This window comes from Salmo salar, chromosome 01 (genome assembly GCF_965601325.2).
Source record: "Salmo salar chromosome 01, fSalSal1, whole genome shotgun sequence".
Taxonomy (NCBI): Eukaryota; Metazoa; Chordata; class Actinopteri; order Salmoniformes; family Salmonidae; genus Salmo; species Salmo salar.
The window spans coordinates 57800920-57873008 of NC_138291.1; the positions used below are offsets into that span (position 1 = coordinate 57800920).

Genomic DNA, 72089 nt, shown 5'->3' on the forward strand with positions numbered 1-72089 from the left:
ACCATCAAGCCTAATACAGTTTCTCTATGCTCATATCTATGTCCTTGTTACACTCCACAACGTGTGTTGCGTGGACATGTAACCCAACAGCCACACAAATATATATGTAGTTCTGTGAAGTAATGAGAATTTAGTCTGCTCAGTTCAACCGACTCCAAAACTCAACATTACCAGTGTTTAATGCAACCCGGTCAAATGTCCCCTTATGGCAGCTTAAATTGGGTAGCTGCGGAACTGGGGTCCTGGCTGTCCCAGCCCTCTGTCACAGTGTCCCCATACAGGTCCTGGCAGTGCAGGGCCATATGCATTCACACCTATACAACACACACTGTTACATTCATTAGTTATGTATCAGTGTTGCTATCGGGTTATATGTCTGCTTCATGTACGAGGCAGTTTTAACTCTGGTTTTGTACTCCTTTGAGGGGATACAGTGGGCTGAGTGGCCAGATGAAGTGCTGGGGGAACTTATAAGAATGTTCTGTACTTTTTGGAGAGCAAAAGATGATCCGATTGGCAGTTTAAATCAGCATACCTTCTGTGAGTACATAGAGATACGGGTCAGTTTTCAGTGGATACAAAAAGTCTTATCAGTTGTAATATTTTTACTTTCTGTGTGACCATTTTTCTTCCTTTGTAATATTAAGAGTTAATATTTTCTGTCAATTTGGATTTTGATCAGCGAAACTGTCAGTCTTGTGGGTTGGCTGGAGAATTTAGCAGCTCCACTGTGTAAGATAAAGATATATAATGAGAACAAGAGTGTGATTGTCCGTTTTGTCCATAGGGTTTTGTCTGCCATGGGTCATTTCTAAATTGGTATTCCACACTTACAATCTTCCTGTCCATAGGCATTTTCTGTATGTACATTCATATAGTATTTTACATAATACACAAGGTATTACCCTACACAACCTCGCTTGTTGAGGTCCTCAGCCTTATTTCAACTAATCATGAAGCTAGCAGAGAATGAGTGAAAGAATGAGGGGAGAAATGCAAATTGTAGGCTGCATGGACATGGTGAATAAGGAGAGCCGGAGGTTCACAGCAGATGAGGGAGATGAGGGTACAGTACATGTAAAGAACCCAGGAAGAGGCCAGCTTTACCTGATGAGATCAGCAGGAATGTGTGGATTCCACTCAGCAGGGATCCAGTCCTCAGTCCTGTTCCAGGACAAACAGGTGACTAGAGTCACTTTAACTGGGCCACCCTCAGAAGATAGGAAATCTATGGAATCCATGCTAGAAAACAAACATGTGTTATCTGATAATTAATATGTAGTTATCAGGTCTCAATTATGAAAGAGGTCTTCTGACTTCAATGGCACTTCCTGGTTAAATAAAGCTTAAATAAGTTTAAGTGTTGGATAATTCATGTTGAAAGGTTGAGGTAGATATTTTGCCAAGACAATTGAAAGGCTACATAGGCTTACCTATACCTCAATGTGTCCAACTAAGCAATAATCGGAGGTATCCTTATCTGAGAGGTGGGTTCAGTTAGGCAGGTACAGTAAAGACACTTGTATACGTGAGTGGTAGTGGGGGGTAAGAGGGACATCTGTCATCTGGAATAATAACCCTAAAGCACATAGACAGCAGATGAGATAAGAGCAGTAAGAGGCTTTGATGTGCAGCTTAGCCCCATCAGGTGATGGCAAGGACAGGTGCCTCTAACGCAGGGAGATGCCCGAAGCATCTTGGGCCGGATGGGACAGGGCAACCCCACCTCCCTCCCTCCTGCAGGATACAGCCCAAATCCTCAGGAGGCCTGGATATGTGTCCAGTGCCAGAACATTAGATCTAATGATGGTGCTAAAAAAAACAACTAGGAAACTTAGTGATGCACATTTAATCACAGTTTTATTAGTACAGGATACATGGTATACACTGTCCAATGAAATGCATTTCTCGACAATGCAGCAACAATAAATATTTACATGTTTTAGGTAAGGATGGATTGGGGGGGTAAGTGTTTTAAAGAAAAAGCTCCTTCTCCTTTTGAAAATGTCCCATGTGGCATCGATGTCAGTCAGAAACACTTGTGTCAAAATGGACTACAAAGTGTAAATAGGATAATTTTGGTCAAAGTCAGTATGAAAAAAAATGGTACGTCACGGAATGAAGGGTATCGTAACAGTTCTCTGTGCGTTGGGTTTATTTTAATCCTGCCCTCATCTGGCAGCATCCAAGTAATCATCAATTCGGAGCATTTAAAATGAGTCAACTAAAAAGATGTGCAACATGAAAACATTGATAGACTACCCAAAGTCAAACCAACATTCACAGCTGGCTGAAGCTAATTGGCAAATAACCCTTTCCCACCTGCAAACAAGAGAAACCCACATCAAACCACACCCAAAACCAACTCACATCTGAATACAGTCATGGTCACTAACATTTCTTAATGAACCAAATCAGGAAGTGCAGTCACCCTTTAAATCTCATCCCCAGACTAGTGGCTATGAACGAGATTAGGTTTGTTTCATTGATCTTATAGATACACTACGGTAATTAACCAAGGAAACCAAATGAATTGACTTTTCATAAGAATAGGAATGTATACAGAACAAAAAAACATGTAAAGTGTTGGTCCCAGGCTTCATGAGCTGAAATAAAAGACCACAGAAATGTTTCATACGTACAAAAAGCTCCTCTCCAATTTTGTGCACAAATTTATTTACTTCCCTGTTAGTGGGCATTTCTCCTTTGCCAAGATGATTCCTCTACCTGACAGGTGTTGCATATCAAGAAGCTGTCTGCCATCTGCCCGGTACAGTTGAAACCGGGATTCATCCGTGAAGAGCACACTTCATTAACCTCAGCTTTGTTGTATACCTGGTTAACCGGTTAAGTGTTCTCGTTACACCATCAGCTCTTTTCTCCAGCTGGGCCTTGGGAGCCTAATGCCGCGTTCAGATGCTAGTCGGAACTAGGAAACTCACTTCGACTTTCTGATTCGTTGAACGTGGCACGTGTAGAACTACAACCAGTAAGCAAATCGGAAATATCCAAGTTTCCTAGTGCCGCCTAGCACTTGAACACGGCACAATCCACCTGGCCTGTCTCCATGGTGGTCATGCCCAGGCCCTGACCAATCTGGGACAAGCGTTTCTCACAGCAATAGGGATATTGATATTACATAGGTGTCTCTCTCACACACACACACACTAATCCCAGTAGGGTCTTCGTAATAAGGCTGGGTATTGGACTCATGACACAAATCATATCCCGATACATTTCACATGTATTGCGAATGGATTTTGTTAGTCACTCTCACTCAGATATAGTAACATGGCATAAGTTATGGCAGGAAATTTGCTGTAAAACTGCAAAATGTTCTCTATGCACCATGGCAAAAACTATAGAACTGCAGCTGTCAAGAGGGGGGCCTTTAAAATGTTTCCTCGTAGGTGGGCCCCCCCCCCCAACAGAATTTCACTTAGAGCCCCCAAAAGACTAGGGCCAGGAAGAACACTTTTTGCCTGATTAATGCATTTACAGCAGTCAGAATGTATTTGTCGTTGTATGTAATTTAACAGTTAAACGAACACAACCAAATATCACTATTCCAAGATTTGTAAGCCATTGAATCGATTCACTATCGCAAAAACAAGTATCATAATATCTAGTACCTAATCCAAAGCCCACCAGCTCACAAAGACAACACTCAGGCCTTCCTTTTCCTTTTGATTTATTTTGGTATTCTTTTACAATATAGTACAATGTACTCATTTATACAGTAATTCACATATTAACAAGTCTGACACGATAATAATAATAATAATAATAATAATACAGCCTCGATATTGGGAGCGTGCCAAAGAATGGGGTGGGGGTGGTTACCAGGAAAACATGCCAACGGAGTGATGGGATGAAGAATATAGAGCTTCAGGTCCCAGCATCAGAGAGAACCTGCATCAAAGAGCAGTGTGTGTGTGTGCTTGCGTGTGTTCCTTCCTCTAAAGTGCCTTGCGAGTCTGACTAATCTATTCTGTTTCCGAGCCTTAAGGACGATATTTGACCCAATGCGTCAGTCCACCCAGCCGTAGCTGTGGAAAAAAATGGTACAGTCCAGAGGCAACCTTATCATGAGGGCCAAGACTTTTACCTGTTTTATTCCAGGTCGGGCAAACCCACTGGTCTATGTGGGTTTATATATATATATATATATATATCAGGTAGAGGGATATGTTTCTGCATTCTCTTCTCATACAGAAAAAAATGTTTCTGCTGAACATTAAAAAAAAAAAAAAATTAAAATGTACAATACAAAAACAATTACCAAAACAAACAAACCCCATCAATGCACATCAGATAAAATTGACTGCAACCAATCACACATTAGCAAAAAAGGAAGGGACAGCCTTGCCTTAAAAGGCTCATATCTGTGGGTTAAGGGGTTCACTTAAATAGTGTTAAAAAACAAAGCACTAACAGTCTGGATACATTCAAAACGCACACATACTCAACCTGTAAAAAGACTTAACACTCCAACATACACCCTGACAAATGTAAAAACCAGAACACAGGCACTCAGGAGTAAAGCACAGAAACAAACACTCACACCAGTGTGTTACCGCACTTCCTTACATTGGCTTGTATTCTCTGAGCACTGTATTTGGGTGTCCATCAGACTGGAGAAAGTAACTAATGGGGGGGTCAATACATTTCAGGACCAATTGAAATTCCAAATCGAAAGCTGAAAAGCACCATTTATTTTCAATAAGGATTTTTCAGCTCTTAGGTTGAAATATAAACAGAATGGATCCCAATACTGGTAAGAGGCACAATCTGACCTCCCCTATCTGATGAGATTATGTCCCAAACTCTGAAATGAGCAGTCACTGGCTGACAAGAGCAAGAAGGAAAACCTGGTGCTTACTCACAAATGTTTAGCATCAAAGCAAATCCAACTGTAAATAAACCAATACATCAGCCATCTACCTTAGAAATAATTTAATGGTATTTGAATAGGCAGAAATTAAATAGCATAGTCTGAGTATTCATGTTACACCCGAGCCAGTCCATGGGTGCCCGATGCGTCGGCTATATGCTTGAGAGGGATGTATATAATATATATATATATATATATATATATATATATATATATATATATATATATATATATATATATATATATATATATATATATATATATATATACACTCTTTTATATTAAATTACAAAGAAAATAGAGGAACATTCTTTCCAGGGAGAAACAGCAAAAAGAAAAGGAGAAAAACCTACATGCATTCATCCACTCTCAGACAGAGGGGGGGAGGGATACACCCCTTCTCCAATCGGGGGGAGGAGCGAAAGAGGCGGGGCAGTGTTGCCTTGACAACCATTCCACGCCCCCATGTGCCGTGCCCCCCCCCCCCTTCGGTTTGGAGAAGAGGTGTGTCCGACTCCGGTAGATGTGACCAAAGACATCACAGGTGCTGCCAGTCGATGCCAACCAGGGTTTGGTTGGCTTCCTGGGCATGGCCTATCTCTTCGGTGATGCTGTGCTGGCGCCACAGCTTCTGGATCTTGCGGTAGCGCTCGTGGCACAGGTGCAATGGGTTCCCCCGCCTGGATAAACAGAGACAAACTGCGTTAAAAAAACAAACAAAAAACAATGACATCTTTCAGCACAGACCAATAACATGTACAGCAATGGGTCTCAAAGTTGGTTCTGGGAGACTAGTGCGCGCAGGTGTTTGTTCTGACCTTTCGAGAACCACTACTCTACTGTAACAAGTGAATGTGCAGGGTCGTTCACCTTAGGCCCTGGTCCGTCTCGCCATAGTCGTCCAGGTATGGAGGAGCGTAGAAACAGCCCTTAGTTTTACCAGCCAGGAACAGAACCTGGCTCTCTCTCACTCTGCAACAGAAGGGACAGCATTAGACTTGCACACTCATGAACGAAGGCACACACACGCCCAAGGTCGGGTCTGTACCTGAGGAAGATGCCTACTCCGGCTCCGCAGGCGAAGGTGTGAGCAGTGCAGGCTCCCACGTCCTCTCCCTCCAGCTCTGTCTGGCAGCAGTAGCTCTGAGAACACAGCATGGAGCCACACACCAGGCACAGGGTGGGCGCACGGGACTTATCCCCACCCGACTTAGGGCACCTGGGGGGAGAGAGAGGAGGGCATAAACACATTCTCACTCAAATTTCCCAAACTGACCCCCCCCCAGCACTACACAGCTGATTAGAATAATCAAAGCTTGAAGAGTTATTTGAATCAGCTGTGTAGTGCTAAGGCAAAACCAACACGTGCACGGGGGGGGGGGGGGGGGGGGGGGGGTCCAGTTTGGGAAACCTTTTGAATTACCAATGGACAGTTGTTCTTTGGGTACTCACGTGAAGCTGGAGGCTTGGTTTATGAGGGCACTGTAGTCATCTGGGAGGTCAATCAGGCTGTTGGACTCCCGAGGAAATCTGGACAAAGGGAGGATTGGTCAGCCCTAGAGCTCTTAACAGTATCAACAACTACTTGAACTGTATAGTTCTAACACCACTCTGGACCACACAATCATTTATACCAATATCAAACCTAAGTAATCAGAGTCCCCCCCCCCTCATACCAGGAATGGAAAGTGGCAAGTCGAGGCGCAACCCAACAAAAAATATAATTGAAAAGGCTGAACGCTTGCTCACCATTAAACTCAATGTTTTATATTTTAGTACTGTTATCCAGACCGACTTACAGGCCCAATTAGGGTTAAGTGCTAAAGTGCACAATGACAGATGTCTCACCTAGTCAGTTTGGGGATTCAAACTAGCAACCTTTCGGTTGCAGGTTCAACGCTCTTAACCGCTAAGCTACCTGCCACCTTCTTAAGCAAAGGTAAAAAGCTTGATGTTTCAGCCTTCATTAGAATACACCCCCCCCCCATCATTTCAGACAGTAAAATAGCAAGACTGACCTCACAAGAACACCACCTCCCTGAAGGGTCTGCTGTACACCTGGGTGAGTGCACCACCTACAGGACAGGAGGACAAAATGCAAGACAAACTTCACTCCAAAAGGTGTTACTTCCCCCCCATCTCCATCGCATGGTGTGACAATGACACTATCCACTAAAGACACTTGATATACATATTTGATTTAGCGGTGTGACGATTTGTTGTTTATGACTTATTGATGATGCACTGTCCATATAATTGGGTCTCATCTTTTTACCTTTATAATTGTACGACGTTATTGGTTGAGAGCAATAGGATCAAATAAACCTGAGCGCTGCATCAATCAGTCATGTAGCTGGCACTTCTGAACCAATCAGAAGATATAAGAGGAGAAAAGACCGGTTACTGGGAGTGTGAGTGTGAGAGAGAGAGACTCTTACCCATGCAGTAAGGGCTCCAGTAGCTCCTGTTGACTGTGGAAGAGCTGCAGCAGGTTGGAGGGCAGACTGAGGTATCCGCACAGCACCTCCCACTGACCAGGACACAGAGCTAGGAGACACACACACACACACACACCGAGAGAACATCAACACCCGCATGGCTCTGCTTGGTACCGCGTAGGTGTTGAAAGAGGAGTAAAAGAGAGCGAGTGTGTTTGTGCGTTGTATTGACCATGCAGCTCTGGGGGTGCAGGAACTCCGTTGAGGTGGTGGAAGAACAGCGCTGCTCCTCTCAGGTAGGGCAGGATGCCAGTCTTCACACAACGCCACAGATGCCAACCAGAGCCCACCTCAGGTAGGGAACTGTCATCCCACACACACACACACACACACACACCACACATTATAAAATAATACCAAATAAAAATGGTTTAAGCACAACGTGTGAATGCCGGGGAAAAGCCGGCTGCTTGGTGGATTATGAGAGGCGAGTGCGTATTTCAGGGGAGTTCCCCCTGAACACTTCATGGCTACAGAGTCAGTGTTACATCACCTGCCCACATGTGTTCTGAGGGTGTTGTAGAGACGGCAGGCGCCTTCCTCCTCCCCCCGCTCCGCCTCGCCGCTCTCCTGCTCCATGGTCACCTCCTCTGTTGACACACGGAATGTCATGTTTGTTCCCTTCTCTACGCCATACGACAGTGGTTGAACTGCAAAGACCCTATCTTCCAACTATCCAGAAGGTAAGAGCTTAACCGGTGTTTTGACAACTTTCCAATGGTCTGGTAAGCACGCACACACATACTCTTGCAGACCCCAGGCGCACAGACACACACACGTATTGGGTTCGCTCTCTCCTTACCTGGGCCAGAGGTGAGCAGTATTTGGACCATGTGAGCCACAGTGATGAGGTGGAAGAGGTGCAGCTGGACAGCGTCCACACTCAGCCCTGACGAGTCCTGGGAGTGGACCGACCCGTAGGACAAAACCACACTCACCTGAGAGTGGGTGAGAGAGAGAGTGAGAGTGTGAGAGAGTGAGAGAGAGAGAGAGAGATTAGTGTTGACCTATAACACTTATGCACAACGTAAAAAGGTTTTACGGTAGTGTCAACAATGGGTTTGCGTCTGATCTGGCAACCCAGAGAGACGACATGCCACTGGTCACGAATGCCTGTGTGGCTGATGGTATTATTGGTGGTGGTGAGAATGAGGTCGGGGGTTCAGGGGGGACGGACTCACCAGCAGGTGCAACATGTCTACGTCCAGGATACACGGAGAGGCCTCCACCTGGGGGTCTGGAATCAAAGCTACACAAACATACACACTCCATCACTATAACGATGAAACTGTAAACCCTCGACCCCCCCCCCCCCAAAAAAAAAATTATAAAAAAAAATAAAACCTCAACACATAAAAAGTGAACGTGACTTCAGGCACTGAATAGGCCATCCTAAATGAGTGGGTCCTGCAGATCCCTGTTAATAGTGTCTGTCCTACCTGCTAACAGTCTGATGAAGTGGCCTTGCACGGTGGGCTGACAGGCCGCAGTCCAACACGCTGAGCCGAATCTGGCCAGGGAGCTCAGGCAGTCGTCCTGTACACAGAAACACACTCAACACTGGCGTCGGATCTATCGCTACACGTGGAACTGTTTCAAAGACGGGTTGGAATTGAAGGAAGAACGTGTTACCTGTCTGCAAGGTAAACTTCCAAATAAAGGCTTCTTCTCGTCCACCAACAGTCGCTCTGCAAAAGGAAGGAGAAGAGAAAAAAAAGGCAGCTGAACGTGGCATTGAGAAACATCCATTCTAAAATGGGCGTCTATGCTCTAGCGGTGATTGAACATTGTGGACCATTGGCAGCAGTTGAAACATTCATTTACCCGTTAAATAATGAAGACATAACTCAATCCCACATGAATGCCTTTGATATGAGTTTTATCGTCACTGTAAACTGTTTGCTGCTCTGATTCTATTATTATCTTGTTCTCTCTGTGTGCACGCTTTTGGGTTTCCATCCTTGCGGGGACCAGAATTCCTCAAGGATAGTAAAACAAAGAAAAGTCGTACAAGTGGGGCCATTTCTCTGGTCCCGACTAGGAAATCGTCTAATTAAGGCTTAGGGGTTAGGTTTAGGGAAAATAGGATTTTGAATGGGAATCAATTGTTTGGTCCCCACAAGGAGGGTAAAACAAGTCTGTGTGTGTGTGTGTGTGTGTGTGTGTGTGTGTGTGTGTGTGTGGTTCACACCTATGGACTGGATGGTGTAGGCACAGCTGCCCCAGCACATGATGGGGACGCGAGGGTCCTGCTCGTTGGGGTGCACCTTAAGGCCAACTTTGTAGGTCGCTGTCCCAAAACTGGTCAGCATCTCCTTTATGGTGCTGGAGTAGGGATTCCTGAAGAGGGTAAAAAGAGGCACGGGCAAGTCAACGTGGTAACTCATCTCAAGACTTCAAATATCCTGTCTTTCTCTCATGTTCCCTCAGGGGTCACAGTCACGTACGTGGGAATGTAGTCCACAGTGAAAACCTCACGGGCAGGGCACTCTTCTTCCACTGTCTCTTCAACGGTACCTGCACACACACACACACACACACACCCTTAGTGAAGTAACTTGAACGCATAGACACAGTAGTGTTTTCGATCACAATTTCCTCTCTACACCGGTGTAAATGGGACCTCTGCGTAACAATGACATTGGACATTTGTCCGATGACAGGAACGTGTGGGTGCCTGTCACACAACGATCTGCGTTCCAATACTCACTGACGGGCTGGAGTTTCCTGTGGGCAGAGTGCATGGCCTTTATCTGCTGACCGCTGGTCTTCAGCCACTGACCCAGGCCAGGCTGCTCACAACTGGAGAGAAGGAGCCTGTCAATGGACTAGACAACGCATTGACCTACTCATTAATACACTTATGGACAGCATAGGAATACGGGCTGGCCCTTGCTTCTTCAATTGACATGCTAAATAAACAAGGATGTCGGTATAGATGAATCAAAGCCGTTCCGATTGATTGATATCCATCCATTTTAGCAGGTAAACACATTTTCTTTCACAATATTGACCGGGATTGTATAAAAAGAACAAACACCTACGTTTGCTAGCTTCTCCCTTTGTCTTTCAATCTTTGAGACCTTTTCTCAGCCCTCGCTTTGTGAAAGTGTGAACGGTCTGAAGGACCTCTGCGGTTGTGGAAGGACAACTTTCAAAATATATTTATAAAACTCAGCAAAAAAATAAATGTCCTCTCATTGTCAAATGCGTTTATTTTCAGCAAACTTAAAATGTGTAAATATTTGTATAAACATAAGATTCAACTAACAGAAATTGAATAATGTGTCCCGAACAAAGGGGGGTCAAAATCAAAAGTAAGTCAGTATCTGGTGTGGCCACCAGCTGCATTAAGTACTGCAGTGCATCTCCTCCTCATGGACTCCCAGATTTGCCAGTTCTTGCTGTGAGATGTTACCCCACTCGTCCACCAAGGCACCTGAAAATTCCCAGACATTTCTGGGGGGGGGGGGGAGCCCTAGCCCTCACCCTCCAGTCCATCAGGTCCCAGACGTGCTCAATGGGATTGAGATCCGGGCTCGTCGCTGGCCATGGCAGAACACTGACATTCCTGTCTTGCAGGAAATCACACACAGAACAAGCAGTATGGCTGGTGGCATGGTCATGCTGGAGGGTCATGTCAGGATGAGCCTGCAGGAAGGGTAGGAGGATGTCTTCCCTGTAACGCACAGCGTTGAGATTGCCTGCAATGACAACAAGCTCAGTCCGATGATGCTGTGACACACCGCCCCAGACCATGACGGACCCTCCACCTCCAAATCGATCCCGCTCCAGAGTACAGGCCTCGGTGTAACGCTCATTCCTTCGACGATAAACGCGAATCCGACCATCACCCCTGGTGAGACAAAACCGCGACTCGTCAGTGAAGAGCACTTTTTGCCAGCCCTGTCTGGTCCAGCGACGGTGGGTTTGTGCCCATAGACGTTGTTGCCGGTGATGCCTGGTGAGGACCTGCCTTACAACAGGCCTACAATCACTCAGTCCAGCCTCTCTCAGCCTATTGCGGACAGTCTTAGCACTGGAGGGAGGGATTGTGCATTCAAGGTGTAACTCGGGCATTTGTTGCCATCCTGTACCTGTTCCGCAGGTGTGATGTTCGGATGTACCGATCCTGTGCAGGTGTTGTTACACGTGGTCTGCCACGATCAGCTGTCCATCCTGTCTCCCTGTAGCGCTGTCTTAGGCGTCTCACAGTACGGACACTGCAATTTATTTCCCTGGCAACATCTGCAGTCCTCATGCCTCCTTGCAGCATGCCTAAGGCACGTTCACGCAGATGAGCAGGGACCCTGTGCATCTTACTTTTGGTGTTTTTCAGTCAGTAGAAAGGCCTCTTTAGTGTCCTAAGTCTTCATAACTGTGACCTTAATTGCCTACCAGCTGTAAGCTGTTAGTGTCTTAATGACCGTTCCACAGGTGCATGTTCATTAATTGTTTATGGTTCATTGAACAAGCATGGGAAACGTGGTTTTTAACCCTTTACAATGAAGATCTGTGAAGTTATTTGGATTTTTATGAATTATCTTTGAAAGACAGGGTCCTGAAAAAGGGACGTTTCTTTTTTTGCTGAGTTCATTTCTTTTTTTTTACTAGGCAAATCAGTTAAGAACAAATTCTTATTTACAATGACGGCCTACACCGGCCCGGACGATGCTGCGCCAATTGTGGGCCTGCACTATGGGACTCCCAATCACTGCCGGTTGTGATACAGCCTGGAATCGAACCAGGGTCTGTAGTGACGCCACTCGGGAGCCCAACGACTGAGCGAGCCTTGACCTCGGGTGAGGGTGTTACCAGTGACATCAGAACTCTCAAGGGGATTACGCTGGTTTAACGGGGGGGAGGGGATGGAATGAGAAGCAAGTGACCAGAAGGGGTTCATCTCGTGACAACCACTAAACAGTCTGGGGTTGCTGTGGCCATGTACCCACTACCAGTCAAAAGTTTGGTTTCCTGACCGAGGGTGTATCTCAATAGTCTTAAGTGGCTTCCTCTTGCCGTCTCCTTCATCTGTGCTAATCTAAAAAGGTATTGGATGGGGAAAGTCAATTGCCATTGAGAATTCACCATAGACCTTCTGCTTTCACCTATCCCTTTTCAGATCAGATCGAGGAAAGGGGAGGAAACAACATGACTTGAGAGACGCACCTCAAAGTAACGTGTGTGAGTGTGAGTGTGTGTGAGAGAGAGATATTGGGTACCTGCTGGAGCTCTTGGTGCGGGGGAGCAGGGGGATGACGGTGTTACTGAGGCACTCGCACAGCGGACACAGGAACTCCCCGTTCCCCACATCGTAGCTGGTGTGGACACGCAGTCGCTGCTGACGCCGCTGCTCCTTGGCCTGCACCGCCTCAAAATACCTGCACACACACGAAAACTACTGGCCAAAGTTTTTCCCAGAGAAATTGTATAATTTATGTTGACGCTCATTGCTTTTCAAGAGAGTGGTGTGTGTAGCCTGTTGTTAGCCAATCACAAGTCATCAAAGCGGCAATAGGCTACCGTTATAGAGCCTCCATGTGGGGCAGAAGTTAGGAGATATCCAGCCAATGGAAAAGTGAATGAAAATGACGGAATTAAAAGTTCAAGGAGGATAGGCTACAAAGACCAAGAGCCAACAGGTAGGCTGCTACTAGTGTGTCACTATCTCTCAGCTCTGGTTAATAAACTAGCTTCATTTTACTTTTCCGCTGCTCTCGCTCATATCGGGTCTGGATCCAGACCAGGTATATACGGAACGGGTTGAGTTATCCTCGGGTCCATTCGAAACAGGTCCAAATGTTTTACTTATGCATATCGGGTCCGGATAGCAAAGCCCCTGTCCACTTCGGAACAGGTCCAACTTTTTGGACCCGTGAAGGCCTCTACTACCAGTGTGTTGTAGAACCTGGCTCACCTCTGCCAACAGTGAGAGTGCATGATGTGGCCACAGCTGCCAGTGTGCGTGCCAAACGACAGGTCAGGGTGCATGAAGAGAGGGTCGTAGCGCTCTGGAAAACACACCAAAAAGTCAAGCAATGCTAGTATATCATTCACAGACAAAAACGCAGAAATAGACAAGACCACGGAAGGGATGTAGGTTGAAGACGCCCGTTGACACTGATCTTAAAATCGTTAAAAGTAACAATTTGGAGGAGGGAAAGCTGATCCTAGATCTGTACCTAAGGGCAACTTCGACCCATCTGCGACCTAAAGCCCTCCATTATCTCTTCCACTCACTGGGGTCGTGCGGTGGTCTCTTGCGGTTCTTGGACATGACGGTGGAGCGCTGGACGAAGGCAGCCAGCACCATGGCCTTGCCGTCAGCCCGGATCTCCTGCTCCTCCTGGCACAGGATACACGTAACAACCTGCCTCTTCTCCCTGGGACGTGACCGCCTGGGGCCCACACACGCCAGGGCTGCGTCTGACGACGTGGGGCTGCAAGAGGGGATAGGGGGGTGAGAGACAAACAAACTTTATAAGCCTACGGTGGGGATCTGGGTAGTGAAATAAAAGTGTGTGTGTGGTGGGGGATAGAGTTTAAAAACGGTGTGTGTGTCACTACCTGTGCTCCAGTGAGGTAGAGGTGGAAGCATCCAGCTCCTCTAGACTCTGCTGGAACAGCTCCTTGTTCTCGTTGATAAAGTGCCTCTGCATCTCTGACATCTGGGCCATGACCTTCTCCCTGCGCAGGCGGGCCATCTCCACCTTCCTCTTCCTCTCCGCCTTGTCCTTGTCGCACGCCGTCTGAATGAGGGGAGACGCAGACGCAGTGTCCGTATACTTTACGATTCAAATTCACGGAGATAGCAAAAATGACTCCTCATAGGATGTGCTCGACCCACCTCTTCCTGACCGCGGCTCCCGCTGGCGGTCACCGTGGAAGTGGAAGCGCTACGCTCCCGCATCGTCTTAATGCCGGCCACCGTCTGCACAGGGACACAATAACATTACCTCGGCAAACGGGAGGGGGGGGGTACAAAATATATTTTAATAATAAATCTTTGTATTCTGATATTGGAAGTAATCGTAGATATGCATTAGTCATGAGGACCACTGGTTGCATGCTGTCCTATGCTGCCTCCTGGTGGCTACGGCATGTACAATATTGTACCAACTCAAATAGCCCTTGGATGAGATGTCTGCTGTGAGTAGGGTGACCACATATCCCCGATTGCGCGGGACAGTCCCGAATGTTGACCCTTCGTGACAAGCAAACAATCATGTCTCGACTTTATCAATAGATTATTTATTTTTTAAGTACTGTATTTCAGTGAGACTTCCTATTCATTTGACGAGAACAGACACTCCAACCCGTCTCTTTCGCAGTCACGTTGCACTTATGACAAGATATTCGATAAGGATGTGGTACTGGTGATGTTAAACACTTCTCCAATCGTTATTGAGATCTGATATTCTGAGCAGCGCAATAGGCCAATGTCATATCGTCAGCCAATCACATTTGTCAAATCCTTTTGGGCTAAATTCCAGCTAAACTTGGAGAGGACGGTTAACTACTTACAAAAAGTGTGCGGCTAACGAAGAGCTACAAAAATAAGGAAATAGCCGTATTAGACTGAAAGATAAGGTCATTTCGTCAAACTTGTAAGGCCCTCCATGCTCAGTTGCTCATTCAACATATTTGCTGCTACTTCACTTCAAAACAGTTTTTTAAAAAGTCTCCCTTCCTAACTGTTTACGGAATGTGAGACCAACCAGAAATGTTTCCTTGGCCAAACAAGCGGTCTCATTTATGCATCACCAAATTTTGCGCAAGGCAAAAGAGAAGGCAACATGCGCTTGAATTAGCTCACTCGGTCCAGCGGGAAGAAGATTGTGTGTGTGTGTGGGGGGGGAATTATTCATGTACAGGCTACACTGTCCCGCAAAAATCAGCCCATTGTCCCGCATTTGGGTATTTAAAATGTGGTCACCCCAACTGTGAGAGTTGTATTGGTAGTGGAGTTGTAATAACGGTGACCTACCTTGAGGAGCCAACGGATCATGTCCTTGTGGACCTCCAGGTGAGGGGCATTCTGTAGGTTCTCCAGGAGGGCCAGGACACTGGCTGTGTTACCGGGGGCTTCCCCTGGACCTAGGACACACACACACACACACACACGGCAGTATATACACTAGTTAAAAAGTAGTGGAAATATTACAACATGTTGCCATTTAAAAAATAAAATAAAAATGGGCCGTTCAAACAACAGTGTGCAGGTATTCTCCTTTTTCAGTTTCACAGCGGGAGAGAAAGATAGCAAAACAGGTTCTGGACTTCAGGCTAACAATCCACTCCTTGTACTCCACATCATGTTTAGCATGACAAGGAGTGGAATGATAGACTGGTTCCTAGGCTAAGAGAGAGACTTACGGGACATTTTGAGGGTGAAGTTGAAGTAGACGTCATTGTCCTCACTACTGTTCTCTAACTGCTGCTGTTCCTCCAGTAAAGCCATGCCTATTAGGTGGAGCACCTGGAGACGGACAGACACGGTTATGCACAGAGATACCTCGAATGGTCCTGCAAATAAACATAGGACACTAACACACGCACAGCGTGGTCCTGGTCTCCCTCACCCTCTGCAGCATGGACTCAGACCAGTGTCCTGCGCTGGGCTCCACGGCCCACTGGAGCACGGCTCCCAGCATGCCCAGCAGTACGTCACACTGCAGAATGTTCACCAGGCTGGCAAACAGCGGGCAGAACGGGGGCAGCACCGGAGGAGGGAGGGCTACAACACAGAACAAAACATTAAGAACACCTTCCTAATATTGAGTTTCACCCAGTCATTTTGTCCTCATAACAGCCTCAATTAGTCGGGTCATGGACTCTACAAGGTGTCGAAAGCATTCCACAGGGATGCTGGCCCATGTTGACTGCAATGCTTCCCACAGTTGTGTCAAGTTGGCTGATGTCCTTTGGGTGGTGGACCATTCTTGACACACACGGGAAACTGTTGAGCATGAAAATCAGCGTAGCAGTTCTTGACACAAACCGGTGCGCCTGGCACCTACTACCATACCCCGTTCAAAGACACCTAAATATTTTGTTCACCCTCTGAACGGCCCACGTACACAACCCATGTCGCAAGGCTTAAAAATCCTTCTTTAACCCGTCTCCTCCCCTCCATCTACATTGACTGAAGTGGATTTAACAGGTGACATCAATAAGGGATCAAAGCTTTCACCTGGATTCACCTGGTCAGTCTCATGGAAAGAGCAGTTCCTAATGTTTTGTACGCTCAGTGTATACATTTAGAGCAAAACAGCACTCGATAGACAGCTGAAATACCACAACCAATCATCACAATGTCTGCAACAATCACTTCAAATCAATTCCATTTAATACTAACTTCCAAGATTGTATACCACGGCCAATCACCACAGAGATGAAGCAAGTGTTTCTCGTTGAGACTCTCTACCTGTGTCCTCTCCGTTCTGTCTCTTCAGCTTTCTCTGGGCTTCCTCTGCCTTGGACTGGTCGGCCCGGGAGTAGTGGTGGAAGTAGAGGTTGAACTGCTTGGCACACTCTGGCCTGAGCTCATACAGCCCTCTGCCTGTCACGCCAGGCTTCCTGTGGGCACAGAGGGCATGTGTGATCAACATGTCATACAACTGGACACAACGGGCGCGTCATAGGTATCCAATTGTCAGATCTTCATTTAGCCAAGTAAACAGGAACAAACTATTTTACGTTAACCTGGGGGGGGGGGGGGGGGGGTCAGGAAGTGGTCAGTTGAAACTTAATGTCACATCAAAACAACTGAAGAAAGCTACTTACTTAAACGAAGCAACACAGTCGATCACTCTCTCCATACCAGTCTCCTTGTTCTCCTAAAGGATAGTGTCAGACACATACAGGTTGGCTTTAGAATAGCCTCGTTCCTAGCCATTTGTAGTGGTCATTTGGCCAAGCTTAATCTCATGTGGACAGACTACGTAAACATATGTGACCAAATCACGCAACATTTTAGTTCTGGGTTAACTGTCCGAGATTACTATCTTTGACTTGTACCTGTCCTGCACTGCCTAGATTCACCACTAGGTGTCAGGCTAGTTAAATAGATACACTATTAATCCACTAGCAGAGAAAACATCACACCCAAAAGTCCATATGGTGTGTAGATCATGGAAAATGGGAGGTGTCTAAGCAGATGCCACAACAGCTTATGTCACTAGTTAAATATTGTTGGCTATAACTCGTTGTTGAGATATTCCAAGTGGAAACTGCAGCCAGGAAGTGAGCCTGATCTAGGTGTGGTGAGACAGGGAAGGAGGGAGAGAGAGAGCGCGAGCGAAATGCCTTACGTTCTCAGGCAGGGCTTTGACCAGCTCGCTGTGGGCCATGGGTCTAATACAAAGCTGGTGAAGGATCTCCCGCTTGATCTCGTCACAGCCTTCCACCTGGCCGATACCAGCTTCAAAACGCTCACCTGAAAACACACATACCCGTCAGGTACTGTAGCCAAACCCCAACCATTTACCGGACAAACCCCAACCATTTACCCGACAAACCCCAACCATTTATCCATCTTAAAAAAATAAAATCAAATAAAAAGTCAACATAAGGAATCAAGTCAAACAGAGGCTGACAGAGTACAATGTACGCTGAAACAAAACAAGTCCTAGTGAGCAGTAGCGTAGCGTGGCACTCACCCACAACCATCATGATGAGGTGCAGCATCTCCTCCGTTAGAGTGTTGTTCTGCTGGACCACGTCCTGACAGAGGGCACAGGGAGTCAGGTCAGTCCGAAATCAGCAAGAGCATAAAGCCTAATCTAAGTTGTCATTGTCAGCGAGAGAGCAGACCTTGTTGGCGTTCTCCCGGTTGTATCTCTTCCTGCAGTCGGCGGAGCTGAAGATGTGGTAGAGCTCGAAGCGGCTCAGGACTATCATCAGGAAGTGGTTGGGATCCATCATGGAAGCGCCGGCCTGTAGAGAACGCAAACGGCGACAGACGCGCACACACTCTCGTTAAAGCCCGAAGCGCGTTGTTTAACGTTAGCGGCATTAAGTTGTCAGCTGAAACAAAAGAAAGAAAAACTGACCTGCAGCATAATGAGGTCCTTGTCAAACATCTCCACTCTGCACTTGACATTGTGGTAGTAGTAGATCTGCAACCAGAGTACACTATGAACTACCTTCATTATAAAATGCCACAAGAACAACAACACACGTGTTAGTGTTCTGATGCACAGCGGAGAGGGAAAAGAAGAAAAGGTATTTTGTGACGGAAGGGGAAATTTTACCTGATTGACCAATGAGAAGCCGTTTCTCCTCCACATCCCAGCGTGCACTTGGGCACAGAGGACCAGGCAGCGAAGGGGGTGTTCTATTAGCATGGGGGGGCTTAGCTCACTCTGTAGACAATGAGATACATTTATTAGAGAAGACACACGTTTTGCCAAGTCTAGCTGCTACAAAAACACACAGAAAACTCCTGCATGCTTACCAGTAGGGGTGTGGCAGTGATGAAAATGTGGCAGCTGGTGATTGTCAAGCAAATAACTGCCGGTCTCACGGTAATTGACAAACACATTTAGCATCTCATGGCTTCCACACACACTGAGTTGTCCTTCTGTTAGGTGCTGATCTGGCTATGCCATATGGCTGTGGGCTACACTAGTTCATTTAGCAGACAAGACATGCATAGAATTCAGTGGCATTATTTTATAGTAGGAAGAATACAACTGAACACAGCTGAATAAAATAGCGATTTCAGAGGGAGTGCGCGCATGCGGCCATTCAGTGTTGAGCGGTTACCAAAGAAACATGTGCTCCTATATGCTTCATTTAGAGTTATTTATGTAACTTTAGTTGTTCTACAAACGTTGGGCTATATGTTTTGATTTTAATACATTCTAAAGCTGCATGATGAGACTAATGATGATTTGAAAAAAAAAATGTTTTAACCTGTTGGGTCTAGGGGGCAGCATTTGCACGTCTGGATAAAAAAAATGTACCCGATTTAATCTGGTTACTAATCCTACCCAGTAACTAGAATATGCATATACTTATTATATATGGATAGAAAACACTCTAAAGTTTCCAAAACTGTTTGAATGGTGTCTGTGAGTATAACAGAACTCATTTGGCAGGCAAAACCCTGAGACATTTTCTGACAGGAAGTGGATACCTGATGTGTTGTATTGACTTTAAAGCTATCCCATTGAAAGACACAGGGGTTTAGGAATATTTTGGCACTTCCTATTGCTTCCACTAGATGTCACCAGCCTTTACAAAGTGTTTTGAGTCTTCTGGAGGGAGATCTGACCGAACAAGAGCCATGGAACGGTGATGTCCCATTAGACACCTGGCGCGCTACTTCATGTTGGGTACCCTCGTTCCAATACGTTATAAAAGGCTATGCATTCGTCCACCTTGAATATTATTCATGTTCTGGTTAAAAAAGGCCCTAATGATTTATGCTATACAACGTTTGACATGTTTGAACGAACGGAAATATATTTTTTCCCCTCGTTCATGACGAGAAGTCCGGCTGGCTTACATCATGTGCTAACGAGACGGAGATTTTTGGACATAAATGATGAGCTTTTTTGAACAAAACTACATTCGTTATGGACCTGTGATACCTGGAAGTGACATCTGATGAAGAGAATCAAAGGTAATGGATTATTTACATAGTATTTTCGATTTTAGATCTCCCCAACATGACGTCTAGTCTGTATCGCAACGCGTATTTTTCTGGGCACAGTGCTCAGATTATTGCAAAGTGTGATTTCCCAGTAAGGTTATTTTTAAATCTGGCAAGTTGATTGCGTTCAAAAGATGTAAATCTATAATTCTTTAAATGACAATATAATATTTTAACAATGTTTTCTAATTTTAATTATTTAATTTCTGACGCTGACTTGACTGCCGGTTATTGGAGGGAAACGATTTCCTCAACATCAATGCCATAGTAAAACGCTGTTTTTGTATATAAATATGAACTTGATAGAACTAAAAATGCATGCATTGTCTAACATAATGTCCTAGGAGTGTCATCTGATGGAGATTGTAAAAGGTTAGTGTATCATTTTAGCTGGTTTTATGGTTTTGGTGACCCTGTCTTTGACTTGACAAAACATTACACACAACTCTTGTAAATGTACTGTCCTAACATACTCTAAATTTATGCTTTCGCCGTAAAACCTTTTTGAAATCGTAAAACGTGGTTAGATTAAGGAGATGTTTATCTTTCAAATGGTGTAACATAGTTGTATTTTTGAAAAATTTGAATTTTGACATTTATTTGGATTCAAATTTGCCGCTCTTGAAATGCACCTGCTGTTGATGGAGTGCACCACAGGTGGCACGCTAGCGTCCCACCTAGCCCCAAGAGGTTAATAAAAAATGTAAATAAATTTTTTTTAATAAAAATTGCATGAAAAGACACGAGCTCTGCTCTCTCATTCACAATTTCACATGCACTTGATAATTCCTCGAATTTCCCAGCGGCATCCCCTTTGTGTGGCCATAATGACCCCAAAAAAAAAAAAATCCATTATAATTCCCTTCTGCCCCACTGTGCGCTCCGAAGCACCTCGCACTCACATGGCTCTCTCAGATACTATATCTCAATTCTTATTAGCCAATGCCTGTCAAGTGACCGGGTCCTGTAGGCATCACGGGTCCTTCTCACAGGCTACAAGTGAAGACAGACACGTCGGGGACGCAACTGCGCGGGTCCTTATCAAATTCCAAGGCGCTTATTTTGAAGATGTTGGAAGAACTGTCCACATTTACTTTGTCAGCCAACAAGATGAGCAGGCCTAACGAACAGCAAAAGCACAAACCCATGACAATCTACTATACCCCATAGTACAAAAGTTGACCTATTCTATTTGTCAACTTGTCCTTCTGTGCGAGAAATAAATACTCCAAATATAGTCTGGGACAGTTGTGGGATGCGACAGATTAATACAACCACTAACATAAAAAACTTTTAAAAGCAATGAGGCTGATGCAACAGATCAGAACGTTTAGGTTCCAATGTTCATAAACTATTTCTTCACATTATAAGCGCAGCAATGCGCACACGGCAAAAGGCTATAATGTTCCAACATGCAAACAATTAGCGGGAAAAAACCCCCACCAATCTCAAAATTGACCGCAAATGCAATTATGCATGTAACGCTTTATTAAAAAAAAAGGTGCCTACGCGCTGCCCATGTATGCCAGTTAGACTCTACACCGGTTGATTAATTTGCTTCATTTTAAGAAGTTATTTGGCAACTTTAGTTGTGATTCATACCTCATCAGAAAATACAGCCCTATGGGCTAGGCAACATGACGTGTGCGACTATGATTAGAAAAAGTCGCGCAAAAAAAGGCATGCGCTGTTTCTTGCCTCATCACTCACAAGTGATAAATAGATAGATAAATAAAATGCACATCATCTATACACTTAAATAGCGAGTGGCAGACGCTTTCCCCCGTGGTTCATTTTCACACCAGCCAGGTAGTCTATACTCCTGTTGTAATGAGAAGCAATGTGCTTAATATTAGGAACGTTGAGAAATAAATATAGTAGGCCTAGCCTATAGAAAGCTGATGGGATCCTCTTAAATTGAGGACATCACTCTGTTTTCTCACGCAATTGCATAGCCTGTAGAAATGTTGAGCAACATGAGCTCATTGACTCTCATGAAGTGTTTGAATCAGATTTTCAATGACATTTGCAATGATGTCAGGGTGATTAGAGGGACAATAGAGTAAAGTACCAGACAAGTAGCACGTTTGGTAGGCTACTAATGACCATCAACAGCATCAGAGCTTGGAGAAGCCTAGTTACCGTGACTAATAAGTCACGTGGAATTTGACTGCGGTCATGACTCTTGACCGCCGGTAATACGGTCACCGTGACAGCCCTACTTACCAGCGGAAGCTGTTCAGGGAATCTGTAGGCCACCTCCATCTTACTGAGGAGAACGTGGAGACCTAAACAGAAGAAGCAGTGACCATATTAATAACGGGTAGAAGAATCTCCGTCAATATCATAGCCAAAGCGTCAGCGGTCTGTCATTCTGCTGTGTGCTAGTGTCCGACCTGCAAGTAAACGGGACACAGGCAGGTGGATGCTGACTTTCTCCTGAGACACACAGTAGCGGATGGTGTCCACAGAATGTCCACACATGCTCAGCGTGATGGGCTGCTCCCCGTCAGTGAAGCCACTGTGGCAGTGTGTAAGGGCTGTCAGGCACTTCTTATAGGCTGCAATCAGCACACGCTCCTGTACACACACACAGGAAGGGGGAAAAAAAAACAGTAGGAGCCACAGGTGAGAAAAGGCAGGTGCATGTTCGTGAGTGACCAATAGAGAGTTTGTGAGAGAGAAAGTGTGTGTGTGTGTTCATGTATAAGTTAAGCCACTCACATCTGTAGCGCACCACTCCTGCATCATGGAGATGATGTGTGTGAGCTTCATCTGCAGGGTGAAGGCTGCCTCCCACTCAGGCTCCATCTCAATGTGCTGGCCCACCTGCCTCACAACCGGGTCCATTCCCTGATGAGGGAGAGACAGAGAGCACAGACGCTGCTAAACACTACCCCCAAAATGAACCAGATATGGGGAGGAACATAGGAGTCTGAAATGCATTCCTCTGATCTAATTTCCTCATTCTTCTCTGACGTGAAAGAACTGGACAGGTGGAAGCAAGTTCTACTGAAGGCTAGTCTACCATCATATTTCTTTAACCAAATCGTATTTTTTAGGGCAGTGTAGGTGAAATAGGGGAGACAGAGAGGAAGCACCTTTAGACTACTGAGATGCAGACACATCTCGAGTCTCAATAAAGCCCAGAGGGGTTACGGACTCCCAGTCTCCCACCACTAACGGTGACTAGTTCTAACCTGCATGCACTTGAGCAGCTCCAGGAAGGTGTCCAGTCCCTCCAGGAACTTCTCCCTGAGTTGGTCACTCCACTCTGTGGGCCGACTGATGAGGACGTACCTGTGTGCGCGCACACACACACACACACTGTTTACAACACACGCTGACTTTGTACAACACTTAACTAATCTACACACACACAGCCCAGTGTTTGTGTGTTCGCACAGTCATCTTACTTGAGGTCTCCGATGAGGCTCTGGACGCGGCGGAACTTGAAAGCCTGCTGGGCGGTGTAGCGCTCAAACTGAAAGCGTCCCTGCAGGTCGCGGTGGCGCAGGTGGTCCACAAAGGTCCTGATTATGATGGTCATCAGGTTCTCCTCGGTGATCAGCATCCGCGCCTGGGCCAGGGGGGAGAGGAGGAGGGTTTAGAGGCCTCAAGTAGCAGGACATTCCAGAGTCAAATCACCCCTAAAGACAATCTATGTAAAAATATGACAATTATACTACAGACTTAAAAAGGGATATTGCGATATTGTGGCATTTAAGCCCAATTTACCCAGTCTTGGATACCGTTTTTATGTCTCCGCGTGCAGTATGAAGGAAGTTACCGGTTATGCTACCACACCTGTAGACCTCGTCATTGTGCTAACGCTAGTTAGCATTGGCTCGTAAAACTACCGCTAACATCCTTCATACTGTACTGCACGCAGAGAAAAAAAAAAAAAAAAAAAAAAAACAGTATCCACGAGTTCATCCGACTCTGGGTAAGTAGAATCTCGCAGTATCCCTTTAAACTACACTACAGCATTAGCATACAACTGGAATAGCATACTTTGCTAGGGTGATCACAAATCTTTAACAGTTTCATTTCTATAACAGTTATTGTGATAAAACACATGAAATGGGATCCTAGATGTTTCTTAAAACAACGTTATACATCTAAAACATCAGTTTGGCATGCAACACCCTTTTCAAGGAATCAATGATGAGAACGGAGATATTCTGAACATAATGAAGATGACACACTCGTGGTTAAGATGGCCATCCTTTCACTCTATGGACGTGACATCAATTAACAGTCTAAAAATCCTTGAGGTTCTCTGCATGCGTCCCATCTCGGGTGGTACTAACTCACGTCACCCCAACCCGTGCGGCCTGTACTCACCAGGGAGGGCACTGTGAACATTTGCACCGAGAGGTCAGTGACCGAGAACTCCCTGTCGTGGTCATCTTTCACATAGTCGCTCTGCAAGCGCTCATAATTCTAACAGCAGTGGCATGGGGGAAGACAAGAGAAGAGGTGTGTGTGGTCAGTTGTGGAGTTTTGGGTTACTCACCATGGTGGGGACGGTGAAGAGCTGAACTGACAGAGAGGTCACTGACACTACACGCTCGTGGTCATCCTCCATAAAATCTGTCTGGAGGCGCCGGTAATTCTAAATGACAAGGGGGACATTCACCTCCTGGTCAAAGGCCGTGGGCCCCCCTTCCCCACTCCCCCAATCCCTTTCTATGCTCTGGTGAGCAGTTACCCCTAGACACAGATCTAGGATCAGCTTACTTGTCAAATCGTAAGCTTAACCCTTTCGGAGAGGGAAAGCAAAACTGACCTCAGATGAGTGTCTACGGGGCAACTTCATCCTACTCCCCCTACTAAGCCTCTAAAGCTTTCTGATCCTTGACCACCCAAGTCTCAGAGAGCATAGATACAGAATCACAAAATAGTATCAGAGACCAATTGAGTCTAATCAAAAAGTTTAGATTCAATATTCCTCCATGTAAGAATTTGGGCAGTCAATCTTATCCAATATCCGGTCTAAGTCTTAGCTCATGTGATCTAGTGAGTACATATCTATGCTCTCAGGTTCAGCGTGTGTGATCTAGTGAGTGCATATCTATGCTCTCAGGTTCAGCGTGTGTGATCTAGTGAGTGCAAATCTATGCTCTCAGGTTCAGCGTGTGTGATCTAGTGAGTGCATATCTATGCTCTCAGGTTCAGCTCAAGACACCTGTAGAGCTTTGGGTGTGTGAGAGCAGAGCGGACAGCCTAGGACTTTGGGTTAAATGGGGTCCGACAGGGACTGGGCATGTGTGGGGCTGTGTTACATGTCAAGCAGGCTGTCTTTCCATCCTCTCAGCTCTGCCACCCAGGAGGACAGAGTAAAAGGATGTGATGGGCGCAGTTAACGCCCCAGCCAGGGCTCGTGCCAAAACACCCTCAATCTGCTGTTATGATAAGACTATACCCGCTTTGGTGTGTTTGTGTTTACATGACCAAATGGGTATGGTGTCAGTCTCTGTCAGACAACTCATGGGATGATCTTTATGAAAACACTCATATTCATACAATACATTTGTTCGACATATCAATCTTCAATTCAAGAAAGTATCAAATTCTCTTTCATAGCTATACCCTAACGGTATGTTTTAGGGATGCTAACGGGTAACTATTAAATCGGTTAGCCGGCAAAAACACATATGACCGGTCATGCTTATCGGTCCATTTGCATAATTTTGTGGAATTAAAATCACGCGCGCTCAGCAATGCCAAGCCTAGTTTGAGGAGCGGAACAGACTACCACCTGTCAAACATCGCGAGAGTGGCTCCTCAAAAAGCCTGTAGGCAACTGGAGTGAAACCTGCTTTTGTAAACCCGGCCATCGCGCAACAAACAATTCAAATGCAAATCGCATGTTGAAAAAAAAAATATCTATTTTTTTTAACCTGTTGGGGATAGGGGGCAGTATTTGCACGGCCGGTTACTACTCATGCCCAGTAACTAGAATATGCATATAATTAGTAGATTTGGATAGAAAACACTAAAGTTTCTAAAACTGTTTGAATGGTGTCTGTGAGTATAACAGAACTCATATGGCAGGCAAAAACCTGAGAAGATTCCATGCAGGAAGTGGAAATCTGATTTGTGGAATCACATTCAACAATTTGCCTATGAAACACACCGTGAGTTAGGATTCATTTAGCACTACCTAAGGCTTCCACTAGATGTCAACAGTCTTTACAAAGTGGTTTGAGTCTTCTATGGTAGAAACTGACCGAAAGAGAGGCTTGGGAAGTTGGTCACAGGGGGAGGGCCATTACTACTATGACGCGGGCGCCCATGGGTACTCTCTCATTCCGAAACGTTTAGTAAGACAATGCAATCGTCCCCCTTGAATATTATTGAAGCTCTGGTTGAAAAAGGCCCTAAAGATTTGTGTTATACAACGTTTGACATGTTTGAACGAACGTAAATATCTTTTTTTTGCTCTTTCGTGACGCCAAGTCCCGCGCGCTACAGTACATTATGAGCAGCCTTCGGAACGCGCTAACAAGGAGCTATTGGGACATAAATGTAGTTTTGTTCGAAAAAGTTAATTTGTTGTGGACCTGGGATTCCTGGAAGTGCCTTCTGATGAAGATACTCAAAGGTAAGGAAATATTTACAATAGTATATTTGATTTTAGATGGTTCCAAGATGGCGCTAATCTGTATCGCCTAGCCTATTTTTCTGAGCATACCACCTCGTTTATTGCAAAGTGTGATTTCCCAGTAAAGTTATTTTTAAATCTGGCAATGCGGTTGCATTCACGAGATGTTAACCTGTTAGGGCTAGGGGGCAGTATTGACACGGCTGGATAAAAAACGTACCCGATTTAATCTGGTTACTACTCCTGCCCAGTAACTAGAATATGCATATAATTATTGGCTTTGGATAGAAAACACTCCAAAGTTTCTAAAACTGTTTGAATGGTGTCTGTGAGTATAACAGAACTCAAATGGCAGGTCAAAACCTGAGAGATTCCTTTACAGGAAGTGGCCTGTCTGACCATTTATTGTCTTTCTTTGACATCTCATTCCATTACAAAGGATCTCTGCGGTAACGTGACACTTCCCACGGCTCCAATAGGCTCTCAGAGCCCGGGAAAAATCTGAATGTCGTCATTCCAGCTCCAGGCTGAAACACATTATCGCCTTTCTCAAGTGGCCGATCAAGGGACTGTGGGCTTAGGCGCGTGCACTGGCCGCCCCCGTCTTTCTGGTTTTTCCTCTGTTTACCGAAAAGGAGGTTACCGGTCGGAATATTATCGCTTTTTTAATGAGATAAATTGCATAAAAATTGATTTTAACCTGTTGGGTCTAGGGGGCAGCATTTGCACGTCTGGATAAAAAAAATGTACCCGATTTAATCTGGTTACTAATCCTACCCAGTAACTAGAATATGCATATACTTATTATATATGGATAGAAAACACTCTAAAGTTTCCAAAACTGTTTGAATGGTGTCTGTGTATAACAGAACTCATTTGGCAGGCAAAACCCTGAGACATTTTCTGACAGGAAGTGGATACCTGATGTGTTGTATTGACTTTAAACCTATCCCATTGAAAAACACAGGGGTTTAGGAATATTTTGGCACTTCCTATTGCTTCCACTAGATGTCACCAGCCTTTACAAAGTGTTTTGAGTCTTCTGGAGGGAGATCTGACCGAACAAGAGCCATGGAACGGTGATGTCCCATTAGACACCTGGCGCGCTAGTTCATGTTGGGTACCCTCGTTCCAATACGTTATAAAAGAGTATGCATTCGTCCACCTTGAATATTATTCATGTTCTGGTTAAAAAAGGCCCTAATGATTTATGCTATACAACGTTTGACATGTTTGAACGAACGTAAATATATTTTTTCCCCTCGTTCATGACGAGAAGTCCGGCTGGCTTACATCATGTGCTAACGAGACGGAGATTTTTGGACATAAATGATGAGCTTTTTTGAACAAAACTACATTCGTTATGGACCTGTGATACCTGGAAGTGACATCTGATGAAGAGAATCAAAGGTAATGGATTATTTACATAGTATTTTCGATTTTAGATCTCCCCAACATGACGTCTAGTCTGTATCGCAACGCGTATTTTTCTGGGCGCAGTGCTCAGATTATTGCAAAGTGTGATTTCCCAGTAAGGTTATTTTTAAATCTGGCAAGTTGATTGCGTTCAAGAGATGTAAATCTATAATTCTTTAAATGACAATATAATATTTTACCAATGTTTTCTAATTTTAATTATTTAATTTCTGACGCTGACTTGACTGCCGGTTATTGGAGGGAAACGATTTCCTCAACATCAAAGCCATAGTAAAACGCTGTTTTTGGATATAAATATGAACTTGATAGAACTAAAAATGCATGCATTGTCTAACATAATGTCCTAGGAGTGTCATCTGATGGAGATTGTAAAAGGTTAGTGCATCATTTTAGCTGGTTTTATGGTTTTGGTGACCCTGTCTTTGACTTGACAAAACATTACACACAACTCTTGTAAATGTACTGTCCTAACATACTCTAAATTTATGCTTTCGCCGTAAAACCTTTTTGAAATCGTAAAACGTGGTTAGATTAAGGAGATGTTTATCTTTCAAATGGTGTAACATAGTTGTATTTTTGAAAAATTAGAATTTTGACATTTATTTGGATTCAAATTTGCCGCTCTTGAAATGCACCTGCTGTTGATGGAGTGCACCACGGGTGGCACGCTAGCGTCCCACCTAGCCCCAAGAGGTTAAACAGCGGTTGACATGCTTCGAAGTACGGTAATGGAATATTTAGATTTTTTTTGTCACGAATTGCACCACGTCCCTGATTTACCATTTCGGATAGTTTCTGGAACGCATGAACAAAACGCCGCTATTTGGATATAACGATGGATTATTTGGGACCAAACCAACATTTGTTATTGAAGTAGAAGTCCTGGGAGTGCATTCTGACGAAGACAACAAAAGGTAATAACATTTTTGTTATAGTAAATCTGATTTTGGTGAAGGCTAAACTTGCCGGGTGTCTAAATAGCTAGCCCGTGATGGCTGGGCTATGTACTTAAAATATTGCAAAATGTGCTTTCACCAAAAAGCTATTTTAAAATCGGACATATCGAGTGCATAGAGGAGTTCTGTATCTATAATTCTTAAAATAATTGTTATGCTTTTTGTGAACGTTTATCGTGAGTAATTGAGTAAATTGTTAGTAAATCCCCGGAAGTTTGCTAGTTCTGAACGTCACATGCTAATGTAAAAAGCTGGTTTTTGATATAAATATGAACTTGATTGAACAAAACATGCATGTATTGTATAACATACTGTCCTAGGGTTGTCATCTGATGAAGATCATCAAAGGTTAGTGCTGCATTTAGCTGTCTTCTGGGTTTTTGTGACATTAAATGCTAGCTTGAAAAATGGGTGTCTGATTATTTCTGGCTGGGTACTCTGCTGACATAATCTAATGTTTTGCTTTCGTTGTAAAGCCTTTTTGAAATCGGACAGTGTGGTTAGATTAACGAGAGTCTTGTCTTTAAATAGCTGTAAAATAGTCATATGTTTGAAAATTTGAAGTAATAGGATTTTTAAGGTATTTGAAAATCGCGCCACTGGATTACACTGGCTGTTGCGTAGGTGGGACGATTACGTCCCGCCTAGCCCATAGAGGTTAATCTATAATTCTTTGAATGACAATATTACATTTTAACAATGTTTTCGAATAGTAATTTTGTAAATTGTAGCGCTGATTCACCGGCAGCATTTGAGGGAAAATATTTTCTGAACGTCACGCGCCGATGTAAAATGCTGTTTTTATATATAAATATGAACTTCATCGAACAAAAAATGCATGTATTGTGTAACATGATGTCCTAGGAGTGTCATCTGATGAAGATTGTCAAAGGTTAGTGCTGCATTTAGCTGTGTTTTGGGTATTTGTGATGCATGCTAGTTGCTTTGAAAATGGCAGTGTGATTTTTTTTGGCTGGGTACTCTCCTGACATAATCTAATGTTTTGCTTTTGCTGTAAAGCCTTTTTGAAATTGGACAACGTGGTTCGATTCAGGAGAGGTGTATCTATAAAATGGTGTAAAATAGTCATATGTTTGAGAAATTGAAGTTATAGCATTTATGAGGTATTTGTATTTCGCGCGACGCGATTCCACTGGCTGTTGACTAGGGTGGGACGCAAGCGTCCCAGGTTCCCAGACAGGTTAAAGAAGCTATTTTTATTTGTCAATCTCAACTAGTAAAGCGCACCTCCCATTCCCCATTTGGATGCATAGGACTATAGCCTGCCTACCATTGACTATCAGAGCATCACCCACCACGTCGCAATGTGAGCCTGAGGCAATATAATTGGTTGAAACCTCAACGTTTTAATGTACTTCAAATAATGAGCCATGTCTTAACTTGTGAACACCCATCCATAGAAACGTGGAGGCAATTATTTTCTAAAGACTTCCTCATGCCACCAAGTAGCATTTCTCTGCTGTTCTATTGGTTTTCATAACTTTCTTTCGTTGTCCAGAGGCCAAAGACCCAATCCTAGTCATATTAGCAACCCATCATAGTAGTTGCTAGATACCCCCTTCTTTCTAACGGAGATTTTCATGCCTGTCACATATGCAATTGCTCGAATTAGGTGAGCAGTTTAAGAATTGGGTTTTCTGCGAATTGCATTTGGGCAAATGTTTGAAATGGCATTTCATTCACTGCTTCATTACAGGACTTGCTATAGCCTTTTGACTAAGACGATAGGCTGGTTATTGTTGCATGTTTCCATTAAGTTCTAAATGAAAAATGTTCTGTCCTTGTATGCAGGGTTGGAAGAGACAAAGCGTGAAGTTTCACTCGCGCCAAAATCTTTCCAAAATAAGTCCAATGCGTTTCTATGGGCTGATGCTGGGCCTTCCCGCCTTAGGACGACTCCCATCGTTAGGGCGGAAACATAAGCATCTCGTCATTATATACTCTGATAGTAACTTCTGTTGATCACGTCATTTTACTGTTTCGTTTTCTTTTTTTACCACTTGCTGACCGGTTAACGACACTCAGTCGGCAGCAAAATGGACAGAAATGTGCATCCAGAGCATGTTTACATTCGAGAGACACGGAGCTGGCGCTTATGTACATTAGGACTAAAACCCTCGCCCTTGCTGATGTGATATTGACACATTAGTTCCTCATTAAGGGGGGGGGGGGGGTCAGCTGGAGGAAGCAGTTAGTTTGACATTAGCACTTTCAGCCTTTCCCCTAATGCAGAATGCAATATGACTTCCCACATAGCGGCGCTAGGCGGCCATACTGGCTCTTCATATTAAGGATCAAAAGAAGAAGCTTACTTTTGCAAACTGGATAGCAAACAGCTTCTTGTATTTGAGGTCCATGAGAAGGCTGCTCATAAAGAGCTGGTGGTAGACATTCCTGGCTCCTAGAGTGGAAATTGGGTGTTAAGAGTCAGAACAGAGTGCTCATGGAAGTGTTTGTGTTTTATGTGCATTGCAGGAGACAGGGTTGGGGTCGGTCAACGACTACCCCAAATCGGAGGATTTTTTTTGTATTTATTATTGAGTGAAACTGTTCCCAAAGCTGTCAGAAGAACTAAAAAAGATGCAGTTCCTCCTCACCTTTCCACATCTTGGAGTCACAGAGCATGAGCGTGTCCACCAGGGAGGAGTTCTCACCATCTGGCCCCCTCTCTAGGCCCACCTGACACAGGATCCTCCTCAGAGCATCTACACACACACACACGCTGTCAATGGGCCCTCGGGCACACGTGATGAACACGCGGGTCACCCCCACCCCCGATAAACATTTAAATATTGTGTTAAGTTCTTTATATTTAAAGAGGATTCTGAGTGCACCATCCAACGGCAGGTAGACAATACTCACATTAATAGTTTGGCGAGTGGAAGGAGACTGACCTGAGTATCCTATGACATGGCCCAGCCAGTGGAGGGCTTTGAGAGCGAAGCACTGATGAGCCACCACCGAGGAGTGCATTACCTGGACCCGCAACGGCTTGGACTGACGACTCGTGTTCCTCTGCACACGCGCACAGACACACGATTAATATATAGAGACTCATGAAAAATGACTTAACAGATTAATTGGTGGCAGCAGTGTGATGTCATCGTGAGATTTCAAAGAGATGCATCCAGCTCCCCAGACCAAGCCACTCACCACAATGACCGACTTGGCCAGCTCACAGAAAGCGAAGTCGCCAAAGCGCACCGATTTCCTTCCCTGTATAGCAGGAGATGATTACACACATATCAAGCCATTAGTCAATGATGCTGTAGGTTTGCGGGCTACACACACACACGACTCACATCTCTGTCCACTGTGGTGGCGAAGCTGACTGCTTCTTTCTGGGTGCAGTTGACCGCCTTCTGTAGGGTGTAGATGACTTGCTCGTAGGTGTGCACCTCGTCGTTGAAGAGCATGCAGTAATAGGTGTCACTTCGGTCTCTGAGAAATAAGAAGCAGAGAGACATGACTATCAACTGGATACAGATGGAAATTATTGGGTTGTCATGATGACCAGCGAGAACATGAAAACGAATCACAAATTACTTTGTGTGTGTGTGTGTGTGTGTGTGTGTGTGTACGTACGGAGGCTCCAGGCCCGGGGGCAGCTCATCCTCCTTGTCCCAGGTGAGCATGTCCACGGCGTATTTCAGCACAATGGAGAAGACATTATAGCAGCGGGCAATCATGTCTGTTGAGAGGTGGGCCAGGGGATCCTGCAAATAAACAATTAAATAATGATCAGCCAAATATACAGCACACTTGGAAAGTATTCAGATCCCTTGACTTAACAAAATGTAGATTATGTTACAGCCTTATTCTAAAATGTATGAAATAGTTTTCCCCCCCTCAATCTACACACAATACCCAATAATGACGAAGCAAAAACAGGTTTTTAGAAATGTTTGTAAAATTACAAATAAAAAACAGAAATATCAAATGTACATAAGTACTCAGACCTTTAACACAGTACTTTGTTGAAGCACCTTTGGCACTGATTAAAGTCTCGAGTCTTCTTGGGTATGATGCTACAAGCTTGACACACCTGTATTTGGGGAGTTTCTCCCATTCCTCTCAGCAGATCCTCTCAAGCTCTGTCAGGTTGGATGGGGAGTGTTGCTGCACAGCCATTTTCAGTCTGGGCTCTGGATGGGCCACTCAAGGACATTCAGAGACTTGTCTCGAAGCAACTCCTGCATCGTCTTGATGAGTGCTTAGGGTCATTGTCCTGTTGGAAGGTGAACCTTTGCCCCAGTCTTAGGTCTTGAGCGCTCTGGAACAGGTTTGCATCAAGGATCCCTCTGTACTCTGCTCCGTTGAATGATGCTGCTACCACCATGCTTCACTGTAGTGATGGTGCCATGTTTCTTCCAGATGTAACGCTTGGCATTCAGGCCAAAGAGTTCAGTCTTGGTTTCATCAGACCAGAGAATCTTGTTTCTCATGGTTTGAGATTCTTTAGGTGCCTTTTGGGAAACTCCAAGCAGGCTGGCAAGTGCATTTTACTGAGCGGTGGCTTCCATCTGGCCACTCTACCATGGAGGTCTGATTGGTAGAGTGCTGCAGAGATGGTTGTCCTTCTGGGAGGTTCTCCCATCTCCACAGAGGAACTCTAGAGATCTGTCAGAGCGTCCATCGAAGTCTTGGTGATTCCAAACTTCTTCCATTTAAGAATGATGGAGGCCACTGTGTTCTTGGGGACCTTCAATACTGCAGACATTGTTTGGTACCCTTTCGTAGGATCTGTGTCTCGACATAAATCCTGTCTCGGAGCTCTAAGGACATTTCCTTCAACCTCATGGCTTGGTCTTTGCTCTGACGTGCACCGTCAACTGTGGGACCTTACATAGACAGGTGTGTGCCTTTCCAAATCATGTCCAATCGATTTAATTTACCACAGGTGGACTCCAATCAAGTTGTAGAAACATCAAGGATGATCAATGGAAACAGGATGCACTGGAGCTCAATTTCAAGTCTCTGAATACTTATGTAAATAAGGTATGTTTTCTTTATTTCTAATACATTTGCTAAAATGTCTAAAAAACAGTTTTCGCTTTGCCATTACAGGGTATTGTGTGTACAGTGGTGGCCAAAAGTTTTGAGAATGACAAATATTAATTTCCACAAAGTTTGCTGCCTCAGTGTCTAGTTATTTTTGTCAGATGTTACTATGGAATACTGAAGTATAATTGCAAGCATTTCATAAGTGTCAAAGGCTTTTGACAATTACATGAAGTTGATGCAAAGAGTCAATATTTGCAGTGTTGACCCTTCTTTTTCAAGACCTCTGCAATCCGCCCTGGCATGCTGTCAATTAACTTCTGGGCCACATCCTGACTGATGGCAGCCCATTCTTGCATAATCAATGCTTGGCGTTTGTCAGAATTTGTGGGGTTTTGTTTGTCCACCCGCCTCTTGAGGATTGACCACAAGTCCTCAATGGGATTAAGGTCTGGGGAGTTTCCTGGCCATGGACCCAAAATATCGATGTTTTGTTCCCCGAGCCACTTAGTTATCACTTTTGCCTTATGGCAAGGTTCTCCATCATGCTGGAAAAGGCATTGTTTGTCACCAACCTGTTCCTGGATGTTGGGAGAAGTTGCTCTCGGATGATGTGTCGGTACCATTCTTTATTCATGGCTGTGTTCTTAGGCAAAATTGTGAGTGAGCCCACTCCCTTGGCTGAGAAGCAACCCCACACATGAATGGTCTCAGGATGCTTTACTGTTGGCATGACACAGGACTGACGGTAGCACTCACCTTGTCTTCTCTGGATAAGCTTTTTTTCCAGATGCCCCAAACAATCGGAAAGGGGATTCATCAGAGAAAATGACTTTACCCGAGTCCTCAGCAGTCCAATCCCTGTACCTTTTGCAGAATATCAGTCTGTCCCTGATGTTTTTCCTGCAGAGAAGTGGCTTCTTTGATGCCCTTCTTGACACCAGGCCATCCTCCAAAAGTCTTCGCCTCACTGTGCGTGCAGATGGACTCACACCTGCCTGCAAGCTCTGTACTGGTGGTGCCCCGATCCCACAGCTGAATGAACTTTAGAAGACGGTCCTGGCGCTTGCTGGGCTTTCTTGGGCGCCCTGAAGCCTTCACAACAATTGAACAGCTCTCCTTGAAGTTCTTGATGATCCGTTAAATGGTTGATTTAGGTGCAACCTTACTGGCAGCAATATCCTTGCCTGTGAAGCCCTTTTTGTGCAAAGCAATGATGACGGCACGCGTTTCCGTGCAGATAACCATGGTTGACAGAGGAAGAACAATGATTCCAAGCACCACCCTCCTTTTGAAGCTTCCAGTCTGTTATTCGAACTCAATCAGCATGACAGAGTGATATCCAGCCTTGTCCTCGTCAACACTCACACCTGTGTTAACGAGAGAATCACTGACATGTGAGCTGGTCCTTTTGTAGCAGGGCTGAAATGCAGTGGAAATGCATGGCAAAGAGGGACTGCAATTAATTGCAATTCATCTGATCACTCTTCATAACATTCTGGAGTATATGCGAATTGCCATCATACAAACTGAGGCAGCAGACTTTATGAAAATTAATATTTGTGTCATTCTCAAAACGTTTGGCCACGACTGTAGATTGTCATCACAGGGTATTGTGTGTAAACAGCCTTATTCTAAAATCCATTTTAGAATAAGGCTGTAACCTAACAAAATGTGGAAAAGGTCAAGGGGTCTGAATACTTTCCAAACGCACTGTAACTATGGGAGTGTCGAACTCAAACAATGATTAAATCAAACGAAATAGCCTATTTTAGAGTGCCAATAGCAATCTCTAACAACTTGTAATGTAATAACATGTGTAAGAGCAACAGCAGTGAATGAACTGTGTATAGTTATTGGATGTCAATGAGACGCAATATAGCGGTGGCTAAGAGATGCTCACCTCCTGACAGGAGTCACTGATGTTGGGCTCATGTTTCTGACAGTAAGGGCCCTTCTTCCATGCCTCTGTGTCTCCACAGTCACAGAAACCCCCTCCCCCAGAGGTCGTCATCTGGAGGGCAGACAAGAGATGTGAGGCAAGACAACACTTGTGTACACACACACACACACACACGCACGCAGTAGACAGAGAAGCTGCTGGATCATTTACATTTGGAAGACAAATAGAACTTTCTACATAACCTGTAACAGACATACGTACATCTGATTGCCCTGAACTAGAATGTTCTACGATGCTCTAGAACACAAGTGGAGTAAGATAAGACCAGAATGCATGAGTCAGCACTCCAGGTCAAATTTGCAATGGATCAATTCACGCTATCCCCAATCCTAACCTTAATCGTTAATAGGACTACAACTACATATCTGACCCTGTAGCAGTGTTTAAGGGCAACTTGTACCTACTCCTGGGTGAACAGAGCTGAGGAGCCTAGGTGCACCCATCCTGAGGACCACATGGCAGCAGAGTGGCCAGCCCCAAATGGGATAAGCCTTCCTGATCCTCAGCCTGGATTCAGAGCAGCAACTGAGTGACCCGTCTCATGCCAATCACCCACTCCACAACAGCACCTCTACAGAAACCTAGCCATTGTTTAGGCTGCTGGTCTGCTTCTACTGAAACATTGAGTGCGGAGTAGAGGTTGTCGTCCTTACCCTGTAGCGATGCTCTTTATGCACACTGCCCAGGAAACACTGCATACACAGCACACAGGTGGGATCTGCAGCACATTCCCTGCAGGAGAGAGATTGATTGTGAGTGAGAAGGAGGGACAGCCAACAGTGTCAAACATCTTCCTCCAATGTTCAACCAGGTCATGTCTTGATCCCATATTAACATGACTCAGTGAACATGTCACTCAAACCCAATACAAAGGAGTTCAAGAACATTTTTAAAACAGCAATACTCATGGAATGGGTGTACAATTAGGCTATACAAGTACAAAAAGCATGGATATGCGTCGCAATGGTTTTCCATTGAACACACACCTGAGTGTATGGAATTGGCTAGTATTAGCAAGCTGCTCCTGTAAATGGAAGTGACCTCGACTTTATCCAGACAGTACCTCTTACCAGGAAGCTTACGGTTTGACCTCAGACTTAACACAGGGCTAACCTGACCCAATTCACAGGAAAGGACAGCTAGTATGTGCGCGCGTCTCCGTCTGTCTGAATGAGACCTCAACTACCCCCACCTGCACGAGTAGGTGGGCTCTCCCACTTTGAAGACGTGTCCGCAGAGCTGTGAGGGCTGGTTGTTCTGCTCCAGCTTGGCCAGGCCCGTGGAGGGGTCCTCCCCACACAGGTACCACTCCAGAGGGGCCTGCAGCAGCATCTGGGCCAGCAAGTCCTCACTCTGGGGGTTCAGGTTGGGCCCCAGGCAGTAGATCTTTGGGACATAGCGGGCCAGGTGATGGTACACCTCCTTGTACAGGTCAGTCACCTGGAGCCATTTCTGTGTAGAGGGGGGCAACAGTGAGACCGTGAATATTATAACAAATCAGTTAAGACATGTGACAACACACTCCAAGTTCAACTTGTATGAATTTGACCAAGTTACAATGCCTTCAGAAAGTATTTACACTCTGTTTTTTCCCACACATTTTGTTATGTTACGTGCCTGAATTTAAAATATATTTATTCCATTTTTTTACTCAAAGTAGAATTGTGTTTTTCTAAATTTCTTGAGTCAAGTATTCAACACCTTAGTTATGGTAAGCCTAAACAGTAAAAATGTGCTTAATAAGTCACATTAACTCTGTGTGCAATAATAGTGTTTAACATGACTACCTCACCCATGTACCCCACACATACAATTATCTGTAAGGTCCCTCAGTCAACAGTGAATTTCAAACACAGATTCAACCAAAGACCAGGGAGGTTTTCCAATGCCTCGCAAAGGGCACCTATTGGTAGATGGGTAAAAAAAAATGCAGAAATTGAATATCCCTTTGAGCATGGTGAAGTTATGAATTACACTTTGGATGGTGTATCAATACACCCAGTCACTAAAAAGATACAGGCGTCCTTCCTAACTCAGTTGCCGAAGAGGAAGGAAACCGCTCAGGGATTTCACCATGAGGCCAATGGTGACTTAAATAGTTAGTTTAAATTGGTGTGACAGGAGAACATGTAGGATGGATCAACAACATTGAAGTTACTCTACAAAGCTAACCTGATTGACAGAGTGAAGGAGGAAGCCTGTACAGAATAAAAAACATGTACCCTGCTTGCAACAAAGCACTCAAGAGATACTGAAAAAAAATTAAAGTGGCAAAGCAATTCACTTTCTGTCCTGAATACAAATGTTTGGGGCAAATCCAATACAACTCATTACTGAGTACCACTCCCCACATTTTCAAGCATAGTGGTGGTGGCTGCATCATGTTATGGGTATGCTTGTAATTGTTAAGGACTGGAGTTTCAGGATAAAAAGTAAATGGAATGGAGCTAAAACACAGGCAACATCCTGGAGGAAAAGCTGGTTCAGTCTGCCTTCCAACAGACACTGGGAGATGAAGTCACTTTTTAGAAGGACAATAACCTAACACACAAGGCCAAATATACACCTGAGTTGCTTACCAAGAAGACTGAATTTTCCTGAGTGGCCGAGATTTAAATAAAAAAACATCTACTTGAAAATCTATGGACAAAGGAGCGTGCAAAATGTGCACATAGGCCTTATTGGGTAAAACTGCAATGTTTTTTTAGGACACCGAATTTACTGTTAGAAGAATACATGGCTACCAGCAGTGGGTATTATAGAGTTCAAGAGTGACCAAAATACCCTTAGACTTGGCAGTGCAACACTCATTAATTGGTCACTAGGGTGGCAGTATAAAAAAAGTTGGGCTGGTCACGTTAGTTTAGTCAGAGAGGAAGACGCAAAGCGAGAGGGTCCACTCGGGTCAATCTGTCCACTAAAGTTAAATTATAGAAAAATGTAGCCAGCTACATTTCCTAATGTTTTGCTTAAAGTTAATCTTGCATTTTACTGGAGAAAAGTCGGCTAGACCGAAAAAAAAAAAAGTACCAGAGAAACGTAGCTGATGGGATGCCCGTTTGTGAATTCTAAGAGTGGAGAAGTGCAACTGAAGCACAAAATTAGTCTGATGCCGAGCAGAAATTAAACTATTAGATCAGCGTTTAAAAGACATTTCTAATGCGTTTTCTTTTGAATTTTGTGTGTGAAAAACACAGAATTGTGTGTTAATGCAACACGAGACCATCTTGTCATTATATAAAGTACCTCAATTACAGTCAATGAACTAAGTAGACCAGACCTAGCTGCTATATGGGAGAGCCACCCCCTTAAGCAGACCGGAACTGCCCATTATTTTCTATGGAAAACAGACTGAGTGAACTCTACATTTATCCACCAGTACTTGGGTACTTTTTAGAAACTAGAACATGACTAGTACATTTTTTTTTTGTATTTTCGGCACGTCAGTCAAATGTGTCTCGCATCTACTGATTGCAAAAGGACCAAGTCTGTCTATTAGCACAGTCGATGTCCCCTTATATAGCGCGAGAGCACCTTGCCTGCTCCACTTACTCATTGCTAGATTTAGCCTGTCCTGGGGAACCACTGCACTCATTTGGCTGCATCAATTTAGCTCCCCACAGAAGTTAACAAACTTGAATAATGCACCGCAGCATGTAGAAAATGGCAACTGTTAATTACTGGTTCGCAAAACAAATGATCATTACAATGCAAGACGACACCGGTAGCGTCCAGCATTGTAAGCCAATTTTCTTATTAGCTTCCAGCTGAAGCTAACATCAATTCAAAACCCACAACACCATCAACCCTAAACCCACTCAAATTTGCATACCGCCCCAACAGAGCCACAGATGATGCAATCTCTATTGCACTCCACATTGCCCTTTCCCACCTGGTCAAAAGGAACACCTATATGAGAGTGCTATTCATTGACTACAGATCAGCGTTCAACACCATAGTGCCCTCAAAGCTCATCACTAAGCCAAGGACCCTGGGACGAAACACCTCCCTCTGCAACTGGATCCTGCACTTCCTGACGGGCCGAACCAAAGGTGGTAAGGGTAGGTAACACATTAGCCACGCTGATCCTCAACACGGAGGCACTTCAGGCGTACGTGTGCTCAGTCCCCAGTACTCCCTGTTCCCTCATGACTGCACGGCCAGGCATGACTCCAACACCATCATTAAGTTTGCCGATGACAACAGCAGTAGGCCTGATCACCAACAACGATGACACAGCCTGTAGGGAGGAGGTCAGAGACCTGGCAGTGTGGTGTCAGGACAACCTCTCCCTCAACGTGATCAAGACAAAGGAGATGATTTTGGACTACAGGAAAAAGGAGGACCGAGCACGCCACCATTCCCATCGGCGGGGCTGCAGTGGAGCAGGTTGAGAGCTTCAAGTTCCTCGGTGTCCACATCACCAACAAACTATCATGGTCCAAACACATCAAGACAGTTGTGAAGAGGGCACAACAAAGCCTATGCCCCAAGAGACTGAAAAGATTTGGCATGGGTCCTCAGATCCTCAAAAACTTCTACAGCTGCACCATTGAGAGCATCCTGACTGGTTGCATCACTGCCTGGTATGGCAACTGCTCGGCCTCCGACCGCAAGGCACTACAGAGGGTAGCGCGTACTGCCCAGTACATCACTGGGACCAAGCTTCCAGGACCTCTATACCAGGCAGTGACAGAGGAAAGCCCTAAAAATTGTCAGACTCCAGCCACCCTAACCATAGACTATTCTCTGCCACTGCACGGGCAAGCGGTACCGGAGCACCAAGTCAAGGTCCAAAAGGCTTCTTAACCTGTTAGGGCTAGGGGGCAGCATTTGCACGTCTGGATAAAAAAAATGTACCCGATTTAATCTGGTTACTAATCCTACCCAGTAACTAGAATATGCATATACTTATTATATATGGATAGAAAACACTAAAGTTTCTAAAACTGTTTGAATGGTGTCTGTGAGTATAACAGAACTCATTTGGCAGGCAAAACCCTGAGACATTTTCTGACAGGAAGTGGATACCTGATGTGTTGTATTGACTTTAAACCTATCCCATTGAAAAACACAGGGGTTTAGGAATATTTTGGCACTTCCTATTGCTTCCACTAGATGTCACCAGCCTTTACAAAGTGTTTTGAGTCTTCTGGAGGGAGATCTGACCGAACAAGAGCCATGGAACGATGATGTCCCATTAGACACCTGGCGCGCGAGTTCATGTTGGGTACCCTCGTTCCAATACGTTATAAAAGAGTATGCATTCGTCCACCTTGAATATTATTCATGTTCTGGTTAAAAAAGGCCCTAATGATTTATGCTATACAACGTTTGACATGTTTGAACGAACGGAAATATATTTTTTCCCCTCGTTCATGACGAGAAGTCCGGCTGGCTTAGATCATGTGCGAACAAGACGGAGATTTTTGGACATAAATGATGAGCTTTTTGAACAAAACTACATTCGTTATGGACCTGTGATACCTGGAAGTGACATCTGATGAAGAGAATCAAAGGTAATGGATTATTTACATAGTATTTTCGATTTTAGATCTCCCCAACATGACGTCTAGTCTGTATCGCAACGCGTATTTTTCTGGGCGCAGTGCTCAGATTATTGCAAAGTGTGATTTCCCAGTAAGGTTATTTTTAAATCTGGCAAGTTGATTGCGTTCAAGAGATGTAAATCTATAATTCTTTAAATGACAATATAATATTTTACCAATGTTTTCTAATTTTAATTATTTAATTTGTGACGCTGACTTGACTGCCGGTTATTGGAGGGAAACGATTTCCTCAACATCAATGCCATAGTAAAACGCTGTTTTTGGATATAAATATGAACTTGATAGAACTAAAAATGCATGCATTGTCTAACATAATATCCTAGGAGTGTCATCTGATGGAGATTGTAAAAGGTTAGTGCATCATTTTAGCTGGTTTTATGGTTTTGGTGACCCTGTCTTTGACTTGACAAAACATTACACACAACTCTTGTAAATGTACTGTCCTAACATACTCTAAATTTATGCTTTCGCCGTAAAACCTTTTTGAAATCGTAAAACGTGGTTAGATTAAGGAGATGTTTATCTTTCAAATGGTGTAAAATAGTTGTATTTTTGAAAAATTTGAATTTTGACATTTATTTGGATTCAAATTTGCCGCTCTTGAAATGCACCTGCTGTTGATGGAGTGCACCACGGGTGGCACGCTAGCGTCCCACCTAGCCCATAGAGGTTAACAGCTTCTACCCCCAAGCTATAAGACTCCTGAACAGCTACTCGGACTATTTGCATTGTTCCCCCCCCCCCTCTTTTACACTGCTGCTACTCTTTATATATCTATCTATCTATCTATCTATCTATCTATGGATAGTCACTAACCTACATGTACAGTTGAAGTCAGAAGTTTACATACACTTATGTTGGAGTCATTAAAACTCGTTTTTCAAGCACTCCACTAATTTCTTGATAACAAACTATAGTATTGGCAAGTCATTTAGGACATATACTTGGTGCATGACAAGTAATTTTTCCAACAATTGTTTACAGACCGATTATTTCACTTATAATTCACTGCATCACAATTCCAGTGGGTCAGAAGTTTACATACACTATGTTGACTGTGCCTCTAAACAGCTTGGAAAATTCCAGAAAATTATGTAATGGCTTTAGAAGCTTCTGATTGGCTAATTGACATCATTTGAGTCAATTGGAGGTGTACCTGTGGATGTATTTCAAGGCCTACCTTCAAACTCAATGCCTCTTTGCTTGACATCATGGGAAAAATCAAAAGAAATCAGCCAAGACACCATAAAAATAATTGTAGACCTCCACAAGTCTGGTTCATCCTTGGGAGCAATTTCCAAACGCCTGAAGGTACCACGTTCATCTGTACAAACAATAGTACACAAGTATAAACACCATGGGACCACGCAGCCGTCATACCGCTCAGGAAGGAGACGCGTTCTGTCTCCTAGAGATGAACGTACTTTGGTGCAAAAAGTGCAAATCAATCCCAGAACAGCAGCAAAGGACCTTGTGAAGATGCTGGAGGAAACAGGTACAAAAGTATCTATATCCACAGTAAAACGAGTCCTATATCGACATAACCTGAAAGGCCGCTCAGCAAGGAAGAAGCCACTGCTCCAAAACAGCCATAAAAAAGCCAGACTACGGTTTGCAACTGCACATGGGGACAAAGATCGTACTTTTTGGAGAAATGTCCTCTGGTCTGATGAAACAATAATAGAACTGTTTGGCCATAATGACCATCGTTATGTTTGGAGGAAAAAGGGGGAGGCTTGCAAGCCAAAGAACAACATCCCAACCGTGAAACACAGGGGTGGCAGCATCATGTTGCTGGGGTGCTTTGCTGCAGGCGGGACTGGTGTACTTCACAAAATAGATGGCATCATGAAGGAAGAAAAGTATGTGGATATATTGAAGCAACATCTCAAGACATCAGTCAGGTAGTTAAAGCTTGGTCGCAAATGGGTCTTCCAAATGGACAATGACCCCAAGAATACTTCCAAAGTTGAGGCAAAATGGCTTAAGGACAACGTAGTCAAGGTATTGGAGTGGCCATCACAAAGTCCAGACCTCAATCCTATAGAAAATTTGTGGGCAGAACTGAAAAAGCATCTGTGAGCAAGGATGCCTACAAACCTGACTCATTTACACCAGCTCTGTCAGGAGGAATGGGCCAACATTCACCCAACTTATTGTGGAAGGCTACCCGAAACGTTTAACCATAGTTAAACAATTTAAAGGCAATGGTACCAAATACTAATTGAGTGTATGTAAACTTCTGACCCACTGGGAATTTGATTAAATAAATAAAAGCTGAAATAAATCACTCTACTATTATTCTGACATTTCACATTCTTAAAATAAAAGTGGTGATCCTAACTGACCTAAAACAGGGCAGTTTTACTTGGATTAAAGTGTCAGGAATTGCAACAAAAAAAATGTAAACAATAAAGTTTATATCCACCTTAGCCAAAACAGTACATATTACCTCGACTAACTGGTGACCCTGCACATTGACTCTGTACCGGTACCCCCCTGTATATCGCCTCACTACTGTTAAAGAGCACAGTTAAATAAGTTCTTTTTTACTTAACACTTATTTTTCTTAAAACTGCATTGTTGGTTAAGGGCTTGTAAGTAAGCATTTCACTGTAAGGTTGTAGTCAGCGCATGTGAGAAATACAAATGTATTTTATTTAGTACTTTGTAGTGTTGTCACGATACCAACATTTTAGTAACGACACCAGGCCAAGTACCAAGATAACACGAGGGGGGGGCAATTCAGTAGCTTAGCATCCTGTTCACCCTGTCCCATGGACGCTTGTTCCCGTTTTCTAAACATTATGCGCATGTGCTATGCAAAAAACACTGTCACTGACATTCACAAAACACTTACTGAATTCACACTGTGTAATAGAAAACTGCATATAATGGCTGATTTGCTCATAAACTCAGCAAAAAAAAGAAACGTCCCTTTTTCAGGACCCTGTCTTTCAAAGATAATTCATAAAAATCCAAATAACTTCACAGATCTTCATTGTAAAGGGTTAAAAACCATGTTTCCCATGCTTGTTCAATGAACCATAAACAATTAATGAACATGCACCCGTGGAGGTCGTTAAGACACTAACAGCTTACAGATGGTAGACAATTAAGGTCACAGTTATGAAGACTTAGGACACTTAAGAGGCCTTTCTACTCATCTGCGTGAACGTGCCTTAGGCATGCTGCAAGGAGGCGTGAGGACTGCAGATGTGGCCAGGGCAATAAATTGAAATGTCAGTACTGTGAGATGTCTAAAACAGCGCTACAGGGAGACAGGACGGACAGCTGATCGTGGCAGACCACGTGTAACAAGACCTGCACAGGATCGGTACAACCGAACATCACACCTGCGGAACAGGTACAGGATGGCAACAACAATTGCCCGAGTTACACCAGGAAAGCACAATCCCTCCATCAGTGCTCAGACTGTCCGCAATAGGCTGAGAAACTGGACTGAGGGCTTGTAGGCCTGTTATAAGACAGGTCCTCACCAGACATCACCGGCAACAACATCGTCTATGGGCACAAACCCACCATTGCTGGACCAGACAGGACTGGCATAGAGTGCTCTTCACTGACGAGTTGCGGTTTTGTCTCACCAGGGGTGATGGTCGGATTCGCGTTTATCGTCGAAGGAATGAGCTTTACACCGAGGCCTGTACTCTGGAGCGGGATCGGTTTGGAGGTGGAGGGTCTGTCATTGTCTGGGGCGGTGTGTCACAGCATCATCGGACTGAGCTTGTTGTCATTGCAGGCAACCAACGCTGTGCGTTACAGGGAAGAAATCCTCCTCCCTCATGTGGTACCCTTCCTGCAGGCTCATCCTGACATGACCCTCCAGCATGACAATGCCACCAGCCATACTGCTCGTTCTGTGCGTGATTTCCTGCAAGACAGGAATGTCAGTGTTCTGCCATGGCCAGCGAAGAGCCCAGATCTCAATCACATTGAGCACGTCTGGGACCTGTTGGATCGGAGAGTGAGGGCTAGGGCCATTCCCCCCCAGAAATGTCTGGGAACTTGCAGGTGCCTTGGTGGAAGAGTGGGGTAACATCTCACTGCAAATCTGGTGCAGTCCATGAGGAGATGCACTGCAGTACTTAATGCAGCTGGTGGCCACACCAGATACTGACTGTTACTTTTGATTTTGACCCACCTTTGTTCAGGGACACATTATTCAATTTCTGTTAGTCACATGTCTGTGGAACTTGTTCAGTTTATGTCTCAGTTGTTGAATTTTGTTATGTTCATACAAATATTTACACATGTTAAGTTAGCTGAAAATAAACAGTTGACAGTGAGAGGACTTTTCTTTTTGTGCTGAGTTTATTTGCCAAGGCCTAACTGTGACTTGTCTGGAGGAATCAACATGCATAATGATCTGCATTTCATTGTGGCAGTAAGGGGAAAATACTGCATGAAACCTTCTTCACTCTTCCATTAACACACACACGGTCTCCCTCTCTCACACAAACACTGCTCCCAACTTTAAAAACATTACGTACCAAACATAATTTAAAAGGAGTACCAGAAAGAGTTTAGGCTTACTTTTGGCCTATATGAATCCTACCTTTGAAGCACATCTCATGAGTAGCCAATCAAATTTGCCTAGACCTACCGTCATGTTAGCAGGTTGTTAGCTAGTTAGGTAACATGACTGAACGTTTGTTAAGAAAGCAATAATTAGCGACCTGGGATTAGTTTAAAAACAGCCCGCGGCATGGTTTGTGTAATGTGTGCAAAATCAGGTGCGAAATCGGTCAGGAAGATGAAAGGTAGCTCCGGTAATACGGTCATATTTTTTTTAACCATTTGGGCTAGAGAGATGCCATTCTTTGCTTTAAAAGCTACAAGCATGCCTGTCACGGTGCTGTGCTCCATTTTCCTCTGTCACTCAGAAGCTGCATGAGAGATACAATGTTACCTCAACTAACTTGTGCCCCTGCACATTGACTCTGTACCGGTACCCCCTGTATATAGCCTCACTACTGTTATTTTACTGCTGCTCTTTAATTATTTTTCTTAAAACGGCATTGTTGGTTAAGGGCTTGTAAGTAAGCATTTCACTGTAAGGTCTACCACCTGTTGTATTCGGACCATGTGACAAATAAAATTTGATTTGACCACGAACATGCAACTGCAAAGCCTACTCTGACTGGCCTTTGCTCTTTGTTATACCAGGCAATGAAATTATACAAAGTATCAACTTTGCTCGCTCTGCTCCAATTTATAAAATGTAACAGAAGACTTATTAGGGTCTGTATCCCCAATTGCCATCATGGCTAAATTGTATATGTATTTTTAAACTGATGGAGGAATAGATGTGCAGTAGGAGCAAACGGAGAGAAGCAGGTGAGTGATGGCTGGAAGTGACAGTTGCCACACTTGAGATGCCAAGAAAGTGGACATTGGACTGGCGCATACAAGAGACTAGTTGCTGGAAAAATGTAACTGAATTTATAAACAAAACTGACTTTACAAAGATGTTATAAGCAGGTGCCAGCTGCTTCTTTAGATCGGTAGGGCTGAAACATTTGGTAGTATCTTTTGAAATAGTACTATGGTACTCAATGTTGGCATCATAAGCATCAAGCTATTTCCGTACCACGATATTGCTATGGTGCCAGTATACCGTGCAACACTAGTACTTTGTTCGCAAACCATAACGCAAAATATGCTGATTTCTAAGATGATTGTCACCAAAAACCAGTCATTGCCAAAAACATTATTAATTCTCCCTTTCTCTCACTGCAGTGTTTATCCTATATTCATTTATCAGCAGCAGGTCGTCACTACAATTTTTCGTATTTTTTTTTTTTTTTTTTTTTTTTTAACTATTTCTTTACATAATTTTCAGGATAGTAAAACACTTTCAGTGTGAATTTAAATGACTAAAAACAGATAAATTATGTAGAAAAGATAATGGAGCTATATATATAAATATATATATATATATATATATATATATATATATATATATATTTTTTTTTTTTAATAAGATCAGAATATAAACTAGTGTCAGGGAGAATCTCACATTTCAAAATGTCATGGGGTCCCAATTGATTTTGTTATAATGTTCGAATCACTCAGATGCATATGCCGTGTTTCTTATGCTATGACAAAATGTGTAGAATTGCAGCAAATTTGCTTTAAAAAAACTGCACATTTTCTCTCGGCCCATCACAAAATGGGTAGAATTGCTGGAAACCAGCTTTAAAACTGTAAAATGTTATTTCCGCCCTCATGACAATGCCCCCTTGCACAAAGCAAGGTCCATACAGAAATGGTTTGTCAAGATCGGTGTGGAAGAACTTGACTGGCCTGCACAGAGCCCTGACCTCAACCCCATCGAACTCCTTTTGGATGAATTGGGACGCCGACTGTGAGCCAGGCCTAATCACCCAACATCTTTGGCATTTGATTAGGAGCCCCATTAGCTGTTGCAAAAGCAGCAGCTACTCTTCCTGGGGTCCACACAAAACAGGACATAATACAGGACATTAATAGACAAGACCAGCTCAAGGACAGAACTACATTAATTTTTTTTATTTTACTTCTACTGGATCGGTGTCCCCCCGCGGGAGGGTTGAGTTAACGTAGTCTAATGTGATTAGCAGGAGGTTGTAAGTAACAAGAACATTTCCCAGGACATAGACATATCTGATATGGGCAGAAAGCTTGAATTCTTGTTAATCTAACTACACTGTCCAATTTACAGTAGCTATTACAGTGAAAGAAGACCATGCAATTGTTTGAGGAGAGTGCACAGTTATGAACTTGAAAATGTATTAATAAATCAAATTAGGCACATTTGGGCAGTCTTGATACAACATTTTGAACAGAAATGCAATGGTTCAACACAATGTTTCTTATAAAAATAAGAAGTGAAGCAGTCAGTCTCTCCTCAACTCTTAGCCAAGAGAGACTGGCATGCATAGTATTTATATCAGCCTCTCTGATTACAATGATGAGCAAGACGTTCCGCTCTGTTCTGTGCCGCCTACACCTCATCTAAGACTTTCCTTGCAGCGCCTGACCACACGACTGATCAATAATCAAGATAAGACAAAACTAGAGCCTGCAGAACTTGCTTTTTGAAGTGTAGTGTCAAAAAAGCAGTGCCCGTCCTCACTAATGCTCTTGTGGCTGAATGGAAGCAAGTCCCCGCAGCAATGTTCCAACATCTAGTCAAAATACTTCCCATAGCACCTCCATATTAATGCCCATGATTTTGGAATGCGATGTTCGACAAGCGGGTGTCCACATACTTTTGGTCATGTAGTTACACGAAGAAAAAAAAAACGTAATGTAACATCGTATACAGTCCCCTGGGAAACACTGACCAACACTATGTGTCCTACCCTGTCACAATAATTCATCCCTGGCTTATTCATTTGTCATCATGTCAAACAACAATGTATGCAAAGTGCTGCCCACTATATTCCAAATACAATAATCATTATATTTCCATGATTCCAACAATTCACCAATAAACTAGGCCTAGATTGTTTGCCCAAAATGCATATCTATCATGCAGCCCTAAGTGGCACAGTGCGGAATGTATTACAAAAGTGCAGGAGACGCAGAAATGGATGAAAATGCTGAAAATGTGTTTTTGGTTGACGTTAGATTTAACAGTATAAAACAAATCAGAATGGCGAAATCCCCATTGAGATCACGTAATGTGTGTTGCCACACTAGAGTCTCGAACTACTCATATATATTGAACTTTTATTATTTAAAACAGTTAAAATGACGCCAAACACAGTCATACTTTAAAAAAATATATCTCGCCCAGCCATGTTACGGGGGATTTGATTAGCAAGTTTGCCAGGATAGCTACTGCTGTGCTAGTTATGGCGTTAACAGCAGCAGAAGCAGAAGCAGAAGCTGCAGCTCGTACGCAGAGACGAGGAAATTAATATTGTTTTGTCTGCCAAGTGAACAGCTAGCTGTTAGCTAGCTTAGAAATACAACACTAGCTAGTTACCGGTAGCTAGCTAAAGTACATATGTTTTTAAATAATCCTGGACACATCTCTCAATATAAAATACCTGGAATAGTATCTCATCCAATCCTTCTTACGTTAATGCAGTGCCATATATGAGCTAAAATACAATTTTATAGAAGGATAGCTAACGTTAGCTAGCTAGTAAGCGTTAGCCAAGTTCCCGTACAGCCATCATCGCATCTTAGAAAAACAAGTCGAGATGGAAAAAAATAGAGAAATAAATATTAGCGATGAAATTGGTGCGCTCTGATCCCTTCGAAAAGAACAATCACATCAAATATATACACATATAACAACTGTCGCTTACCGAAGCTGTGTCTTTGACAGAGAAATTCAGGAACTCAGTACACAGAGCTGAAGGTACTTCACGATCAGATTCGGCCGCCGCCATCTTCACTCCCTCTCCCCGTGTGGAAGGAAACGGATATCAGCCGTTACTTCGCAGTGCGAGCGAGAGAGTGGGGAAACTTTTGAGCTGACTTATGGGAAATGAGAGGCTGTGTAGGATCAACGCTTACACAACAGGGTCAGGGAAAGCCAACCTAGGTTACTTGTTTCAAAGATGCACTGGGGACATAAGACACGCTGTAGTTGTAAAATCAGAATAGTTCAACATATTAATAATGATGATGATTTTGAGGATGATGATGATGCTGTTAGTGATGATGATGATGATGATAATGATTAGGCTGATGATAATTGTAGTGACATACTCCATAAAGTCATTGCAAAAGGGCATATGTGCAATAGATTTATTTACACTGTACAATAATAATGTTGAGATTGTATATAGACAGACTGCCAGACATGAGTGGATCATTGCTAATTCACATTTAAAGCCAGCATCATATTCCAAGCAGATCAGTAAAATTACAACTAAATGGGTGGCTCTTGATTCACTCATGAAAACTCAAAGCCTTATATTTAGATGAGAATGCAGGTTATAAAGATCTGGGACAACTAAGTCAAATAAATAGGCTAAATAACATTAGCAAAAAATAGTGCATGTGTTGTAGTCATGTAGATGTTAGTTAGAAGGCTTCATCCTTATTTTCTGGTCTTGTATCTCTGGTTGCTGGTGCTGGTACAGTCAATATGGTTACAGTCATCTTCAGCATCGAGGAGTCAGACTGTTGAGGCCCTGGAGGACTGGAGAGTACAACACTTGTGAGTTCAAAGTAAACAGGTCAAATTAGACAGACTTCTTAGACACACTGTGGCCATCTGCAGAGTGCACTATGCAATTACTGGCTTACAACAAAGAGACATTACAGAAAATCAAGATGCATAAACCACTGATACCTCACCTATATGGTGGAGCTTCGACAGTCTCTGACCTAGTGCTTTCTGCTGCCTTCACACCCCAGCCCACGCCTGCACAGAGACACAATAATGTAATCTATCAGCTATGGTAAAGACAGGAGACTGTGAAACATATACTCTAGCACAGAGATACACGGAAGAAACAGGCACATAGTCAGGTTATCATAGTAGGCCTAAATAGAACTAATGTAGTGTAGTTTGACTGGGTCAAAGAGTAAACTCCATAGATTACATTTCTATGGTAGGCCTTCTCGTATTTAAACGACGTCAGTACGAATTACATCATGTGAAAAGACTCAGATTATAGCTCTCAATCTATATATGCACTCTCTCAGGTTTTGAATGGACTTCAGTCTTTGTTTAGTCTTTGACCCAGTCAGACTACACTAGACTAGTCATTTGGTCTGTCTTAGTGTCAACCTAGTACTGACATGAGCTGGTCTGGGACTGGATCTGTTGGTGGATCAGGGCCTGCAGGATCTTCATGTCTGCCCTCAGGGCACTGAGGTCCTGGCTCTGCTGGCTATCGTCCATCTGGAGCCTCTGAAGAGTATGCAGGTGTTCCCCCTGCACAGGAGATGAGAAGCGCCTCCCCCTAGGAGAGACAGGAAGAGAGAGATCTTGACACACGCCTGGAAATATTCCACAATACAGCAAAGTTGTGTCATACTCCTAGATTCAGGTAAACAGTTATGATGTCATCGTCGTAAAGCTCCCCAAGCAGGGCACAGAAGCGGTAGGTGTGGTGGTCATCATAGCAACGGCAGAGACAGTGCATTGTCATATACCCTGAAAGAAGAGATTCGTACACACAGTAAGTGCGATACACTCATTCATACTGATGCTGAGAGTGACAGATGCACACTGAGTGATATGTTGGTTTGTTGAGAATGGGACAAACACTGATACCTGATGAAGACAAACAGTATATAGTACTTGAGTGAGTACACGAGTGTAAGCTGTAAAGGCTTATACACACACTGATATGCACACGGATCCCCTAGCTCAGTGGTTCCCAAACTTTATATAGTCCCGTACCCCTTCAAACATTCAACCTGCAGCTGCGTACCCCCTCTAGCACCAGGGTCAGCGCACTCTCAAATGTAGTTTTTTTGCCATCATTGTAAGCCTGCCACACACACTACGCAATACATTTATTAACCTGTCTGGGCTAGGGGGCAGTATTTTTACGACCGGATGAAAAACGTACCCAATTTCAACAGGTTACTACTCTGGCCCAGAAACTAGAATATGCATATTATTAGTAGATTTGGATGGAAAACACGATGAAGTTTCTGAAACTGTTTGAATGGTGTCTGTGAGTATAACAGAACTCATATGGCAGGCAAAAACCTGAGAAAAAGTCAACCAGGAAGTGGAGGATCTGAGAATTGTAGTTCTTCTTTCTAGTCCCTTTCGAAACTACAGTATCCGTGGGGTTACATTGCACTTCCTAAGGCTTCCATTGGCTGTCTAAAGCCTTCAGAAAGTGGTTTGAGCATTCTCCTGTTACTGGGCAGATAATAGGAGCTCCGTTTCTGAGTGGACTGCCTGGCAACAAAGGGATTGGATATGCGCGGTCACACGAGCACGCTGTTCCTTCTTTTTCTTCTTGAATGAATACGCTATTGTCTGGTTGGAATATTATCGCAATTTTACGTTAAAAATACCATAAAGATTGATTTTAAACAGCGTTTGACATGCTTCTAAGTATGGTAATGGAACATTTTTACTTTTCGTCTCTGGTTCCGCGCTCTCGCGTTATGCCTTTAGATAAGTGATCTGTACGCATGAACAAAACGGAGGTATTTGAACATAAATATGGATTATTTAGAACAAAAACAATATTTATTGTGGAAGTAGCAGTCCTGGGAGTGCATTCTGACGAAGATCAGCAAAGGTACGAGAATATTTCTAATACTAATTCTGAGTTTAGGTTGCCCCGAACTTGGCGGGTGTCTGTATAGCTCACCGTGATGGCTGAGCTATGTACTCAGAATATTGAAAAATGTGCTTTCTCCGTAAAGCTATTTTAAAATCTGACACAGCGGTTGCATCCAGGGGTAGTCTATCTATAATTCTTTAAATAATTGTTATATATTTTGTCAACATTTATGATGAGTATTTTTGTAAATTGATGTGCTCATTCACCGGACGTTTTGGTGGGAATACATTTTCTGAACATCATGCACCAATGTAAAATGCTGTTTCTGACTCTGATGCCAACAGCTCCCGGTCCCCCACGTCATAGTTTCGCTCCGCCGGGCTGAGCTTCTTCGAGAAGAAGGCACAGGGGCGGAGCTTCGGTGGCCTCCCCGAGTGCTGAGAGAGCACAGCTCCTATCCCAGCCTCGGACACGTCCACCTCCGCTATGAACGCCAAAGAGGGATCCGGATGGGCAAGCACGGGAGCCGAGGTAAACAGAGCCATCAGGTGACTAAAAGCCCTGTCCGCCTCAGCCGACCACTGCAAACGCACCGGGCCCCCCTTCAACAGTGAGGTAATGGGAGCCGCTACCTGACCAAAACCTTGGATAAACCTCCGGTAGTAGTTGGCAAACCCTAAGAACCGCTGCACCTCCTTTACCGTGGTGGGAGTCGGCCAATTACACACAGCTGAAATGGGTCACTCTCCATCTCCACCCCTGAGGTGGAAATGCGATACCCTAGGAAGGAGACGGACTGCTGGAAAAACAAGCATTTTTCAGCCTTGATGTACAGGTCATGCTCCAACAGGCGACCAAGCACCCTGCGCACCAGGGACACATGCTCGGCGCGTGTAGCGGAGTATATCAGAATGTCATCAATATACACCACTACACCCTGCCCGTGCAGGTCCCTGAAAATCTCGTCTACAAAGGCTTGGAAGACTGATGGCGAATTCATCAACCCATATGGCATGACGAGGTACTCATGGTGCCCTGAGGTGGTACTGAAAGCCGTCTTCCACTCGTCTCCCTCTTGGATACGCACCAGGTTGTAAGTGCTCCTGAGATCTAGTTTGGTGAAGAAGCGCGCCCCGTGCATTGACTCAATCGCTGTGGCTATGAGTGGTAGCGGGTAACTATACCTCATAGTGATCTGATTCAGACCCCGATAGTCAATACACGGGCGCAGACCTCCCTCCTTCACAAAAAAGAAACTCGAGGAGACGGGTGAAGTGGAGGACCGAATGTACCCCTGACACAGGGATTCGGAGACATATGTTTCCATAGCCTCCGTCTCTGCCTGTGAGAGTGAATACACGTGACTCTTGGGAAGTGCAGCGTCTACCAGGAGATTTATCGCACAATCGCCCCGTCGATGGGGTGGTAATTGAGTCGCCTCGGAGGCGAGAGCCAAAATCGGCATATTCAGGGGAAATGCGCACGGTGGAGACCTGGTCTGGACTTTCCACCGTAGTAGCACCAACGGAAACCCCTAAACACCTCCCCGAGCACTCCTGCACCCACCCCGTGAGAGCCCTCTGTGGCCAAGAAACAGTGGGGTTATGACAAACTAACCAGGGTAGGCCTAGCACCACGGGAAACACAGGAGAGTCAATAAGGAAGAGAATAATTCTCTCCTTGTGCCCCCCCTGCGTCACCATGCTGAGAGGAGCGGTGGCCTCCCTGATCAAACCTGACCATAATGGTCGACTATCTTAGGCGTGAACGGAGAAGGGCACAGCCACGGGAACAATGTGGATCCCTAAACTATGGGCGAACGATCTATCTATAAAATTCCCAGCCGCGCCTGAATCGACGAGCGCCTTATGCTTGGAATGCGGGGAAAACTCAAAAAAAGTGACATAGACAAACATATGAGCAACAGAGGGCTCTGGGTGAGAATGGTGCCGGCTCACCTGGGGTGACGCCAGAGCGCCCTGCCTGCTGCCTTGATCCCCAGAGGAATCAACCCGGCACCGACCGGCAGTGTGACCTCTGCGGCCACAGATGGTGCACGAGCTGGAACCCCCTCCGGTATCCCTGCGCACCGCCCCTCCCAGCTCCATGGGTATTGGACAGGGGGCGCGGGGGGATGGAACCACCAGACCCCGATCTGAATGTCCGCGGGTAGCTAGCAGGTTGTCCAGCCGGATGGACAGGTCCACCAGCTGGTCGAACGTGAGGGTGGTGTCTCTGCAGGCCAACTCCCGACGGACGTCCTCGCGCAGACTGCAGCAGTAATGGTCGATCAGGGCCCTGTCGTTCCATCCCGCGCCGGCAGCCAGGGTCCTAAACTCCAGGGTCCTAAACTGCAGGGCGAACTCCTGGGCGCTCCTCGTCTCCTGCCTCAGATGGTAGAGGCGCTCACCTGCCACTCTACCCTCGGGCGGGTGGTCGAAGACTGCCCGGAAACGGCGGGTGAACTCCTCAAACTGGTCTAACGCCGCATCTCCCTCTCTCCACACGCCGTTGGCCCACTCCAGGGCTTTCCCGGTGAGGCATGAGACGGCAGACACCCTCTCACGGCCCGACGGAGCTGGGTGGACGGTGGCCAGGTATAGGTCCAGTTGTAAAAGGAACCCCTGGCAGTTCGCAGCCTTCCCATCGTATTCAAAAATGAATACAGGTTAATGAGAAGGGTGTGCTTGAAAGGATGCACACAACTCTGCAATGTTGGGTTGTATTAGAGAGAGTCTCAGTCTTAAATAATTTTCCACACACATTCTGTGTGTATATTTACTTTTCATGCTAGTGAGTGCCGAGAATCCACTCTCACATAGGTACGTGGTTGCAAAGGTCATCAGTGTCTTAACAGCGCGATTTGCCAAGGCAAGAAACTCTGAGCTCAGCCCTATCCATACATCTGGCAGTGGCTTCTGATTAAATTAGATTTTCACAGAATCGCTTGTTGCAATTTCGATGAGTCTCTCTTGTTCAGATATCGGTAAGTGGACTGGAGGCAGGGCATGAAAGAGATAACGAATCCAGTTGTTTGCGTCGTTCGTTTCTGGAAAGTACCTGAGTGATTGCGCACCCAGCTCACTCAGGTGCTTCGCAATATCGCATTTGACATTGTCCGTAAGCTTGAGTTAATTTGCACACAAAAAATCCTACAATAATGGAAAGACCTGTGTGTTGTCCTTGTTAATGCAAACAGAAAAGAGATCCAACTTCTTATTCATAGCCTCAATTTTGTCCCGCACATTGAATATAGTTGCGGAGAGTCCCTGTAATCATAGATTCAGATCATTCAGGTGAGAAAAAAACATGACCCAGATAGGTCAACTCGTCATCATGCAAGCGGTCAGACAAGTGAAAATTATGGTCAGTAAAGAAAACTTTAAGCTCATCTCTCAATTTAAAAAAAGTGTCAATTCTTTGCCCCTTGATAACCTGGGCACTTCTGTATGTTGTAAAAGCGTTACATGGTCACTGCCCATATCATTGCATAATGCAGAAAATACACGAGAGTTCAGGGGCCTTGCTTTAACAAAGTAACCGTTTTCACTATAGTGTCCAAAACGACTTTCAAGCTGTCAGGCATTCCCTTAGCAGCAAGAGCCTCTCGGTGGATGCTGCAGTGTACCCAAGTGATGTCGGGACCAACTACTTGCACGCGCGTTACCACTCCACTATGTCTCCCTGTCATAGCTTTTGCTCCATCAGTACAAATGGACCAAAGTCCATTTGATGTCACAAAGCTGTCCAGTACTTTAAAAATATCCTCTCATATTGTCCTGGTTTCCAGTGGTTTGCAGAAGAGGATGCCTTCCTTAATTGACCCCCCATAAACGTAACGGACATATACCAGGAGCTGTACCAGGCCCGCCACGTCTGTTGACTCATCCAGCTGTAATGCATATAATTCACTGGTTTGTATAAAACGCAGTAATTGTTTCAAAACATCTCCTGCCATGTCGCTGATGCGTTGTGAAACAGTGTTGTTTGATGGAGGCATTGTCTGTGTAGTTTTTTGGGCTTTTTCGCCCAGTATTGTCCCAGCCATATCTGCGGCAGCAGGAAGAGTTAAGTCCTCCACAATAGTATGGGGCTTGCCTGTCATAGCCACTCGGTAGCTCACCATATAATACGCTCCTAGCACCTTCTTATTAATGGAATCTGTTGCTTTTATACATGTCTTACTACTCGAAAAGTCGTCTTTATTCTCGCTCCAAAAAATCCTGTGGCTTATTTTTCTAATTGTCATGTTTCGTTTCTAAGTGTCTGTGCAAGAGTGGTTTGCCGCAAGAGAGTAACAGTTAATGTGATTGGATGTTAATTATTTGACTAGGCTACCTGTATTTGACATTGTGTTGTTATTTCGCTGAACACTAGATGGTTTAATTTTATTTTTGGCAGTGAAACGAGGCTACTCAGGCGAGAAAAAAACCTCACCCAAATGTATAGCTCCGTTGGAAAAATATAAATGTACTGTTCGAAAATGTGAAGAATTTCTAATCATTATTTTTTAAAATGTGAATCATGGCATTAAACTCATCTCATCCACCAGAGTGATGCGGTACAGGCTGTAGAGCAGCTGTGGCACAGTCCGCATACTGGGTATTGACACCTGACCTGTTGAGGACAGTTCACACAGACTCAGACAGACATACTGTAAATATATTTCTTTATGTGTATTTTTTTTTATCATACTAGCACAGCTACAGTAGCGTATACTATGTCATTTTGTGGGTATCTGTTTGATCAAATTGGGTTTACCTCCGAAATATAATCCAGAAGTCACATGCATAAGGGACAAAGATCTCTGCATATAGGAAGAAGAAGAGGAAACGTAGGACATCCCCCACAATCTTCCCCAGCATGACAATGAAAGGAATCATAACCCTGTATAAAATGAGGATGAAAGGTAGTGGTATTGGTGTAATGTCGTGAATGATTCTAAGATCAGTATTATGTGTATTATATTATTGTATTATATTTGGTTACTTTATACTTGAAAATATCCAGACATGCTGTTTCAAAAAAGTATCCTATTTTGGACAGGAGGGCCATGACCATGTTGGGGCCTATGAGCTCTATTTCCTTTCTTGTCATGGCAGTGGGGACAATGTGGCGCCCCATTTATGTGTTGTTGTCATGGAACCTGAGAACATCAGGTGTACCCACAAGGACACTGACCAGGTGTCATGATTATACCTGAGCTACCCCATGAACAATACGCATTTCTATGAGAACCTAACACCCGGTCCATGTGATCTGTTTAGCTATGTTTTTCCTTTTGTTTTGTTCCCTTCCATGATCCATTGGGGACCAGGGAACAGTCTTGAATGGTGAAGTTCGGCAGTAAAGACTCATTCATCTCCACCACCAGATTGATGCTCTAAAATGAAGGGATAGTGAGATCAAGTAAAGAAATGGGGCCAAAAAGAGGAATCTATTTAGTGGTTGCAGTGTGGACGTGCTTCATCAGCCGGAGCCAGAGGAAAATGATGACCACAGCAAAGAGGCGCAGGCTCTAGTCTCGCAGCGTGCCTGCCAGCAAGAAGATATCTGCCACATGGATCCCAAACACTGCCATCAGCAGAATGTACACCGGCCAATCGAAGATGTTCCTGTGACACAGCCAAAATCGATATCACCGCCTGCTTGCCAGCTAGGCCAGAGTTAAATCATATCAATATGAGATGTATTGTGTATAAGACAAACACGTTCACCAGGGGTCTTGTAAGTAGTTTCCCTTCATGCGGCGGATAATCTTGATTTGCTCTTCCAAGAAATGTTTTTCCTTTGGAGCAGGAAGACAAAAAATGGCAAGAATATGTAACGCTGCACATTACATTCTCAATGGGATTATAACAACATGTAGCCTTACAAAGGGCATACTACCAATAGGAGGACTCTCCTTAGATCTTAATTAAGTTTCATTTGGGTAATTGTGTAAGCCGAGATCAGGTCTAGAAACTTCAGTAAGATGTGTGCCTGTGTGTGTCTAGTGGGTGAGAAAAGGTGCTGTACGCCTCCCAAGTGACGCAGTGGTCTAAGGCGCTGCATCGAAGTGCTAGCTGTGCCACTAGAGAATCTGGGTTTGAGCCCAGGCTCTGTCGCAGCCGGCCACGACTGGGAGACCCATGGGGCGGCGCACAATTGGCCCAGCGTCGTCCGGGTTAGGGGACGGTTTGACCGGCAGGGATGTTCTTGTCCCATCGTGCACTAGTGACTCCTGTGGCGGGCCGGGCGCAGTGCACGCTGACACATTCGCCAGGTGTACTGTGTTTCCTCCGACACATTGGTGCGGCTGGCTTCCGGGTTAAGTGGGCATTGTGTCAAGAAGCAGTGCGGCTTGGTTGGGTTGTGTTTCGGAGGACGCACGGCTCTCGACCTTCGCCTCTCCCGAGTCCGTACGGGAGTTGAAGCGATGAGACGAGACTGTAGCTATCAATTGGATACCACGAAATTGGGGAGAAAAAGGGTAAAAAAAGAAACAAATAAATAAACAAAATAAAAGGTGCTGTACCTTGGGCCACATGGGATGTGTGCAGTGCAGGTCATCGTTGATCCAGCGTTCACACCACCGCTGCCAGCTCCTCAGCTTCCTCCTGGAGCCTATCATCTCCGCCACCTCCCAGCCCACCTCCACCACTGTCAGCCCCAGAGCCACCACCACCGCAAACACACGCCACCAGTCCTGCAGGAAGATATACATTTTTGTATTTCGATTTGTTTATTTGGATCCCCATTGGCTTTTACAATGGAATCCACAGTGACTTATGAGCAATCCAAGCATGCCCAAGCATGTCCTAGCATCTGTATTACATTTTACATTTTAGTCATTTAGCAGACGCTCTTATCCAGAGTGACTTACAGTAGTGAATGCATACATTTCATACATTTTTTTTTTGTCCGTACTGGTCCCCCGTGGGAATCGAACCCACAACCCTGGCGTTGCAAACACCATGCTCTACCAATTGTATGACCTGTAAAATAGTTGGGAACTTTATATTCACCATTTTGGATACAAACTAAGGATTCAAATGTGAGTGAATCTTAAAACATCACCCTTTGAATGTAGTTCTGAAGAGTCTATGTCAAAAATAAATAAAAAAGAGTAAAGTTCTCTCTCTTCTTCAATTTCTCACCTCAGGGAAAACATACGGCTCCTTGTCTCGGATGACAGACACAGAGATGGCCACGGTCGTCCAGGAGGCGATAAACAGGAAGTTGAGGAGTAGGAGTATCCAAGCCCCCAACCTACAGAGTCACCTGTTTACTATTCAGAGTGAAATACTGAGCCACCATTCAGTACTGTATTAACAGATCCCTTTAGCTACGGTATGTGTCTAACTGTGTGAATGTTTAGTGCCTATAGTGTATTTTATTTATGAGAGAGCAGGAGACTGGAGGGGGGCAAGAGGGGAGATCCATCTGGCACGAGCGACACACCTGCCACTCCCTTCTGGCAAAAGTCTCTCTCTCTCTCTCTCTCTCTCTCTCTCTCTCTCTCTCTCTCTCTCTCTCTCTCTCTCTCTCTCTCTCTCTCTCTCTCTCTCTCTCTCTCTCTCTCTCTCTCTCTCTCTCTCTCTCTCTCTCTCTCTCTCTCTCTCTCTCTCTCTCTCTCTCAGTCAGTCTCTCTCAGTCTCTCCCTTCTCTATCTCTCTCTCTCTCTCTCTCTCTCTCTCTCTCTCGCTCACTCTCAAAGTCTCTCTCTCTCTCTCTCTCTCTGATGAACTGACCTGTCATGTAGTTTCCACTTGACAGTGATGAGCTTTAGAACCACAGGGTGCATGATGAGATCCAGCTTTCACTGGTGCACTATGAACGGCAACTGTGGCGAGAGAGAGAAAAACGTCTCAGAGAAAATTCATACAGCAATTATCATCAAATTAGTTGACTCATTTGACAAATTTGGCTCATACGTAGTCTTCTATTTGAGTTTTCATCCGTTATCACTTTATTAGTCTGTTTAGCCTTAAAGAGAAGGACATACTGGTGATGTAGGCTCACTGGCCACTCTCTCTGGAAGACAAGAAAAGAGAAATTAGAGATGACAAAAAAGTAAAAAAAATATATATATATAAAAAAAAGATCCCCAAAGTCTAGATGAGCTGTTTTTATTTTTAACTGTTTAGACAGGTTACCTTGTGAGCCCTGTGCTGGTGGATTCTGCTTGCAGGGTGGCTCTGGCTCCAGCAGGTGGAGGTAGTAGAACTGCTGCCTGGTCATCCGGTCAGTCACATGGAACTGGTTCATCCCCATATGAGCCTGACAAGACCAAAGAGAGCTAAACAAAGCTATAGGATGACCACATGCAGAACCCACTAAGTCACATCAACTAGCACATTGTCAGGCCTAACTATACAATTGGAGGTGTATACTGTGACTCATTGGGTCCGTCACCATCCAACCCTTATTTACCATTGAGGTCATCTTGTCATGGCGGTGATGGAGAGTTGACCATCAGAGTCCATCACCCCAGCGTCGGACCCCGGGACCATTAGCGTCCGTGCAGCCTCAATCCGGTCTGAATACACAGGAGCACCACAAAAGCAGTATGATCAGGTACAGTATAACTGTGTAATGTGCAATGTAGTTATTTGTAAGGTGAGGTCGTGGGCACGTTTCCATCTACGGATGGACAATAAAGGTGTGTTTTATTCTATTCTAAAACAACGTATTTGAATATGTGAAATTAACAGAATCAACAGTGCACACAGAGGCAAGTAAAGATGTAGGATCTTAATTTGCTCACCCTTTTGTTGCTGAGCTTTTTCCTGCATAGTAGGAAATGAAAACTTGTAGTGTATTTCCGTTTTAAAAAGGCTTCTAAAGTTTGTAATTTCCACTTTGAAATTCCAGACTTGATGTGCTCTAATGAAAAACTGATCAACCCCTACAGAAATGTCCCTTCATTATAATCCACATAATAATTCCCATTTCCTGTTGCTGCACGATTATTTTTCTGCTGTAGCAAACTGGCTCAAATTAAGATCCTTCATCTGTAAGGGTAGCAGTACCTAGGTTGGCAGCCAGTTGTAGAGGGGTTCTCTTTTTTTAGTCTTGTGGGGAGATGTCTGCCCCATACTGCAGCAGCACCCTGAGTGCCCCCACCGCGTCGTTCTTAGCTGCATAATGGAGAGGCGTCTGATGGTTCATGTTGGTCTTAGCATCAATGTCAGCTGAAGGGATGGGACATGTATATGTGAACTACAGTACAATACACATACAAATTACTCCCGCACATACACACACAAATGGCAAACACACGTTTGACCTCTGATCTTTCCTCTCCAACAGGAAGTGGATCACCTCCACATAGTCAAGAGCTGCAGCAATATGCAGGGGCGTGACCCCGTAGGAGTCAGGATGCAGGACATCAGCCCCCCTCTCCAGGAAGAAACGCAACGCGTCCACATTCCACAACCTCGAGATCTACAACCAGGCAGAAGAGCCCTGTTGAACACACACTGTCTGGAGGCCTTCCCTGAGAACGATCTACCACAACAGAAGGTATTTGAGTCATTTGATCACGTGTAAAGATTTCAGTAAGACAGTTTGTCCGAACCTGTCTGTTGGGTTGGGGTCGGCTCCATCTACCATCACATCATTCAGGTACTGAAGGTCCACCTATGAACAAACAGGATGAGTGATTGTACGAATCAGACCATATCTAATCTATATCTTAATCTATACCTTTAGCCCCAATTTACAACACAAAGGCAGAATGCCATCCACCCCTCACCTCATCAGTGTCCTGATTGCTGGAAGCCAGATCTCTGAAATGGTTCAGCAGACTTATATTGAGGTTGAAGCTTCTGTCTCCTCCATCTATGACGTCCTCATCCCAGACCAGGCCTTTGTACATGCTCTCAAAGAATTCCCTTTTAAACAAAAAGGTTATCATACTGTCTTGATATCAGTCTGAGACTATAGAGTGAGTGAAACTTCTTTGAAGTAAAGGGCTGAGATACAGTGGAAAGAACTGTAGTAGGCACAGGAAGTTAAATGGTTAAATGACTTGATCGTGGCATGCAGGGGTTATGAGGTTAGAGTAGTTTATCTGAATTGTAAGTTATTCTGTGTGTCAGTGGTGTCCAGTGTCCACTGAAAGAGTTTTGAGTATTTGAAGTCCTATCTGAGTTTGGTGTGTCGTCTGCAATGGTACCTGTGGGTTTTCTCCTCACACACTGAAGGCAGGCTCGTTTCCAGCGGCTGCAGGTATAAGATGCCCACTGGGCAGTTGCAACTGACAGCACTCGTCACCGATGTCTTAGAGATCTGAATTCCAACAACTGGCTGCCTTTCAGACTGCAGTGACACACAAAACACAGGCAGTTGATAGATTCCGATAGATTCTGAACCTGCTAAAGCCTTGTGATCCACAGGGATAAGGAGTGGATTGTTGTTAGGCAGATAGCAGGTAAAGGGAAAGTCTTCTGCAGGCCCATTCACTGTTTCTCATTCAAGCTGTTTGTTTACTAGTGAGAAGTGTTCCCACTTCATTCTGACCCATGTCTGACCCACGTGCATGTTTTGCAACAGCCTAAACAGCCTTTATGTTATAAAGTTGACAGGCAATGACACTGACAAAGCAATGGTCTTATCTTCTAATGTCTAACAGCATTGGAGTTTGTATTAACTGTTAAGAGGTGTTGAAGAAACTGTGTGCATGTTTATGGCTTCTTATCAGCTGATGTGTGCTCAGTGCAGATGCATTTTGGCTTGATAAGGTACATATAATCACCAAGTATGCAAGTAATCTGTCACGACCTCCGCCGAAGTCGGTCCCTCTCCTTGTTCGGGCGGCGTTCGGCGGTCGACGTCGCCGGCCTTCTAGCCATCGCCGATCCACTTTTCATTTTCCATTTGTTTTGTCTTTGTCTTACACACCTGGTTTCAATCCCCCAATTACTTGTTCATTATTTAACCCTCTGTTCCCCCATGTTTGTTTGTGAGTAATTGTTTATTGTATTGCAGTCCGTATGTGTGGCCTTGTATTTTATACGACGTGTATTGTTATATATTTGAGTAAAATTGCTTTCATTACTCATATCTGCTGTCCTGCGCCTGACTCATCTCACCAGCTACACACAGACGCTTTACATAATCATCTATGCATAGTCACTTTAACTATACCTACATGTACATATTACCTCGATTACCTCGACACCGGCGCCCCCACACATTGACTCTGTACCGGTACCACCTGTATATAGCCTCGCTGCTGTTATTTTCACTGTCATTTTACAGTTTTATTTTATTTCTTTACTTATCTATTGTTTACCTAATACCTATTTTTTTCTTAAAAATTGCACTGTTGGTTAGGGCCTGTAAGTAAGCATTTCACTGTAAGGTTGTTGTATTCGGGGCACGTGACAAATAAACTTTGATTTGATTTGACACAGATGTGGCCCCGCTCTTGACAAACAACCAGTTTCATGCCTAGACATAGGGTCCCGATGGTGTTTTAATATCTATTTTTATCTTAGAAAAAGCCTCCAAAATGACAACACCATGACTTGGCCACATGCAGCGACAGCTCAGAGCTGTCATTGATTGACAGGACGTGGTCGCCATAACAATGTGATTGACAGGTGCCACAATTATGTCAAAAGAAGGGTGGGGTGTTGAAGAGCTAAAGTCCACTCTGGGTCAACAAAGCGTGTGAAAAAAAGAAAGACTACAGACCATTGAGTAACATAAAGACTGAAAAAGTGGTCATCTGTAACTCAGATGATAGAGCATGGTATTTGCAACACCAGGATAGTGGGTTCAATTCCCGGGACCACTGGTACGTGAAATGTATGCACACATGACTATGTCGATTTGGATAAAAGCGTTTGCTAAATGGCATCTATTATATAAACACAGAAATAATTGCGTTCTTATAACAAGGTTGTGATGTACAGTACAATGACCGCAGAGACACCCTTTGACAAGAAGAAAAAAAGGGACATGTGTAATCCAGTATGTTGTCCAGTTAAAGTTGGATAAAAGTTCTGTCTTCATACAATGTGACTGAAGGCAATGAGGTCACTGCTTAAGAGTTTATGATAGGTCAGGGAAAAGCCTTATTGAGTCTTTAAAACACATGATTGATTTTGCATTCCAATCCTTGGTAAGGATTCCGGAGTGGCAGCATGCCTACCTGAGGTCTCAGAGTCAGCCAAACCAGTGGTTGCCCATACACTCCCTGTTCCACTCCACAAGACAGATCCAGCACCACTCAAACTTACACTGGGCAGGGGGGCACACCATGTGCATACAGCCCCCTGGGACCACAGTATAGAAACACAACATTATAGACAGGCAAGAAGGAGAAATCTATTATATAGTGAGAGTGAGAAAAACGTAGATATAGAACATAATGTGTATGTATTGGAACAAGGATCAGAGAATGGATGGAGAGAGATGGAGGGATGGAGAAACAGAGTGCCTTACCACTCTTCTCCACAGGGACCTTGCAATGTGGACATGGACATCTATAGTCTCATCTATAGTCTCCTGGGAGGCATGCTCCCACTGAGCCTTAAGAGCTGTTATTTTCCTGGCACCACATTCCCAGAGCCCTCAACCCCTCCCTGTAGGCTGTCTCATCATTGTTGGTAATCAAGCCCACTACTGTTGTGTCGTCTGCAAACTTGATGATTGAGATGGAGGCGTGCTTGGCCACGCAGTTCTGGGTGAACAGGGAGTACAGGAGGGGGCTGAGCACCTTCCCCACCTGGGGGTGGCCCGTCAGGAAGTCCAGGACCCAGTTGCACAGGGCGGGGTTCAGACCCAGGGCCACACTTGTAATACAAGCCATTACAAGTGTGTTTCAGAGTGTTCCCTCATCAGTGTTGAGATACTAATGCTGGTTATGTCGACAGTAGGGGGGCAGCAGAGACAGTGCATCAGTGAGCAGCACATAGCTGATTGGCTCAGTTGCCTGCAGAGCTCCTCCTGTGACAGGTGCTGACCTCACACCACATGTCCCCTCATGGAACCCCTCCTTACAGTCACAGCAGAACACAAACTGCAAGGAGACACACAACACCTTGCCTGAATAATATTATCCATTTATTCACACTGAAAACCTGAACTGGGATCCATCTTAATAGTCTATAGTGGCTCCCTTTCCTTTCCAATGGATGTCAGCCATTCATTTGCTTTCGTCAGTCTAGTTCCATCACATCACTGCAGATGAGGGAAACGAGTCGTGGAGAGGAAGCCATCTTTGCCTACAGAGATGCACCCCCCTGGTTTCAAGGCATAATGACCGGCTGAATCTTCTCCCACAGGTTGTATACAAGTTCCTAAGATGGACACTGGGTGGTGCTATCTCTCTATGCTCCCCCACCAGCAGCAACCCAACCTGCATGTGAAAGTCTAGAAGATGCTTTGTATTTTTAGCTCGACTGCGTCTTTTGGAGCGCAACAGTGATTTTGCACTTCATCAAAGGGGCTGGAGTTTTGAAGGAAAGGGGGCTTGTTGTTGTTTTTCCCTTATATTATCAGCTGTTTTTAAGTGTGACAGATAGCAGCTCTCCTCTCAGGGTCTGGGTGACAAACGCAGCTTCGTTTCCAAACTCCTGCATGGCGCCGCCTGTGATGAGACGAGGGGAGAAGAGGAGCACTTCTGACAGGCTCTTTCTTCCTCCCCCTCCCTCGTTCTTCCCCAGTCTTCCCTCGGATGAGCCTCCATCACCATCTTCGGCAGAAAACTCTGAACAGCCGCTTCATCAAACTCCCGAGCTTGTCAGAGACACACAGCGATGTGCAGATCTGCCCAAATGGGGGACTCTCAGGACTCAACACTATACTAAACTGAAGCACGTTGACCTGATTGTCTGTGAAGTACTTTTTAATACTCTACTGCAACATTCACAGTAGCTTGTCTTAAGTCTCACTTCAGCAGAAGCGTCATATCACTATAACAAACTCAAATTGAAAACTGTTTGACGGCTAGAGCCTATCTACAAAAGCCTATGACCAGGTTTCTGTTTTTCCTGATCAGGTCACTTGGTCAGCAAAAAAAAGACTCTAAGTCTTTTGTCTAGCTAAGTTGGGTGGAGGATGAGGGTGGGGGTGGGGGTGAGGTTTGAGGGTTGCGTTAAGGGCTGGCCAGTGGGTGGGTTGCATGGCTGGTATAGAGACAGAGCTGCCCAATGGAGTGTGGAAGACACATGAGTGGGTGTAGCAAGGGTTACAGTAGGGCTCCGGTGGCTGATAAACCCATTTCCCCTCGCCTCCCTCCACCGAGCAACACAACGGATCACAGTACCCCAGACAGCACCCTCAGAGGGCAAACATACACACATACGCTGACACAAAGAAATACATGGCCACATTACAGTTTTTCTCAGTCGCTTTGGTGCATTTCTTAGATCAAAAGTGCCATTCTTGATACTACTTGTACAAATTCCATATCATCTAGTCACTTGTGTACATCATTAAAGCAATTTCTTATTCCTTTGAACAAATTGCAATTGCTTTTGTACATATTGCAATTGATAATGTACAAGTGTCAGCTTTTTTCCACATTTTCAATTGCTCATGTCATGTTGATCAAAATATAGCAGATGGTTCTCTGTTGAATAGTCTTACCCCTCAAAACATCTAGGCATTAGTTCCTTGCATAAGTCATTACATGCAAAATTGTTGAACTATTTGTCATAAACTGTCAAGCATAGTTTTACACATTTCTATTAGACCTTTTGTACAAAAACGTGAATTGATGAATGGTGCAGGTGAAATTGACCCTCACTCATGAAGGAATGTAAAGTGTTAGTTCAACCAACAATCAACCAGTTGTCTAAATTGCTCAAAGGTGCATCTCATGAAGAATCAATTTGCAAGCATATATAGACAGACCACAACACAGAGTTGCAATTTTCCAATAATGGATGGACCAGGAAATGAACAGGGTCAACAGCCAAGAGGAGGAAGAAGAGGAGCAAGGATGCGTGGTGGAAGGCAAAACAGAGGAAGAGGCAGAAGAGGACATAGGCGCATATCTGATGACATAAGGGCCACTATTGTAGACCATGTTGTCAATTATGGCCTTACAATGGCTGAGGCGGGTCGAAGGGTGCAGCCGAATATTGGGAGATCAACCGTGTCCTCAATAGTTCAAACGTTTCGAAGAGAGAACAGGTATGTCCACCAATGTACAGTGCACAGTTACTGTATATAAGCAGTATACTGTATACTTCCTACAATGCTTCATATTACAGTAGTCCACTTGTATTTCACAGCATACAGAAATATACTCTATACAGATACAATACTGCACCTTACATGCACCCACCTGTATGTTTTACAGTAAAATGTGTGTTCGCATAGTTTTTGTCTATGTGAAAGTGTGCGATGCATCACTGCATTCTTCCCCTCATAGGACTGCAAGATTACCTCAAACCGGTGGCAGAGGACGCCTTTTCACACCTCAACAGGAGGAGGCTATTTGCACCATGGTCCGAGCAAACAATGCCATGAGACTCAGGGAAATACAAAGGACCATTATAGAAGACAACGATGTCTTTGAAAACATCCATACAGTTAGCATCTCAACCACCGACAGGGTGCTGCATAGAAACCAGATGAGTATGAAACAGCTGTACCGTGTACTATTCCAAAGGAATGAGGACAGAGTTAAGGAGCTACGGTACCAGTATGTACAGGTAAAACATATATCTATGTAACTACTTTACAGCAACATTTTATAGTGATACATAGTACAGTAAGCATAAACTGCACACATTTCCATTGCTGTGGAAGGAACATGCAATATATGTACATTTTATGTCACTCTTCCTTACCAAAACAAATTCAACTGTGTGTTCTGGGATATAGCGTATAATGGAGTTGGAATCAAGTGAACCCTCTCACAACTTTGTATACGTGGATGAGGCTGGCTTCAACCTGACCAAATGCAGAAGCCGGGGTTGGAATATCATCGGTCACAGAGCTACTGTGGATTTGCCAGGCCAACGGGGAGGCAATATCACCATGTGTGCTGCTATTTCGGAGCATGGTGTCCTAACCCATATCCCCCTTATAGGGCCATACAACACCCAGCATCTACTCAACTTTTTAGAGACTCTCTACAGGGCTCTCATCCCTGATGATGAGAGGGGTCTGTTTAGAGAGGATTTGCCAAAGTATGTGGTCATTTGTGATAATGTGAGTTTCCATCGATCAAACATCATAAGGCAATGGTTTGTGACCCACCCGAGGATGCTCATAGAATTCCTCCCATCTTATTCACCATTCCTTAACCCAATTGAGGAGTTCTTTTCAGCATGGAGGTGGAAGGTGTACGATCGTCAGCCACACACACAGATGACCCTGCTGGCTGCAATGGATGCAGCATGTGAGGACATCACAGTAGACGCCTGCAGAGGATGGATAAGGCATTCCAGAAGATTCTTTCCACGTTACATTGGAAGGGAAAATATCCGGTGTGATGTGGATGAGAATATGTTGGCCGACAGACAGGAACGTCTGGATGTGTAGACAGCACTAGAACAGCGCTGCGGGCAAAGATGTGCCTTAGGGGAGGTTTCCTGTGTTTCTTTCTAATATCGTTTTTTTTCCTTTGTGCCCCTTGGGTTGTCCAGTCTCTTTCAATCAATAACCCACATACAGTAATATGTAAATAGTACTGTTGAAATTGATATATGCCATAGAAGTGCAGCCTTGTGCATTTTCAATACAGTAACTGTCATCCAAACTGTAGCTTAAGTTTACATCAGGTAATACTGTCAAAGTACACAGTTCCATTGACAACATGCCTAAACATTTTGACGACCTTGTTCGTGAACAATGACTCAATGACTTATCATTCTGATGACACTGACATGATCATTGGCATGAATATTTACTTTTGAGAGATGTACTAAGGATTTTTAGTGACTGACTAGCTTTAGAAACACATCTATTGTATATTGCAGTTTGTACAAATTGTTCTGAGAAATGCACTTATTATTTTGCACATGTTAGGGATGATGTGAAAAATGCACCAAAGCGACTGAGAAAAACTGTAACACACTAACAGGCCCTCACGCACCCGCCAATTGGCCAGCTGGGTGTTTAGCCTTTGGTGATTGGAACACAGACAGACAGACAGACAGACAGAGTTGTGTAGGTTCAGGACACTGCAGAGTCTGTCTCAGTACAGAAGCATGAAGGTTTGAACTAAGTGTGACAGCAGCAGCGTGAACCCTTCTAAATGAGTGCATTCTAGTGACGCTCTAAGAAGAGCTCTGTGAGAGAGCTTACTGATGAAGTGCCAAAGTCGTCCCCTTCTGCCCTCCCTGACACCCTTACTTTCTCTCCATCTCCCTCTTCATCCCTCACTCTCTCTCTCTCATAAGAAGAAAGCCTCTGACTCTCGCACCTTCATGTCACTCCAGACACAAGTCATAAAGACACTCTCTTGCTGTACATCTGCTAACTACAATTACACAGACACACAAAAGACTCAAGGGAATATTGCATGGTTATCTCTCTAACACAAACAGACACACACACACACCACACACACACACACACACACACACACACACACACACACACACACACACACACACACACACACACACACACACACACACACACACACACACACACAGTATATGAACACCCACACACACCCTGCAGTTCTCCTTATCTGGCCCTAAAGACCTCCCCTGACTGAGTTCAGATTATGTGCTAGGGCCTGTCCCCCGGCTAATTGCAACCGAGAGCCGGCTGGTGGACGAGACGAGGACCTGCACGGCCAGAGAGATAACCAGTCCTATTCCATGTTTACAGGTCGCCTCTCCTGACCACGGTTTCTATTGGCGCTTACGGCTGCAGCCGGGTCCGCCAGAGTCTATCTGAGCTGTACTTCCTGCCAGAGCTGCAGCAGGGGGCTTCTAAAGCCAGCTCACAAACACTATCAGGGAGGACATAAAAAAGAGGGAGTGGGGCGATATTGATTTATGTATGTGGAGTCTGTGAGAGAAGCCAGCTCACCATTATCCTACCCCCCCCCCCCCGAAAGAGAACTGCATCTCGGGGAGTGTTAAAGTGACAGGACCCCCCTCTTATAGTAGCAGCCGGACACCTATAAAGGGTTTATCTGCTTCCCCCAGACCTCTGGATGGACTGGAACGTACGTACGCGAGTGTGCCATCACACACACACACACACACACACAGACACACACACACACACACACACACACACACACAGGCACAAACTCCTTCTTTCTATCTCTTTCTCTCTTTTTAAAACAGCAGTCTTGAGTGACATATATCTCTTTGAAGGCAAGGAGACTCCTGTGGCTCCAATAAAATAACCTTGTTTCCTAAGCTAGGCTGCTGTTTCCATTAGTGGAGCCAGAGAGAGAGAGACAGAGAAAGGAAAAAGTGTGTGAGAGAGAGAGATCCCTGTAATGATGATGTTGATGTTTGCAAACATGCAATCAGTCAGCCCTAATGAATGGTGAACTACATCCTAATCTTTAATCGACTGGCTAATTAGAGAACATCATGCAAATTGTGTCATAATTACATCTTAATTGTACTATGATTGCATTTGCGTGATGGAGGGCAGGGAGGGCGTTGCTGATGGAAACACCAATCCGAGAAAAGATGAGGAGAGGCCAAGGGTCAGGGTACCCAATCTAAACAAAGGGCAGTGAACAATAGATCCAGTGTCTTTTCATGTGTTGTGTGCTTGCGTGTGTGTGTGTGTCTCACCCTGCATCCCAAACCGTTGCTGAGCAGACACTGGATCATCCTTCTGTCGTCCTCAGGCAGCAGGCCTGCTCCACAGAGGGCTGGACACAACACTTGTTCCCATCTGGACACAACACTCCTCCAACACTCCTCCCCTCAAAAAAAATCCCAAAATGGCGTAGCAGTGGAGATGTGTTTTGTTCGTCCTCTCGTGTACTTTTGTATTTTTCGTCTTTTTTTGTATATATTTCAATTTTATTTTCAATCTCTTTTCCATTTCAATTCAATTATACCTTCCGGTAACCTGCCTCACCCAGTGAGGCAGGTTACGCCGGATCCTCGCCGTAAGCTCTGGACCTTGGCACCGGATCACCGCTGCTACTGAGTGGCTATAGTGGCTAATGTCCCAGGCCCGAAGCTAGCACCAGTTAGCCGTGAGCCAGGCGCATCTCCCGGCTAGCAAACTAAATTACTACAACTACAATACCTCTCTTATCATCACTCAGTGCCTGGGCTTACCTCCGCTGTACCCGCACCCCACCATAC

At 44.5% G+C, this 72089-nt stretch overlaps 2 protein-coding genes across 5 annotated transcripts in view; one reads left to right on the forward strand and one right to left on the reverse strand.

Annotated features, from left to right (window-relative positions):
- Window positions 1–760, forward strand: part of LOC106605756 (peripherin-2) — a 6414-nt gene extending 5654 nt beyond the window's left edge. The window contains exon 3 of the mRNA XM_014201669.3: window positions 1–760. This exon is cut by the window's left edge and continues 671 nt beyond it. The gene's annotated coding sequence lies outside the window, so the exon portion shown is untranslated.
- A 2914-nt stretch (window positions 761–3674) lies between these two features.
- LOC106605759 (E3 ubiquitin-protein ligase UBR2) lies at window positions 3675–50094 on the reverse strand. 4 transcript variants are annotated; one of them, XM_014201699.3, is made up of 46 exons: window positions 49939–50094; window positions 37234–37493; window positions 36695–36773; window positions 35982–36092; window positions 32663–32793; window positions 32380–32518; window positions 32231–32293; window positions 31972–32092; window positions 31675–31782; window positions 31390–31478; window positions 24401–24499; window positions 23470–23633; window positions 23254–23353; window positions 22778–22906; window positions 22450–22633; window positions 22280–22341; window positions 18648–18758; window positions 18447–18512; window positions 18208–18330; window positions 18054–18117; window positions 17706–17830; window positions 17179–17231; window positions 16820–16971; window positions 15975–16129; window positions 15769–15871; window positions 15380–15489; window positions 14240–14323; window positions 13960–14141; window positions 13633–13832; window positions 13310–13403; window positions 12615–12773; window positions 10103–10194; window positions 9840–9909; window positions 9584–9732; window positions 9025–9080; window positions 8832–8928; window positions 8574–8641; window positions 8195–8330; window positions 7886–7982; window positions 7565–7695; window positions 7333–7441; window positions 6913–6969; window positions 6347–6424; window positions 5943–6113; window positions 5765–5866; window positions 3675–5574 (listed from the first exon to the last, which is right to left on the reverse strand). In XM_014201699.3, exons 1-46 carry the CDS (start codon window positions 50020–50022, stop codon window positions 5433–5435), a joined length of 5259 nt encoding a protein of 1752 aa, XP_014057174.3. In that variant the 5' UTR covers window positions 50023–50094; the 3' UTR covers window positions 3675–5432. The 4 variants fall into 4 exon arrangements, with proteins under 4 accessions (XP_014057174.3, XP_014057159.3, XP_014057182.3 ...); XM_014201684.3 differs by having other exon boundaries at window positions 18447–18539; XM_014201707.3 differs by lacking the exon at window positions 24401–24499 and adding an exon at window positions 24573–24671.
- Between the last annotated feature and the right edge of the window lie 21995 nt (window positions 50095–72089).

What these genes read in the sequence shown, in the direction of transcription:
- LOC106605759 (XM_014201684.3), bottom strand. Translation starts at nt 50,022, where the DNA reads ATGGCGGCGGCCGAATCTGATCGTGAAGTACCTTCAGCTCTGTGTACT. An exon ending in GGAGTAGGCATCTTCCTCAG is followed by an intron (nt 5,867 to 5,942) that starts GTACAGACCCGA and finishes CTTCTGTTGCAG; the next exon opens with AGTGAGAGAGAGCCAGGTTC. An exon ending in GAGACGGACCAGGGCCTAAG is followed by an intron (nt 5,575 to 5,764) that starts GTGAACGACCCT and finishes CTGTTTATCCAG; the next exon opens with GCGGGGGAACCCATTGCACC.